At 35.4% G+C, this 72,089-nt stretch overlaps 3 protein-coding genes and 2 long non-coding RNA genes across 36 annotated transcripts; 2 read left to right on the top strand and 3 right to left on the bottom strand.

The window, feature by feature from the left end:
• Positions 1 to 9,029: 9,029 nt before the first annotated feature.
• Positions 9,030 to 19,331, bottom strand: LOC133863503 (uncharacterized). Of its 3 annotated transcripts, none has more exons than XM_062299464.1 (9): positions 19,079 to 19,330; positions 18,388 to 18,506; positions 15,851 to 16,022; positions 15,171 to 15,229; positions 12,270 to 13,097; positions 11,129 to 11,263; positions 10,043 to 10,333; positions 9,780 to 9,836; positions 9,030 to 9,386 (listed from the first exon to the last, which is right to left on the bottom strand). In XM_062299464.1, exons 3-9 carry the CDS (start codon positions 15,975 to 15,977, stop codon positions 9,234 to 9,236), a joined length of 1,650 nt encoding a protein of 549 aa, XP_062155448.1. In that variant the 5' UTR covers positions 15,978 to 16,022; positions 18,388 to 18,506; positions 19,079 to 19,330; the 3' UTR covers positions 9,030 to 9,233. The 3 variants fall into 3 exon arrangements, 2 of the variants coding, with proteins under 2 accessions (XP_062155448.1, XP_062155447.1); XM_062299463.1 differs by having other exon boundaries at positions 18,388 to 18,550; XR_009899399.1 differs by having other exon boundaries at positions 9,303 to 9,386; positions 9,975 to 10,333; positions 18,388 to 18,550; positions 19,079 to 19,331.
• A 16,822-nt stretch (positions 19,332 to 36,153) lies between these two features.
• Positions 36,154 to 40,131, top strand: LOC133862779 (uncharacterized). Its single transcript, XR_009899307.1, has 3 exons — positions 36,154 to 36,637; positions 38,413 to 38,484; positions 39,758 to 40,131. It is a non-coding gene; the product is annotated as an uncharacterized LOC133862779 (long non-coding RNA).
• A 2,234-nt stretch (positions 40,132 to 42,365) lies between these two features.
• Positions 42,366 to 52,231, bottom strand: LOC133862777 (small ribosomal subunit protein uS3z-like). 28 transcript variants are annotated; one of them, XR_009899290.1, is made up of 10 exons: positions 52,026 to 52,231; positions 51,756 to 51,903; positions 50,974 to 51,145; positions 48,669 to 48,723; positions 47,571 to 47,622; positions 46,483 to 46,537; positions 44,242 to 44,361; positions 43,122 to 43,176; positions 42,882 to 43,006; positions 42,366 to 42,759 (listed from the first exon to the last, which is right to left on the bottom strand). XR_009899290.1 is itself a non-coding variant. In XM_062298651.1 (6 exons), exons 1-5 carry the CDS (start codon positions 52,053 to 52,055, stop codon positions 45,428 to 45,430), a joined length of 309 nt encoding a protein of 102 aa, XP_062154635.1. In that variant the 5' UTR covers positions 52,056 to 52,231; the 3' UTR covers positions 43,159 to 43,176; positions 45,394 to 45,427. The 28 variants fall into 28 exon arrangements, 4 of the variants coding, with proteins under 4 accessions (XP_062154635.1, XP_062154636.1, XP_062154633.1 ...); XR_009899294.1 differs by lacking the exons at positions 47,571 to 47,622; positions 50,974 to 51,145 and adding an exon at positions 45,394 to 45,448; XR_009899293.1 differs by lacking the exons at positions 47,571 to 47,622; positions 50,974 to 51,145 and adding an exon at positions 45,329 to 45,448.
• A 2,786-nt stretch (positions 52,232 to 55,017) lies between these two features.
• Positions 55,018 to 57,231, bottom strand: LOC133864269 (uncharacterized). The gene is made up of 4 exons (XR_009899478.1): positions 56,687 to 57,231; positions 56,312 to 56,532; positions 56,073 to 56,153; positions 55,018 to 55,597 (listed from the first exon to the last, which is right to left on the bottom strand). It is a non-coding gene; the product is annotated as an uncharacterized LOC133864269 (long non-coding RNA).
• Positions 57,232 to 59,303: 2,072 nt separating this feature from the next.
• On the top strand, positions 59,304 to 63,542 carry LOC133864438 (uncharacterized). Of its 3 annotated transcripts, none has more exons than XM_062300772.1 (9): positions 59,304 to 59,505; positions 59,648 to 59,731; positions 59,820 to 59,878; positions 60,576 to 60,671; positions 60,766 to 60,843; positions 61,644 to 61,706; positions 61,802 to 61,975; positions 62,672 to 62,767; positions 63,279 to 63,542. In XM_062300772.1, the coding sequence occupies exons 1-9, from the start codon at positions 59,337 to 59,339 to the stop codon at positions 63,360 to 63,362; spliced, it is 903 nt and encodes a 300-aa protein (XP_062156756.1). In that variant the 5' UTR covers positions 59,304 to 59,336; the 3' UTR covers positions 63,363 to 63,542. The 3 variants fall into 3 exon arrangements, with proteins under 3 accessions (XP_062156756.1, XP_062156758.1, XP_062156759.1); XM_062300775.1 differs by having other exon boundaries at positions 59,455 to 59,505; positions 59,816 to 59,878; XM_062300774.1 differs by lacking the exon at positions 59,820 to 59,878 and having other exon boundaries at positions 60,619 to 60,671.
• The last annotated feature ends 8,547 nt before the right edge of the window (positions 63,543 to 72,089 follow it).

The raw sequence follows: 72,089 nt of genomic DNA on the forward strand, positions 1-72,089 counted from the left end.
AATTACATTAATATAATTACATTAGTATATTAAATTACATAATCAGACTATATATAGATAATAAATATACATTGGCACTACACATTGCATATAGTAAGTTGTGTTTTAATTTGATATCTTTGGACTTTGATTAATATTATATTTTTTAGGTTAAAAACAATATTATATTTGTAGTTTTAACTTTTTATAATAGAATATGATAATTTGGTTGCTTAAAAAAAATGGCAAAAAAAAAAAAAATGAAGAAGAAGCCTCCAGAATCCCAGATGGCCAAATCCGAATGCTAGTCTAAGTCTTTGCCCTTGTTAGCACTTTAACACCAACCATTGGTTCATATTAGAGGGGACACGTGTCATTCATGCAGGTTATAGAAACAAGAGACTTAATCACAGCCACACGATTTCGTTATTTACATCCTAATCGTCCATCCCTTATCAATTGCATTAAATACATCCAACTACCTCCACTCAACCACTCTCCCACTCACATTCCATCCAACGGCCTTCATTATATGATATCAAAATAATAATCTCATCCAACGGTCATAAACAAAGATACCAAAGTTGAGCCTAAAAAAAACCCTAAATGAAAAGAAGAGACTAGAAACCATAACTCAGAAGGAATTCGGACGGACTAGACGGGACTCTACCCAGTACCCACCTGGCCACCTACGACACCCATTCTCCCAATCTCCCAGACCCTTCGAGTGCCTTGATTTAGGTGTAGCCGTTTAAGGTTTCTTGCTTTTGGCGAAGCTTCCCGTGACAATGATGACGACATGGAGAGAAGCTTGAAAGGACAAAACATCAACGATTCGACTTCTGCAAGAGACAATGGAGGGGGAGCGGCCATTAAATGCTTTGTCTGCCCTTTCACCTAATGATTCGAGGGAGTAATTCCCATCCAACTATTGGATTATTTTGATCCAATGGTCGAAGGTTTCTCTTGTCACTGACTCACTCAATTATTAAGCTTTGCCTTTGCGTGATTGCCTGATGTGTTTACATTTTTTTAATATGATATTCATGCATCTGCTTCCCAACTAGATCCACAGAAGATTTTTCAATTTTCACTATTTATAGTTTTATACTCCAATATTGATGCTTATTGCTTAGAAAACATATAAATACTCAAGAGTATGGAGGGGCAAGGGGGCGTTTCATATGTTTGAATCAGTTTGATGTTTCAGTGTTTACCGTGTCTTACAAAATCTGCAACTTGGACTCTATATCAATGTGAAGCATGGATCTATGACCTTTTTTCAGATTCTTTTTTAAAGTGTTTATCTCACTTGAGTTTTAAAGTGTTTGTGGTTTTTAAAGATTGACTGAGGTTAAGTTGTGGCAACATATTAGGGCTAAGCATATTAGAATACTATACATTTTTGTGAAATTGTGCAATATTTACTTCTTTCTTTATGTTGTGCTATGATAAAACAATACAAAGAATGAGAGGTCGACATGGGGGAAAATTCCATAGAGAATTCAGTTTGTTGTATATGATAATGCGAGAATCGACAATTGATTATCTTCCTAATGCCCATGGGTGTGTTTAGAATTGAGGTTATTTCTGTTTGTATAGTAAGCATAGCATGTTAGTATATTACACTGCACTAGTAGAGATATATACCTACCTGTTTTGACACCTAAACAAGAGACAATTTTTTATTTGTTATTTAATGTTGGCCTAAGATAGCAAAATTATTACCTCTTTTGTTGGACATTGATTAGTATGTTCTTTTGTTTGCCTTTTATCATTGTTGAACATGTTTAATCTATCAGGTCATGGACATTGATTTGAGTGCATAATGCAATCAATTTTATTTATTTTTTAGTTGGAATCCATTACTCAATCCTTAACAAAAGAATTGGGGTTTTCAATACCATTATCACTTTATTCATTTTCCATTTCCCTTATATTTTGAATCTTGATTTTTGGAGTATATGCTAGCATATTACACTTTAGTTCTTGATGGGATTAAAATTGGAGTTTATGCTAGCTGTTGTTATAATATGGATGAGTATCTTGATGGGGTTAAAATTAGTATCTTTGGTTTTATTTGGATACAAGTTATACAACATTGTTATTTGGGCATTTCTGTTTCATATCTATCTTTCACATCTGAATTTTTTTCCGTCAAATTCAATGTGAAACCAACATCCTTATTTTGATTTTCAAACTGCAATCAATCTTTTAATCTCATGTAAGATGTGTGGGACTTTGATTTTTAGTTTCTTTCTATGTATTTGTTGAATAGATCTGAGTACTTAGAGTTATTTTTCTCAAGTACTTTTCCATAGCATTTTTTAGCATGGATGTCTTTCTTTTGTTAAAAATCGGAAACCTGATTTTCCACTATACATTGTTATGTTATTACTTATTTTGTAATTTTAATTATCAATGTTCTTGTGAGTAACTAACATTACACATATGGCATAATAGTTGCTTCAAATGGCTCAAGTATCTTCATTCAGCCAACATTCTATATCAGAACTTGATAGTCATTGCTATTTGCTACCTTATAAGGCATTTGCCTCATTAATTAGTGTAATTGTGTAACAGTTTTTATTTTAACTGTGTTTTCTGCCATGTTGTGTAAGATTAATATGCTAGTTTGTTTACTTATAACCCATTCTTTATTATTTTTAAAATTTAAGAATAAATATGGAAAAATTGACATGATATGTACAAATTTTGAATTTACATTTGTTTAAAATCTGCTATGTTAGAGTTTTTGTGTTAGATGGATGTAAGTATTTTGTTTTAGTTTTGATTTATGCCATGTTGTGTTAGTGTGTTTGTACCTAGTTTTGGGCATTTAGGTTTCATACCTATCTTTCACATCTTAATAGAATAATAGTTATAGAAGATACAAGTCAACCAATAGAAGTCGATCAATATGTGTGTGGGGATGATTCAATGATAAGTCCTTCACTAGAAGGTAAATCCCAAACTATGGGTCCTCTTACTGATGAAAATCCTAAGAATAATGCGTATAGAAAGAGAGAGAGACGAAAGACTTTGCCTGTTTGGAATGACTTTGTTATTGTAGAAGTTGATGGTGTCAAGAAATCGCAGTGTTAAGTGGTGCAAAAAGTTGTTTGCCATTTCCAACTCAAGTTCTACCTCTACACTTGGTAGGCATCTAGTTGCATGTCTTAAATATGTGGCTGCCAACAAGAAGCAAAAGTCCATTGCCCTTGATCCTGATGTGACATGAGATCTATCTATGTCAAATTATACTTTTAAGATTGAGAAATCCAGAGAACTTGCTGCTCACATAATTCTTTTCCATGATTATCCTTTTAATATAATGGAGCATGATATGTTTAACAAGTTCTGTAAGTCCTTAAATCCCCTTTGGAAGAAGGTTAGTCGTGCAACTATTAGGAAAGACTGCTTTATTACGTACAACGTTGAGAAGAAGAAGTTGAAAACATTGTTGGAGGGTGGACAAGGTCAATATCACCACGGATATGTGGACAAGTGCACAAAGAGTGTCATATATGGTGGTGACTTGCAACTTTGTGGACTCCGATTGGTTCCTTCAAAAAAGAGTGTTGAATTTTTGTAACGTACTGCCTCCACATAGCGGTGTTGTTATTGTTGATGCACTGCGAAAGTGTTTTGGTGATTGGGGCATTCAAGACAAGGTATTTACAATAACGGTTGATAATGCTAAAGCAAATGATATTGCCATCAGAATTCATAAAGATGATTTCAAGTTAAGGGAAGGCTTGCCTATTGGAGGTAGATTATTTCATGTACGATGTATGCTCATGTTACTAACTTGTTGGTGCAAGCAGAACTTGCTAAAATTAGAGACATAGTTGATTTAGTTAGAGAGGGTATCAAGCACATAGTGGCTTTTGAGGGTCGGTTGAGAAAATTTAGTGATATTACTAAAAGATTGCAACTCCCTAGCAAGAAATTGATTTTAGATGTCCCTACACGTTGGAATAACACTTACATGATGTTGGTGACAGCCGTACAATTCAAAGAAGTATTTCCTAGGTACCATCAAAGTGATCAAGCTTTTTAGTGATTAGTAAGTCCTGAAGAATAGGAGAAGGTTGAAAATGTGAACTAACTTTTGTCAATTTTCAATGAGGTGACCAACATAGTATCTGGCAATGAATACCCAACTTCAAAATTTGTTTCTACCTGAGATTTGGAGGATGAAGGAAATATTGTTGTTGAAGTGGAGGGATAATAATGACTACATCAGGGCAGTGGTGAGTAAAATGAGTAACAAGTTTGAGAAGTATTGGGGTAGTTGCAATTTATTGATGGCACTAGCAGCTGTAGTAGATTCGAGATACAAAATGAAGTTGATAAAATTTTGTTTCCCTCTAATTTACCCAGAGCCTGAAGCTTCTATAAACATTGATAATGTCATATCCGCTCTTCATGAGTTATATGAGGTATGTATAACGTCTCATAATTCACCTATTATGCAACTGCAACAAAGTGCTCAGGAAAATTCTCATTCTACAAGTGGTTCTACTAGAGTTGCTGCAGTCAAGAAATCGACTAGTCAATCAATATTTATGGAATACATAAGATCTAATGACATTGTGCGACCCACTAAAACAGATTTGGATGTATATCTTGAAGATGACGTTTACATATGTGAAAAGGATGTCAATGGAGAAGACATAGATGTTGAGTTTGAGGCTTTGGCATGGTGGAAATTTAATGCCTTGAAGTATCGTATCTTGTCTAAGATAGCGCTGAATATTTTAGCTGTTCCAATCACTATAGTATCATCAGAATCATCCTTCAGCACTGATGGTAGAGTCATTGATCCTCACCGAGCGAGATTATCCATCAAAACAGTAGAAATGTTCTTGTGTGGGAGTGATTGGGCCAGCGCATTACATGGACTTAGAAAAAACTCTGTAATAGATGAAGATAAAGCTGTAAGTGAGACTTTTATGCACATTTTTATAATGTGTTAATTATTTTTTTAAAGACACTATAGTAAGTTATTAACTTTTTTTCTGTTTGTTTTTGTAGAAAGCGATTGAAGTAGACTTACCTACGCCACCATGATTCAAGAAGTTCAATGTTGCAGGGACTATATATGTAATTTGAATTTGGTATTATATTTTGAACTGTTGTTTCATACTCCTATCTTAATTTTAGACTTTTTGTTGGAAAATCTATGTAGTTAAGTAATTAATACTTGAAGTTGAAGTGATCTACTTTGTTCCCTATTATCCTTTTCAAACAATTTATGTGTTATTTTATTTATAAACCTCTCTTGACATATTTTTCAAGGTTTTTGGAACTTTGAGTAAATAAATACAAGGGAGTAAAAGTATCTAACCTTTTTTTTTTTTTTTTTTTGAGTGTATGCAGGTCTTTCTCCTTTATTAAAGAAGTTTATATAGGGAAAATAATGACTACTTTTCAGGATTGATGTAATATCTCATTTCATATTTTACAAATATAACTCATTTTTTATACTTAGAAGAATATGCTATTGCATGGTAGAGTATTACATAAATGTTGACAAACTTAATATTTTTTCTCTACAAATGCTTTGGAATTATATTGGTGGTTGAGAATTACAAGTTCTATTGATGTAACATAAGTTCACATGCACTTCCCATTAATAGGTGGACTATTTGATGGGAAAGGAACACCTAGATTTTTGAGGTTATTCAGTTTGTAATGGACATAAAGCTTATGTTTTCTTGGATGCTTTTGACTGGATTATTGCTTTGGGACAATTCTTGTCTTTTTCCGTTTGCTAAATATTGATACTCTTGTGAAGCTGAGGTTTGGGAGGCTCTAGAATCACGTTGGCTCAAAATGGTTGTCAATTCTACATGCTAAATAAGTTTTAAGTGATGAAGCTCCCTTGACATGTTTCAAGGTTTTTGGAACTTTGAGTAAATAAATGCAAGGGAGTAAAAATATCTAACTAATTTTTTATTTTTTTTTTGAGTGTATGTAGGTCCTTCTCATTGAATAAGAAAGAACTTTGGTATGATATTCTTCAATAAGTATTGTCTTAACTTATAAATATATGTTGGATCCAGTGCAATTGTGTGGAAAAAATGTATTATAAAATTGCTGAAAGAACGAGGGATTAGATTTATTGTAGAAAGTTCTTTTTATAAGCATTTATTTTGGGGCAATAGTCTACATGGTGATTCTATCGAGTTGGGCATACTTAACAATCATGATGTTCATTTGGCATGTATCTTAGTCTCTTTACTGTTATTGGGGATCTAATCAGCCCTGTATCTTAGTCTCTTTATTATTATTGGGGTTCTTCTCCTTGAATAAGAAAGAACTTTGGTATGATATTCTCTATTAAGTATTGTCTTAACGTATAAAATATTTGTTGGATCCTTCTCCTTTTCTTCTTTTTTTTATTAAAGAAGTTTATCTAGGGAAAATAATGACTATTTTTCAATATTAATGTTTAATAATTTTGACATCCAGTATGTATTGGTATTACTGTTGGTTTTATGGTTGCATTCTCTCATCAATTTTTGATTACTTTAGATCCATTGTAATATCTCATTTCATATTTTACAAATATAGCTCATTTTTTATACTTAGAAGTATATGCTATTGCATGTACTCTACATAAATGTTGACAAACTCAATATTTTTTCTCTGCAAATGCTTTGGAATTATGTTGGTGGTTGAAAATTACGAGTTTCATTGATGTAACATAAGTTCACATGCACTTACCATTAATAGGTGGACTATTTGATGGGAAAGGAACACTCAGATTTTTGAGGTTGTTCAGTTTGTAATGGGCTTAAGCTTATGTTTTCTTGAATGCTTTTGATTGGATTTGGGACAATTCTTATCTTTTTCTATTTGCTAAATATTGGTGTTCTTGTGAAGCTGAGGTTTGGGAAGGCTCTAGAATTACGTTGGTTCAAAAGGTTTGTCAATTCTACATGCTAAATAAATCTTAAGTGATGAAGCTCTCTTGACATGTTTATCAAGGTTTTTGAAACTTTGAGTAAATAAATGCAAGGCAGTAAAAATATTTAACCATTTTTTTTAAGTGAATGCAGGGTGGCAAGTGGAAAGTGCAACCCTTTAGAGTTGATTTTTGTCATGTAATTGTTACTTGGTTTTGCATGAATTTTGTCCAGTAAAATTGTCAACATGTGGGAAATGCAATCCTTAAGAGTTGAGATTACATTGTTTTACGTTGTAATTTGTGTTATATTGACGTGTGCTGAAAATCATAAATATTTTTTATATTTTTATTCAATCATATTAACTTATAAAAATTAATTTTTATTCACAATATAGAAATATTAATGTAAAATAATATAAAAATCACCGGTGACGAGATTCTGTCATTGACCGGCAGGATTCCAGCCATTTTCACCTGATTCCGGCTACCGTTGCCGGATTTCGGGATAAAGGCCAGAATCCAGACAGTTTCATCGAAATCTGGGTTGGTCGGGTTCCAACGAAGGTGGCCGGAATCCGACACCGGCCAAATTCCGGTGGTGTTCGACTGCGTCATTTAAAAGAGGATCAAATGCGATTTTCATCTAGGGAAAATGATTTAGGCTTTTGCTCTGTTTGTTTCGACGTAAAATGGTTTCCGTCGTAAAATGGTTTCAAGGAAGTCATTTTTCTGGAAAATATTTTTCGCCGAAAGCATTTTTCGGTGTTTGGCACGTACATAAAATCACAAATATTTTCATTCAATCATATTAACCAATAAAAATTAATTTTTATTCAAAACATATAAATATTAATATAAAAATCATCGATGACGAGATTCGGTCACTGACCGACAAGATTCTGACTATTTTTATCTGATTCCGACTAATATAGCCAGAATTCGAGATAAAGGCCGGAATCCGGACAGTTTCGTCGGAATCTGGGATAGCCGAATTCCGACGAAAGTTGCCGGATCCAGCAGTTTCGCCGGAATCCGGCACAAACGGCCGGATCTAGCTAGAGAGGCCGGATCCCGGCAGGCTGGCCAAGGCTAATTATGACGCCTTGAAGTGTTTGGAGTTCGTTTTTGTTTTTTCCCAAATTTGGAGTGAATTCGGGTGGAAAAAGGGGATGAATTCCGATTGTATTTAACTCGAACAATGTAGCAAGTGAAATTTTTTGTTTAACTTGCGTCCAAACATGCCATAACATGTTTATTTTGCAAAAACGCCCACTTATTTTTCCAAGTGTGGAGCCTGACTTCGTATTGACAGCCACCTCTCTATTTTTAATTTATTATTATTATCGTTTAAAGTAATAAATTCACCTCTATTCCTACAAAAATAAACAATTTTTGCATTAAAAAAAAAAAAAAAAAAAAAAAGTTCTTTTGTTTTAATAATTTAAGTGTTCTAAAAAACTAAAACAAACATATCCGTATATTATTTACAAAACTCTTGCGATTTTTGCATATAAATATATGTTGTCATCACACAAATAGTAATTTTACTTAGCATCTTATATCAATGTAAACTTACATACAAATAATAATTTTTTTTTTTTTTTGGTAATATAACCTGAAGAATAACGTCCACAATTAATCAAGGGTATGATGAAATTGAAGGGCTTGCATATCACATGCATTGATTGTGGTATCGATTTCCCTTTAATGACACCTCTATTGGTGAATATACATAATTAAAAATAAGCCACCCAAAAAGTTTCATAATTTCAGTTGCACTCCCATCATAAACTACACTAAAAATAGTTTTAAGGACTTAATTGAAAAATCAACAACACCAAGACCAAATTGATAGCACTACCAAACTATTGGGGATCAAAAATGTATTCAACCAAAGATAATGATATATAGAACATTACTTCACTAATTCAAGCCAGAAGTAAAAATATAGACAATATTGCTCTCAGTACATCAGGAGGCATTTCAAACAACCGTACCTTTTATGAAAAATAGATATATTGAACGGTTTAGATCTACTAATGATTTGATCGTTATATGCAAAAAGAGGTGAAGCCCCATCAACCTTGATGCCCCCCACCCCGTGTTAATAGTCTCTCCCTCTTCTTTAAAATTGCTACATAAATCAACTAATCCACTTATTAAAAACGAAAATAACAATGTTCTCATATCTCTGTTAGTAAACTTCCTTGATGCCTAACCAACCATCCATACAAAGCATCATGAAAATAAGTATCAAAGGGAACCAATTCTAGAACGCATACAGATTAGAATCTTTATTTCTTTTTGGACAGCTAAAATGATATTATTTACAATGTTACAAGTACCCGGATCTTGTTTCATGCAAATTTCTACTACCCACAGCCGGTTGGCTTGAGCTAAGATTTGGAGGAACCTGTGCGTTCATCTCAGCAAGCTCTCTCACTCGTACCAAAATTGGCTCAGGGATGGGCATTGAAGTAGGCTTCCGCTATCATTGACCACAGAAACAAACTACATAAGCTATACTAGCCACAAGAAAACGAAAATAAAATTTTTAATGGTTCCATATACTGATTATTGAACTGCAATATCAAAATTTCCTTCAATAAAGTAATAATTCAAGGTCAGTAATTACAGTGCACAGGCTCAATGCTGAAGCAAATTCTATCGCATAGGTATAGTAACATATAATGATAGTGGAGCCGATTAAAATATTCAAAATAAAAAATAAAAGCACAAATTTGAAATAATTAAGAGAGAACATGGTGGTCGCATAACAACCACTTGTATAAATGTTGAGCAAAGAGTTCAAAAAAGCACCCACCCACCACCACAAACCACTTAAATGAAAGAAAGCAAGGGGAAAAAAATTAACTCATACCCCGTCATCTGAAGGTGTCTGTGCAAAGCTAGCTTTTAGCAGGTTCCTCCACTTGTCCTGCATGACAAAATCCGTTGTCAGCCTAAAAGTATTTGAGAAGGATATATCCCATAAAATTTGCCTCTCATATCAAAGTATCAATTTCAAATGAGTAAATGTTAATTGGGAAATACAAATTTAAATGAATATTTGTACCTTCAGATCAACGGATGTACGGTATGAATAGGATGCAAAGAAATACAAATTTAAATGAAAATTTGTACCTTCAGATCAACGGATGTACGGTATGAATACGATGCAAAAGCAAGTCGTTTGATCTCAGACCACCTCCCAGGTCCACACTTAGATACACCCTCAACCAATTTCATAACCTCAACAAGAGTCCAAGCTCGATGATGTTTCCTTCTCCTTCCACCTTTGGCTGTAGGAACAGTTACTACGTTATCATCTGAATTATCCCCAGACGAATCTGTCTGTCTCAGTCCCAAATTTTCCCCTCCTTCAGTTCTGCCCATCACTGAAGGCTGCCTATCTTTCTCTACTTCAGCCAAAAACTACATAGGGAAAAGAATGGACAACTAACAATGAAATCAAAGAGTAATTATGTTATAAAAACAAAATATAATACAGCACTTTCTTGTTCAATAGAAATGGAATACCAGGAGATCAGAGGGAAGTAATCTTTTTTTTTTTTTTTTTTGAAAGTAATCATCTTAACAGAATGCAAAACAACTTAAACGATATAATTATACCATCTCTTCCACCTGTCAAATCCTTCAACAAATACTAGATAGATTCCCCTCAATGCAGCTGATTGTTGAAGAAAGTTAAACATACCATATCAGCTGCTTTATCTGATCAACCATGGAGATTACTGCCATAACTACTGAAAATGTTTTAACTCTCCCAGAAACACCCGTCACGGAATAGGTCTGTAGCACCATCCAGAGTCAAAAAACGACCAGAATATGTATACTAATTTTTAGCCTCCACATGAGAGGCTCAAGACCATAGACTAGCTAGAATATTATCAAACCCCCAAAGAAAAGAAAATATTAGAGCCCTTAGACTTGCTTGAAGTTTAGGACTTTTAGCCCTTGACAAAAAGAAATACTAAGTTATAGAAATTATTTAGAGGATGGCAAGGGAAGGCAACTACAAAGGCAATAGAGTTACTGCTTAAATATTACATAACAGTGTTTTTGCCAGATAAAACTGCTAATAACTGCAATAAGAAATCAATACATGAGTTTCTTCCAGAAAGAAACACCCGCAAGTAAGAATTATCTACACAAATTGACAATAAAGATGAAATTATCATCATGTGATGTACTCAAATTTGGTCTTACCGGCTGCTGAATCTGTTCGGCAGAAGACCTCTTTTTCAAAACTTTGTCCCCAATATCATCATCTGTTAGAGAACTACGAGCAAGGGCCTTCTTTACCAATTTAGCTGCCATGTCCATGCCACTTGGATGGAATGTCTACCAATTGAAATTCTAGATCAGCTCTTCTGTAGTATAATAGTTTCAGTATCACAAAACAAAATCAAACTTAGACAACCATATTGGAGTAACCAGAATTGCATGCCATTAGTCTTCTATCCAACTTATTGCCAAACCAGTGTGTTATTTTAGTATCAGACTCTACATGTTTAAATATCCTAAGGCAAAAAACCAACTACAACTTCACTCTCATTTGTCTTCTTATGTTTATTTATTTTTCATCATAGGGCGTTCTCATGATCTACACCTTTGTAAAATTGCCATTTTTTGTTGGTTTGTGGTATCATCTGATCCCTACAAACCAAAAAAATGCCCCTAAGCAAGCATAACAACTTGCTTGTAGAATGTGCAATTACAAGTGCACATAGTGAAGCAAAGCCTGGCCGATTTGACAGCTAGCAGAAAGGAGGGCTATGAAAGGGCAGAACCTATAGATTTGAATTCGCAACTCAGTAGCGTACTGAACAAGCAAACAGTACTGGGTGCTCTCATGATCTATACCTTTGAAAAAAAATGCTATTTTTCTGTTGGTTTGTTGAATCATCTTATCCACTTTGCATTCAATGAATCATTAAAAAAAATGCTGAAATGCCAAACCACTCCCACAAAGCATAAGGACTTGCATGTGGAATGTGCAGTTACAAGCGCACATAGTGAAGCATAGCCTAGCTCATTTGACAGCTAGCATGAAGGAGGGCTGCGGAAGGACCATACTGTGTGGTATCATCTGATAAGTTTGAAGTCAATGAATCGTTTAAAGACGCTAAAATGCCAAACCACTCCCACAACCTATAAGGACTTGCCCGTAGAATGTGCAATTACAAGCACGCATATTGAAGGATAGCCTATCTAATTTGACAGCTAGCAGTAAGGAGCATTGTGGAAGGACTATACTATATGCTTAAGAAGCAAAAAGCCAATAGTCAAAAGTGCAGATAAACCAAGCCACAATTCATATTGTTCAGATATCTAAGGTGTCACATACCATAAGAGCCATGACATTTTTCCTTGGACGGCTTCTTCGGACCCGAGAAACAAACGGAACCTGAACACCAGATCCTCCAAGAGAGTCCAACCTGGTGACAACAGTTCTCCCATCTGAAAGCACATTTCTAACAGGCCTGAGACAAGATTTTGGAGACATCTGTCCAAGTCCAGCATTCTTAGGTGAACTCATCAACCTTGGGCTATAATCTCTGGATTCTACTTCGGATAGTTCTTCAATATATCGCCTGGTGGGCTTCCGAATTCTTTTGGCTCCTCTCTGTTCCGATGGAAGATGCTCACTTCCACTATCAAGTTCAATACTATGATTTCTCAATTTCTTGCCATAACCAATTTGATGATCTTCCACTTGGCTATCATGGCTAGCTGGTGAGTCTTTGCAGCTAACATCGGTTGCTATAACTGCTAGATCCTGGGTGACTGAACCATCCACATTCTGATTGCATTCTTCTTCAGCTTTCGTCACCAATTTGTTATCTTTAATTGTGAAGGTTGTGGTTGATACATCACAAGAATTGGTCAATCCCATGGCAATCCTTCTTTTAAGCCACAGCTTGTCTTTGACAGTAGTTTCTCGCCCAAATGTTGCCTTGAACACTTCATGGAGCTCTCTGATTGATAGTCTGTCCAAGCAAATTTCTCCCTCTAACTTGGAAAAATCAGGGTTTGAACTAGAACCAGTACAGAGAGCAGAAGCTGATGATCCACTTTCTGCCATTTTATCAGGAGGCTTGGAGCACTCCCCAGTGCTTCCAGATTGATTGATGTGGTTGTCATTCAAACTTGGGTCTGATAAAGGAAAGCTTTCCTGCAAGGAAATTTAAGGTTGAAGCTTCTCATCAATACCAAGCAATTTATCACGCTGATCAGAACATTGGCTGTCTAAACTGACAATTGTACAAGTAGAATACTGTTCAGGAGATCCTTAACAGAGATTTTCCTCACGTTTGACCTTTTGCAACATCTCCTCAGTGCATTACAAGAGAATTTAAAGGCCAACAAGGATCCAAGGCAATTAATTACCATATAACCCAAAATCAAATATCTATTTGCACATCTAGAAGCATATATATATATATGTGTGTGTGTGTGTGTGTGTACATATACCAGCACATGGGAAACCAAATAATCCGCTTGGAGTGATGAAATTAAAGTGTATAGTTAGCATGATCGCTATCTGTGCACAAGGGGAAGTGTATGTACGTACATATACTAGATCTGAGTCCCATGAATATGTTAAAAATAAAATAAAATCTGTCCGTGCAGTATTTAAATGTAATAAAGAAATATCCATAAGTCGAACATCCAAGTTGATCTTTGTGTTTTCATCTCATATCATTGCATGGAGTTACACTATGAAGTTAAATGTTGATCCAAATAAACAAAATAATGTTCATAAAACTGAAAGTACATGTACTATAATAACAAAGAGAGTTTTCCTTGCGCCTTCCTACATCAACTTATGGAACAGAACTTTGGTCCATGTCATGTTAGGCATGAACCATCACAACAAGAAGAATAAAGACCATGCAAGAGATTTACAACCCATGTGACAAGAATAAACATGAGCACTTTCTGACTGAAAAAAGGGCTCCATTATGTTGATTTTTGCCCTCAAAGGTACCACCATAGTTGGTGCCTTAAATGCAATAAAACACCTGCAAAGAGAATTCCTTGTCTAACAAGGCAAAATGCTCAAGCAAAGACGCCCTTGTAGCACAGCCTTCCATACATAGCTCAATTGTTGCATGAATGATCACTTGCTTTTCTATTTCTAGATAGGTGTTTTCCCTGTATACTTTCAGTATACTAAGGGGCGCCTTACGCCTTTTTCTATAAAATTGATCTCTTACCTATCAAAAAATGAATGATCAGTTGAAAAGGTTGACTAGAAACTCTTTTTATTCTTCTTTTTTTTTTTGATAAGTAGGTTGACTAGAAACTCATCTATCCAACATAACAGAACCCTTATCTAGGGGTGGGCAGAATGCACGACCACTGCCAAAACCGACTTGCGGCGACCGGTAGGCGGAATAAAACTATTGTTTTGATGTCGGTTCAGGAGGCAGTAGAGATTTTTTTTTAGACAGTTAACCAAACTGTTTTTTATTTTTATTTATTTGATTTATCATCTTTCAAACAACTGGTGATTGGAACTTGCCTTTACTTAACAGGCCCGGCTTTGTGTTTAAATCAAAATGACGTCGTTTCAGTTTTGAACCTTAGAATTGTTTAGCCCAAAAAACAACCCGTTTGGGCCCATTAAAAACAGTCTTAGCCCAATATAAAAAGCCCATACTTAACTGATTAACTGACCAACATGTAACCAACTTAACCGAAATAGTCGAAAATTGTACGGTCGCTTAATTAACCAACTGTAGCAGTTTGGTGGCCGAAAATGCCCCTACCATCACCGATTTAACCGATACCCAGCCCTATGGCCTTATCAACAATGTAATAATAGTAGGAAATCTAAAGTAAATACAAAATCTTGCAGCAACACAATCCATAAAATAAACTTACTCTAAAGAAAATGATAAATCTACAACAAATCTAGGTAAAAATGGTGCACCCCAGGTGGTCTCCATTAACTTATAAAGTAACTAAAAGGCGCAATAATTTTCGCTTAGATTAAATAATTTAATAAAGTTGCACATAAATCACCTCAACTAATGATTTTTAACCAATACTACAATATTAAAAATAAAAACCAAACAATAAAATGAGATATGATATTCTGTAGCAGCTTAATGCTGTTCAAAACAAGTGGTTATGGCAAGAGTCATACAAGTAATGATAGCTAATCAATAATCCATTCAATCGTGGAACAGGGCAGGAACCTACATCCCAACAAAGAAAAAAGTAAAAGGGAAACCAATACCTCAAGCTGTGCATTTACTTTACCAGCATCAGCTTCTGAGTCCTCGGACTTTAAAAAACCTGGCATATATTGCTCATTCAGATACGGAAACTCAAATGGAACAGAAACAGAAGATAAAAAAAACATGTGTCTGAATGACTTAGTGAACCAAGTTGCTGATAATGCACTGTTCCGGTACTGGACTTCCAAGTAAGTTGAAAAAGCCAGTCAACAGAGATTTCATCTATAAAACATCTAAAACCTCATATAATTCTTTGTTACATGTAGTAATTATAATTCTCCAATTTTTTTATAAAAATAAAAAACACAGAAACAAAAATAAAAATGAGGTGCAAAAAACTTGGCCCTTATAGCACAACCATGAGAGAATCCCTAACTCGAAGAGAGCTAAAGATTGGAATAAGGTTTCTCATTATCAGAAGGAATCAAAATATGGAACCCCCCCCCCCAAAAAAAAAATAATAATAATAATAATAATTAATTAAATCTCAAAATAAAAACCAAAAACTGCGCATGTTGGATCTAAATTGCACAGCCTCATCGTAAAGAAAAAGAATTCCTCACTCCAGCAGTATGCAAAGTACACATGATCTGTATCTATCTACTTATATCGTTGTTCAAAATGAACCATAATTATAAAACTAAAAGAGGAAGTAGTAGTAATTGTAACACAAGCAGACCTGAGCTTTCTAACTGATTCTTCCCAGAGGATGACCCTCCATTGCATATGTTCCTTACAGTCTGCCCACTGTCAGCAACCTCATGCATTTCACTCTTGTCATCTTCAAGAAAATCCTCAACCTCCATTACTTCATCATCTGTCGCGGGCACTAATCTCCCATCTCCTTCAACCTGGATATCAGATAAGATATCAGAGCATACTAAGATGGGAAGAAAGATGAAAGAAAATAAGAAATTAATATGAGCTACTAAACCTTTTTCCTTTTTTTAAAATTAGGTACTACCACAGCAAAATTGAAAGTTGGATGTCCTTTATTTTATTTCCCTCTCGTTTTATTTTTTTGATGAGTCATTTGTGATTTTAAAGTCATTAAAGTCTTTCCGTAATTTCTTCACCACTAATTGCAAAGATAAACAACAAAATTGTTCAACGCAATTCAAATACATTCGATTTAAGTAGAGGGAAACAAATAGGGGGCAAAGGAAAGAATGAGGAGGGCATAGATGTAGAACTAAATTTCTTTCAATTTGATTTGGCTTTCTGTAAAAGTAAGATGAGAAAGAAACAATCACAGGAAGAGATAAATAAGGCCCTCCCTCTCTCTCTCTCACACACACACACACACTACCTTTTCCTTTTGCGAAGAGAAAAGAGCTCAAAGGATGCACTTTCCACATGAGATCTAACTTGCATAAAAGTAAGGTGGGAGATGGGTCTAAGATCAAGTTTTAGCATGATTTATGGTGTGGGAACCAACCCGTAAAGGCTGTTTTTCCGGAGGTGTTTAGCATTGCTCGCTATAAGGCAGCTTCGGTGACAGAACATGTGCAGTTTATTAATGACACTCTTCAGAGGAATATTACTTTTACTAGACCAATTATTGATTGGAAGGTGGAGTTGTCTCTTCGTTCTTTAACCTTACGTACTCTCTCAGGTTGAGATGAGGTAGTAAGGATAAAATCGGTTGGACCCCTTCCAAAAGGCAGATGTTCGAGGTCAAATCTCTCTCCCAACCCCCCAACTTTTACTTGGAAGAGCAGTTGGAAAAAAAATAAGGCTACTTTGAGAGTGGCTTTTTTGTGTGCACGGCAGCATTAAGAAAGATTTTAACTTTGGACAACCTGAGAAGAGACATGGCAATGATGGATAGGTGTTGCATGTACAAAAAGTGTGAAAAGACCATAGATCATCTTCTTCTTCACTATGAAGTAGCTAGAGATTTGTGGGTTTTGATCTTCCGCCTTTTTGGTTTGGAGTGGATTATGCATCAAATGGTGCTAGAGTTGTTGGCTTGTTGGAGAGGTCAGTTGGGAAGCCGCCGCAGATTAGAAGCTTGGAGGATGGGTCCTTTGTGCTTAATGTATTGCATTTGAAAAGAGCGGAATGCTCAGAACTTCGAAGATTGTGAGAGAACAATGCTATAGTTAAAAGCTATTAAGTTCAAATCTCTTTATGTTTGGATGGAGGCTTACAACAGTTTTCGCTTTTCTAATTTTTCAGAAATTTTGTGTTCCTCTTCCTCTCCCTAATTGAGGGTCTCTCTTGTATAATCCGTGTGTACTTAAGTTGTTTCCCTTTGCGTTTTCTAATAAAATTGTTTTACTTATAACAAAAAAAAAAAAAAAAAAAAAAAAAAAAAAAAAAAACAAGAAAATGTTTCTACTCCTTAACCACAAACAGATAGTAAAGAGGAGGAAAAAATAAAAAATAAACCAGCATCCTTTGGTCCATTCCATTTCAGACAAAAACACATTGTGGCATGGCTAAACCCCTCTAAGAGAGATGGGGACCAGCGCCAGACTTTTTATGTTCTATGCTTGAATAAAGAAAATCCAATACATGTGATGGAGTCCAATTTTAGGTTACAAGCAGAAATACATATAAACTTTCACTTCCATGAAGCCCATTAGTAGCACAAAGCGAAAGCAATGGAGAACTGCACTCAGGAACAAAATGCATGTAACAATAGCATTCACAGAGCCCGTCTTTAGTTCTATCCTTATTGGGGTCCCTTGTGTAATGCCTAGCATAGTGTTCAAAATGATGTCCTGCTGGAGAGGCAGGTGAGGGACAGAAAATAAAAATAATCCACTAGCTTGAAAAGCAGCTCCACGGTCTTTGTTGTGATGCACAGAGCTGAATTATAGTGTGCTTGAGGGTGGTATATATTCTTCGGATTTAATTTATATTTCTTCTTTATACCAATAACATGAAAGACTACACTGCCAGCTGAAAAGCATAACAGTCTTTTCCCTAAAGAGCTGCTTCTAGTGCACTCAGCAGAATACCGCATAAAAACAAGCCTTTCATATTCAACAACATTTTTTTTATATAAAACAACAACAACAAAAAAGAGCGTTCATTTGTATTTACATCTCAAGCAACCCCAATTCAACATTTTTCATGCACAAGAGAAACCAGTTTTTTTCCTTTCAGTTTACATATAAATAAAAACAACATCAGCAACAAGATGATCACATACACACACACACATACATAACTACATACATTTAGTATGTGATAAAAAAAATATACCCGGACAAGCTTGTAGACAACCGGATCGGCAATCTGCTTTGGCGAAGACAGAGCAGAGCTACCTTTCTCAACCCCAGTTTCTTCAACCTTCCCTTCATCATTCCCCTCAACTCCAACCACTGTTTCCATGGAAAATCCACCACATGCAACTCAAATACACAAACTGAGCATAGACAAACACATGAACAAAAAATAAATAAATACATAATCCCAAGTGAACTCTGTTTTCTTTTCAAGCTAAGACTTTATCCACCATAGACAATTCAAACATACAAACAAGAGCATACATATTTATAAAAATAAAAAATAAAATAAAATACCGTGACACTACTAATTTCAATTGTTTACATTCAAACAAAAACATGTTTCTAGAAATAGAACAATTCTAGAAAGATAGACAAAGATTAAATTCCTTTTTTAACTGAAAAATTCGAAAAACTTATTTCCATTCAAACAAAAACATGTTTCTAGAAATAGTAACAATTATAGATACATAAGAGTAAATTTCCTTTTTAACTGACAAATTCCCTGAAATTAACAACTAAAACAAACCAAATTTGCTCCGGAAACTCCGAATTCCAATGCAATAGTACAAAAAAGCTAAAAATTACTCGAAAATGTTGCATTTCGAAGTTTAATTGAAAGGAAAATGAAAATAAACCAAGCGAAACTTAGCGGGTTTGGGGCTCACCATAGGACTGTGTGACCAAGTTGACTCAGCCCCTGCAACTGTAAACCACCTGGTCCACCTCTGAAACGGAGCGATTCCGACTGAGTCGAAAAAAGCGTCCGATACTGAGTTGAGAAAACAAGTAGTCGAAGAGAGAGAGAGAGAGAGAGAACTTCTTCTATACGAAAAGGAATTTTTAAAATAAATAATAAATGACCGGATTTTCCTTCTATTTTGAGAGAGAGAGAGAGAGTAGGGTAAAGAATGTGCGTCTTCTGGACTCGCTTTTCTAGTACGCTGTGTTTACTAGCATATAGTTCGGAATCCAAATGTTTTCTGAACTGAAATTGAGAGGTGGGTGTGGAGTCCGGGTGGTTTTTGTTTGGATTAGGATTTGGTTACTGTGGGTGAAGCCTTTTGGCACGCCGTACTAATTTTATCTTTAATAATTAATATAATATAAGATCGTTTTAAGTTTATCATATTTTCGTATTGAATAATGATTTTTGCAAATTTTATGTGCACAATCAAGACATATTAGGTGTGAAATTCATGCATATGGATCTCATATATTTTTTGCACAATCAAGACATATTAAGTAGACTGTTATACAATTGTCATACAATTTGATAATATGATAGTAAAAATCAGTAATAAATCATCACTTGTAATAAAAAAAAAATCAAAAATTAATTTTCACTGTCACATTATATTAATTATATAATAGTCGTCATAACAATATACTAACGTTACTTCAATAATATATGTACAATATATGTAACCTAGGTATTAATATTTTTTTTTCTTTGAGTTTTAGAGTGTTATGTTTTTTCTTTTTCTTTTCTTTTTACCCGTTATTGGGAAAGGGGTGGGAGCTTGTAACGAAATTGGGTGGAATAAGTTGTTCCTGCTATTGTTTGTGGCTCAAATTGGGAATAAACACTATGTTATAAGTATTTTTGTTAATGTATTTAAGTAAGTGTTTTGTACTTTAAAAAAAAAAAAAATGTCTTCAATGTAGTACACGTATTTTATTTGAAAAAATAATAATAATAATAATTGTTTGGCTGCCTTTAGCGGAGGAAATAAGTGGCTACAAGATAGGAAATAACTTCAAGGTGGCCGGACAACCACTCATGTCCTGGTAAGGGTAGGCACACGGCTTCCCCTCTGATCTAATTCGGGTGGCTACACGATTACTCTAATTTTTTTATTTTTTTTTTACAAAAAAAAAAAATGGTAAACAATAAGTTATCTCCTACCCCTACAATAGATAAGCATCTATTTGTCAATTATAAAAATTAAAAATTAAATAAATAAATAATTGTTTGAACCAGAAACAGTGATTAGAATTCTTAGTTATGCGTTATCCATTTTTTCGACTACAATTTTCTTGAATACGAGTTTGGGATTGTAATGTCATAAAATGGAAAGAAAAAATAAATAAATAATAATAATAATAATAATTATTAGGCTCTCAGGCAACCATCACTTCAATTGTGGCACTTTTCTAGATAGTGTCTAGTTGTTAGGTGCTAGACGGATATAGTAGCTTGGCCCCGAGTTGTTTATTAATGGGAGGAATCAAGTCGGCTAATGGCTTCTAATGAGGCACTGAAGGCTTGCAAATAAATCAAATGGGCACCAAATCTCACAAAAGGACAAGAAAGCCCCATATGGGGAGATTAATTAATGATAACTTATCTAGGTTCGGCACAGCCATCAAAATGACGGCTCTAACAATATAAATTTGTTTTTGCATGAAAATATCACTTTTGGTTCAACACGAAAAATAAACAGCAATGGTTTCCTATGCAACACAACATACATTAACAAGAGCTACAATGTTGACAAAGCTAGTGATCATTTATAAAAACATGTGAAATGAGGAAAGAAGGAAAGAGTTCTATTTATACCCTAGGTCGGTTCTATTTATACCCTAGGTCAGTCGCCTTTGTGCGCTGTGGCAGATAGAGAGAGAGAGAAGGGGGGGAGGGGAGAAAATGTGTTTTCTTGTAAAAAAGGCTTGAGGTTTAAGCTCTGAGAGAGAGAGAGAGAGAGAGAGAGAGAGAGAGAGAGAGAGAGAGAGAGAGAGAGAGAGAGAGAGAGAGAGAGAGAGAGAGAGAGAGAGAGAGAGAGAGAGAGAAAATGAGTTTTCTTGTAAAACAGGCTTGAGGTTTAAGTTTTAAGAGGTAAAACCGCTACCTTTTTTCTAGTTTTTTTTTAAAAAAAAGAAAAAGAAAAAGATGTGTATATAAGTTGCCTAAGGAGAAATAAGGCAAGTAACGCCGAGCAGAACTAGATTATTTTAACAGCATGTGATAGTAAGTATAATTAAACTAAAGATTGAAGCTAAAATGTAGTTCAGAAAGAGAGAAAATTAACAAATGGCCAGGAAAGAGAAAAAGCCTAGCCGCCCCAAACAAAACAGAGAATAACTTTGAGAATACTGGAATTCTTATCCAAATCGGAATGAATAACTAAGTCTATAAGTCGAGGCAAACCGACTTTGCCAAAACTTTGGCAAAATCTTGAAATAAAATCCTTACTAAAACGATAAAAGAAATATTTCTTAAAATGAAAAAAAAAAAAAAAAAAAAAAAAAAAAAAAAAAAACCCTTAAAATTGTGATTTGGAGGGGAACGCAATGGATTCTTGCCCAAAAACTGATGCTCACATAGCATAGTTAGGTGGCCATAACGTGTGCATTGAAAGAAAAAAATTGGATTAGGGTCTTATATGCAAATATAATACTTGTGGCTAAAGTTATGCTCGATTTACTACCCCATTATGTAATATTGCCCTAATTATGCTTGATTATGTTATTTTTGTCATTCTTACACTGATATTGTGTGAAGATATTCCAACGTAATTAATTCAGTATCTTACAACTCAGTGTCTACCAATTCTCCTACATCAATGAGATTAGTGGTCGTCCCTAACTCATATAGGATTACCAATTTCCTAATGATATGAGATGAGTAACCGTACCTAGCTCGTGAGGGTTGTCAAGCTCTCAATGAAATATGATATGAGATTAATGACCGTCCCTAACTTGTGTAGGGTTGTCAATTTCCCGATGATATGAGATGAATTATTGTCCCTAGTTCTTGAGGGTTATAAAGCTCTCAATAATATGAAATGTAGTATGGCCATTGCATCACCAGCATTGGTACCCCGTGGGCTAAGCAATAAGCCTCCAATAGTGACATATTGGCTTGGGCCATAAGCCTTCAATGGCATGGTTCAATAGAGGTGCAAACTCCTCAACAATAGCATTCGATTAGCAATTTGTATTATGCTCCATTTGTTTCGAGATAAAATGTTTTATGTTGGAAAATATTTTCAACGAAATCATTTTTCAGAAAAAATGACTTTCCTGATAATATTTTCGACAATTGGCTCATACAGAAAATGAGCGAAGATGAAAAATGGCTGGCGACTTCTAGCAATGGTCCAAATGTGGTCTGAAGGTTTGATAATAAGAAGTTAAAATTCGAAAAATTGTTTTCGAAATTTAAAAATGAAAACTATTTTCTAAAACTACACCAAACACCAAAAAATATGAAAAATATTTTACGTTGAAATAAACGAAGTCTTAATTCTGCATCGACAATATTTATTGCTGACAGTATGGTGGGGCCTTCTTTAAGAACGTTGAATTGCTTAACTAAGATCGCAACATCACTTGGTATTCAGGGGCTCACTTTTTGGCTCGTGTGGGTCTCACCCAAAAAAAGTAGCCCCCAACACATCAAACTGATGAGAATAACTTATTTAAGGATCTAGCACAAATTAGGTCTTTTGTGCCCTCTAATAGCATTAAGCCACATCATCTTGAAACAACAAAGCACTTCTAGACGAAAACACCCGATCACAGTATTCTCTTAAAAAACAAACCAAATATGAAACTCATGGATCAAAACAACATCTGAAAAATATTCTAAAAGAGAACATTGCTATTTGAGAAAATTGAAAAAGCAAAGAAAATTCAATTTATGAACACCAACGTAGGAAAAGTTTTTAACAAAAGAAAAAATAATCGATTTTTGCCACATTTGTTGACTCAAAATCTCATTTTGTCAAAATTTCTTTTTGTATCTTTCAATTTCTAGTCTTTCTCAATTACCAAAAAAAATCACAGAAAATTGAGCAGCAATGAAATTAAAAACAAAACCTATTTTGCGAAGGGGTGCTATTGATTTCACAAAGAGCTTTGGGCTTAAAAGGCTCAGAGAACCCCACTACTGCTCTAGTACTCACCGATCCGCACATGACGCAGTCGATGTACGGGAACCACCGGTTGGACCACACAACCAACTAAAATTTCTAGCTATTCATATATGTTTGAAAATGTTTCAGATGGTGTTGTTTTGATTCATGAATTTCATATCTGGTTTGTTTCTTAACAAAATACATGTGATAGAGGAGAGCAACTTCTGTGAGATCATGGCATAAAACAAGGCTTTTGTGCCCACCAATAAGAAGTTGACACATCAGCCCAATATAAGAAAATGAAATGTTACTGAAACATCAGATTATACCAAATGCATCACTCATTTGTCGACATTAACCTTCAAAAGAAACTCTCTCAGAAACTTTGAAGAAAAACCACCACCCAGCCCCAAATCTACACCGCTACCACTGTTGCCAGAATCTACCGCCACCGCCATTGCCCGAATCTATCGCCACTGCCCAGGCCGAACCACGCTGCCACCGCCCAACCTCAACGCTTGTGTGTTAGAAATACTATATATGCCCTTAATGGCACATCAATAAATATGACTTATTCCAATTGTATCTGATCATGGCCGAGAGATCATACAGATCGTGGGAATCATTTTATCTTGATAGTGTGCTGATTTTTCTCCTTGATGGGAGGAGAAAAATAACATCACTCTTCAATTTTTTGAATGAAGAGGTCCCTGATCTAGCCTATAAATACTTAATTTGTGTACTCCATCAGTACGACATTCAGTGAGTATAGATAAGAAGAACCTTTCCAAAAAAAATTTTGCAAAATCTTTTTTCGTACGTTTGAGCAAAGCATGGCTGGAGGTATTTATGATCAATCATTTTGCTGCTTACATTATTAAATTAGCATTCGATTTATAATATGCTATTATGTGGTATCAGAATCTGCCTATGCCAATTTGTTCAGCATTAATTGCATATTTTATTGTTCTGGTTCACTTTGTTTTGCTGCTTTGCATTTATGCCTAAAATGTTTGTATAAAGCTTGAAATCATATTTTGCACACTGTAAAACCTGTTTTGCTATGAAACCCATTTTACACTGCATAATGAATTTTTGGCACTGCATCATGAATCTCATCATTGTCGTGCCATAATCTGGAGATGATGAAGGATCCAATAGTAATTTAATCACTGCATAAAGAAGGATCCAAAATCATCTCTTGCAGTGATTTATGAAGCACCTCAAGCCCATTGTCGTGGAACTTCACCCACCGACCGATTGCTCTTTACTTCTAGTGTTGGTGAAAACAAATTGCATAAAGTTGAGCAGATTTTTTCCGCCGCATGCAGTAGGTGTTGGCATGTCATGGTCATCATCGTTCCGTGTAAGGAGGGGTTGTTTCCAACGGCCTCTCCCCGTCATTGGATCGGAACTAGCGGCCCTTGAGGGCTGCTTGGTTCTTGGGTAAACGGCAACCTCTTTGGGTCGCCGTTGCTGCAGAGCAGCGGGCATAAGGGGCGGCTGGCACAATAAGGAAGAAGAACAAGGGTAAACAACATAGAGCTAAAACTTTTTCCGGGTCAAAACTTATGTTTTCAGGTTAACGGGTTATGCTTCCGGTTAAGGTTTAAAAGCCATTAGCCCAATAGGTCATTAAGTGGGTTGATGGTGTGTTTGGGTTTGGAAAAGAATATTTATTTTTTTTGAATTTTTTCTAAAACCCGCCCACCTGCAAAAAAAACCCGAATTTTGACCCGAATTCTATTCCAATTCAAAGCTGATAATCTGATTAATGACTGGGACCCACGCGCAGGACAAGTTGTCTCAAAAAAACGCGTGGGTCCCACATTTAAATAATAAAATAATACAAATTTCAATCAACAAAAAAAAATTAAAATTTTTTTTTACAAAAAAAAAAACAATTGGTGGCTGCCGATTGGCAACCACCCCTTTGGGGTGGCCGCACGGCCTCCCCCGACCACTAAGGGGTGGCCGCGCACCACCCTCGGTCACCTTCCGGGGTGGCGCGCGGCCACCCCCAAAGGGGTGGCTGCCGGTTTCATCCATTTTTATTTATTTTTTAAAAAAAATTTAAATTTAATTTTTTTAAAAAAAAATTATTTATTTATTTTTTAATTAAACAACCAATATATAATAAATTATTATTTCACACAACTTTTCACAATACCAATCATTATACACAACTTTTTAAACTTCCAATCATTCTTTACTATTAAAAAATAATATTTTTCAATCTCAAAATTCAACACCCAAACACATTTTTTTACCTCGAAATTTGTAAATAGAATTAGAATTCAATTTTAATTCCAAAAATTCAATACCCAAACACACATCCATTCGGGTCACCCCCAATACCGAGGCCAAAGCTAGATTTAAGTGTGCTGATCCAGAAGCCCAACCTATTTCAGTAGCCCATCCAAATCAATAATAATAATAATAAAAAAAAAAAGGGTCATATACAATTAGAACTTTGGACCTTCAAGTCCTTAAAGTACATAGCTTAAAACCATTAAGCTATACTATATTTTATGCTCTCATATTAAAGCTTTATTCCTCTTATGATTTACATTGTTCAATATTAAAATTATTGTTTCTTTAATACATGAATTTAGGAATATATTTAAGTTCATTTATATTGTTTAAATATAAATTGTTTGATGCCTAAACCTAAGAATAATTAACAATACCATATATGTTGGTATATGATTACAGTACTATTTAAGAATACAATGTCTAAAAAATGTTCTGTCTAGGGAAGTTTTGGGATTTAAAAGTGTCATTGTGACCCCCCTCACTTGGGAACTCACATGGTTGTACCTTGAAAAATATTGTTTACCTCATTTTTATATTGGTTTGTTTTATTTCTGGGGCTATTTATGGGCATCTATACAGTTACTAGATGTTAATGAAGTTGTAATTATTATAATAATTTTGGGAGAGCCACATCATCCCAATTTTAAAATAATAATTACATCATGATTATACACATGAACTTTATAAAGAAAAATTAACATCAATGATATAATTAATTCATAAATTTATTTACTTATCCCCATAAGGAGGTTTTTATTTTTATGAATTAATTAGAATAAGATAGCAAATTTAGTATTAAAAGTAAAATTTATCTTAAGCCCACAGGTAGGAAGAATTTTATTTATTAATATTTAAATTTATTAATATTATTAATAAAGAGTAAATTTCATGCGTGATGTAACATTTGCCCACAGGTAGGTTGAAATTTACTATTAAATTAGCATTGTTTAATTTAAAATAAAGTTAATTTCATTGCATTAAATTTTTTTTCTTTGATTATTGCAGCTATTTCTATTGTTGTTATTGAAAGTATTGTTTCAATGCTAAATGGAAATAATTTCTCTAAATGGAAAGAAAATTTGTTTTTCTATTTGGAGTGCATGGAACTTGATTTGGCGCTCTAGTGGACGAACCACCCGCCCTCACGGGCATAAATAAGCCACAAGAGATTGCAAAGCATGAGCGGTGGGAGCAATCTAATCGCTTAAGCATCATGTTTATGAAATCTCACGACATAAAGGGCATTAGGGGTTCTACCCCAGAATGCCATAAGGCAAAAGAGCTCATCCAGGCCATTGAGGAACAATTTGTTAGTTCCGATAAGGCATTGGCAAGCACCCTGATAAAGAAACTTTCAAGCAAAACCTTCAACAATTCCAGAAGTGTGCAAGAGCACATTATGGAAATGAGGAACATGCCTGCTCAATTGAAGTCCTTAGAGGGTAATATATTTGAGTCATTTGTGGTTCATTTCACCTTGAACTCCCTCATATCTGAATACACTCCTTTTAAGATATCCTACAACACACATACGGATAAATGATCAGTAAATGAAGTTCTGATCATGTGTGTTCAAGAGAAGGAGAGGTTAAAACATAAGAAACCACAAAGTGTTCACCTTATGACTATTCATGATAAGGGAAAGACCAAGAGATGCAAAAGTGCCCCACACTTCAAGAAAGAAAACAATTTGTCAATCAAGAAATATAACAATAAGGATACTTGTTTCTTTTGTAAGAAAATGGACATATGAAGAAGGATTGCTAAAAGTATCAAAGATGGCTTGAAAAGAAAGGTAATATCATATCTACAGTATGTTATGAATCTTTTTTTTCTTTTTTTCTTTTTTGAGGCTCCTTGTAATACATGGTGGATTGATTCTGGTTTTACAATCCATATTGTTAATACAATACAGAGTTTTCTCAACACAAGGAAACCAGCAAGCAATGACCAACGGGTCTACTCAGGCAATAAATTGATTTCTCATGTGGAGGCAATTGAGACTTTTAGATTAATTTTAAAAAATGGATATGTTTTGGACTTGGATAACGTATTTTTCAATCCATGCTTTTCTAGAAACTTGATTTCAATTGCTAAATTAGATATTATTGGTTTTGGTTTTTTATTCATAAAATCTACATTTAGTATTTATAAAGGAGGAAATTTTATTAGTGGTGGAATCAAAATTGATGGTTTATTTAGAATTGATCTAAATCCCAACTTTGAAAACAACAATCTATCATCGCATACTAATGTTGGCACAAAGAAGAGCCTTTTGAATGAGAACTCCGCTTTGTTATGGCACAGGAGATTGTTACATATCTCCATAGAGAGAATCAAAATATTAGTAAATGATGAAGTCTTAAAAACTCTTGACTTTACTGATTTTGGTACTTGTGTGGATTGCATAAAGGGAAAGCAAACAAACAAGACCATTAAAGGTGTCAAACGGAGTTCTTAGATTCTTGAAATCATACATATAGATATATGTGGACTTTCCCTACTCTCTGCCTGAATGGTCAAAGATATTTTATATCTTTTATTGATGACCATACAAGCTATATGTATCTCTATTTTCTAAATGATAAGGCTGAAATATTAAATGCTTTCAAGACCTATAAGGTAGAAGTAGAGAATCAGAAGGAAAAAGAAAAATCAAGATCGTAATATTGATAAAGGCAGAGAGTGCTATGGAAAGTACACAGAAAATGGACAAATGATAGGTCCATTTGCGAAATTTCTTGAAGAAGAAGACATTGTTGCTCAATACACAATGCCTGGCACATCACAACAAAATGGTGTAGCAAAAAGAAGAAATCGCACACTTATGAACATGGTAAGGAGCATGCTTAGTAATTCTTAGCTACCTTTATTTCTATGGAGTGAAGCTTTAAAAACTATTGTGTATGTATTAAACCGGCTCCCATCCAAGGCTATTCCTAAGATACCTTTTGAATTATGGAATAGATGAAAACCAAATTTAAATAACTTACACATATGGGGTTGTCCTGTTGAAGTGAGGATTTATAATCCAAATATAAAGAAGTTAGACCCAAGGACAACCAGCGATCATTTCATTGGCTATGCAGTCAACTCCAAAGGATTTAGGTTTTATTGTCCTTATCATAATACTAGAATTGTTGAGTTTATAAATGCCAAATTTTTAAAGGATTCTGAACAAAGTGGGAGTGCTTATCCTCAAATGATTGAATTAGAGGAAGCGCAAGCATTGACTGACGCTCCTTTATCTAAAGAATGTTTGATTATACTCAAGAAAATCCAAACTAATTACCTTGAACCACAATCAATTTTAGAACAGTCAACTCATGAGGAACAAGTTCAGAATGAACCTACTCAACCTCCTCCATATGCGGAGGAAGTAGGATTAAGAAGATCCTCTAGGATAATTAGACCAGCAATTCCTAGTGATTATATTGTATACCTCCAAGAGTCCGATTTTGACGTTTTGCCTAAGAATGATCCAAATTCATTTTCACAAGCCATGAGTGGAGAACACTCCACATTATGGTTAAATGCCATGAAGGAATAAATAGAATCCATGGCTAAAAATCAAGTCTGGGATCTCGTTAACTTACCAAAGGGAGCTGTAGCCGTAGGCTACAAATGAGTTTAAAAAACCAAGAAGGATGCTTTCGGTAATGTTGAATGAAATAAAGCTAGACTTGTGGCCAAGGGTTTCACACAAAAAAAAGGCATTGGTTATCATGAAACCTTACCTCCAGTATCAAAGAATGATTCATTTAGGATAATCATGGCATTAATAGCTCAGTTTAATCTAGAGTTACATCAAATGGATATGAAAACAGCCTTTCTGAATGGTAATCTTGAAGAAGATGTTTATATGAAACAACATAAAGGTTTTGATGATAACACTCATAAAGCTTGCAAACTAAATAAATCTATTTATGAGCTAAAACAAGCCTCTCGTCAATGGTATATCAAATTTCACAAAGTTATTACCTCATATGGTTTTATTAAGAACTTTGTTGATCAATGTATATACCTTAAGGTTAGTGTGAGTGAAGTCATTTTTATAGTCCTATATGTAGATGATATTTTGCTTGCAAGTAATGATTTAGGTTTGCTACATGAAACCAAACAGTTTCTCTCTCAAAATTTTGAAATGAAGAATTTGGATGAAGCCTCTTATGTCATTGGCATAGAGATTTACAAAGATAGAAAACAAAGAATATTAAAACTGTCTCAAAATGCCTACATTGAAAAAGTTTTAGAGAGATTCAGACTGAAGAACTGTTCGGTTTCTATAGAACCTATCATTAAAGGAGACAAATTTAGTAATGATCAAAGTCCCCAAAATGCATTGGAACAAGAGCAGATGAAGAACATTTCATATGCATCTACAGTTGACAGCCTATTGTAAGGCTGACAAAATGAGTTTGTGGGTCAACCCGTTTAAGGTAAACCCAAACACGACCCGTTTATGTTAACGGGTCGGAGCCCCATTCACGACATGACACGGTAATTTTCACGGGTCACCTGACACGACCCGTGAATCCCGTTTAGCATAATGAGTCGTATCGGGTCGAAACGACTTGACCCGTTTAGATTAAAAGTGATTTTTTTTTGTCGGTTTTTTTGGTTTTTTTTTTTTTTTTTTGTGTTTAAATAAAATAATAATAGTTTTAGCAATTCATCTCTAGAAATCAAACTCCTAGTAGGCTAGCACCAAATCACTTAATATGCTTAATTGTCTAATCAAATAACAAAAAAAAAAAAAACTACATCATCATTACAAATTTATAAATACAAATTGGGTTTCCATTTTTGCCCCATATTGTCCACTCTTGAATGACCCACAAATATGCTCATTTTCCAGATGAACTTGGAATGTTATAGGAATTGATACTATTCAATGTCAAAACATCCCCTTCTTCGTTATCCACCATTAAAGTTTATTCTATATCAAAAGATAAAAGAAATTAATGTCATTAAAGTAAGATAAAAAAAAAAAAAAAGTAAATGAAAAAATTAAATATGCAAATAACTAATATTACATTGCTCTCCATATAACTAATCTCTAATGCAAACCAATGCATCAACAATATCAGGCTTGAGTGAACTCCTATACTGATCAATCACCTATCCACCAATACTAAAAGTGGATTCTGAAGCAATAGTAGAAATAGAAATACTCAAAATATCACGAGCCATGACAGCTACTTCAGGATAGCCAAATTCATTTCCTTTCCAAAATGAAAGGATGTCAAATGTCGTACTCTTATCCAAATACTTGGATTTATCTAAATGAAGTTCTAATTGAGTCTTTTGTGCATCAGCATCGACTCCATTAAATGGTAGAAAATCCTACATGAAAAGAAATAATATAAACATAAAATTAATAAGTGGTTATGAGTATATATACTAAGTTACTAACAAGTTAAGAAACTTATGATATTATTCACCTTTTTCCCAATCTGAGTCTTCTTGGGGCTGAACAACTGTGGAGCTTGAAGTCGTAGGAGCACTATACTCCATAAAAAGTTTGGTTAACATTTTCGTCATATTCTTATACTCTTGAGATTCAGCTCCATAAATCTTCATATTGTAGTACTTTACAAGGCGCAGCTTGTAACGAGGATCTAAGACAACTACAATGGCCGACACTAAACTGAATTCTAACCAATATTTCTCAAATTTAGAGATCATTTGACTTGCCATTAATCTCCTATACCCATCTTCGCTCACAAGTTCTTGCTTCAAGTTCAGATAAATCAATGCAATTACGGAAAATTATAAATTGGCTGTGGGATATTTGGTACTAGAAAAATCACATGTAGCATGATAAAAGCAATCCAAGAAACTATTGATATCATTCACCTTTTCTCACTAAAGTGCATTAGGACAAAACGTATAGTTTTAATCAGTCATCTCCAAATAAGCAAAAGCACGCCTATAATGAATTGCACTCTCAAGCATAAGATATGTCAAATTCCATCTAGTTGGCACATCTTGTCTTAACCCCTTGTTACTGTCCAATGACATTTGACTGACAGCTTGAAGAAAACTTTGTTTTCTCATTTGTGATCCTCTAAAATACTTAACACTATCTCGAATCTTTTAGATAGCATTAATGATCTCTTTCAATCCATCTTGCACTATCAAATTAAGAATATGGGTACAACAACGCATATAAAACAACTCACCTTCACAAGAAAGAGCTTTCTTCACGTTTGATTTTGATTTGAGATTCACAACACAAATTATTCTCAGAAGCAAGTTATAGAGGAAACATTTTTATCAATCTCCCACTCTTCTAGCAAACTATATATTTTTTCAGCCAAAGATGCACTATTATGTGGTGGGGGCATGAATGAAAAGCTTAACACATTTTTAGATAATATCTAATTTTTGTCAATAAAATGTGCAGTAAGGCAAATATACGCATCAGTTGTCAAAGAAGTCCAGAAATCAGATGTCAAACTAATCATCCCAGGACAAACATTTAACAAAGACTTAACCTTTTGTTTCTCCAACATATGCATCTTAATCAAATCAGCCTTAGCAGTATTTCTACTAATTAATGGTACATCACTACGCAAGTATCTATGCATTTCTCTTACACTATCATATTCAACATATGAAAAAGGTAAGTCATGCTTAATAATCGTACCAACCAACAATTCTCTATATTTTTTAGGACAAAATTTTGAGGCACTTACTGACAGAGTTCCTTGATCTCTAGATAGAAGTATTTGCTGAATATCATGATCATTTTTCCCCCACAAACCTTTATATGCTTCTGTAGATTTCCAGTTCCATGTGAACTGTTAGCTATATATTTATGATCACAAAACTTGCATTTTGCCCATATCTTTGTGTCATTTGGATATGTAGAAGGAAGTTCATCAAAATGGGTCCAAACTGTTGAGGTCTTCCTGACACCTTCTGGACCTTTTTTTTCGTCATCGAATTCGTATGAATAGAAGAATCTCCCATTGTATTTATTTCAACCATATCGTCATCGAATACAACCAAATCTTCGTTAATCACTTACACACATAATCGTTAGTAAGTTAGAATTTCTGCACCTAATTTCTTATACTTAAATCTGAACATAATTTCTTCTAATCCTACAAAAGAAATTCTGCACTCTCAAAGAATGAAGAAGTATAGTACATAATTAGTTGATGACTCCAACATATAATAAGAACAAGAAACCGATATAGGCAGAAGATACGACATAATGAATTCACTCATTGTTTCATATTTGAAAACACAAATATACATAGACTAAGAAATTAGCAGAAAACAAGGGGCTGAGACTTGCCGGAATACCAAAAGTCAGCAAAATCTTTTTTCTTTTTTTTTTTCAAATCTTAACTCATGAATCCATGATTAGCCGATTAGGTTTGGTACTAAAGTTATAAACAAATAAACAAAGATTAATATATTAGATTTGGAAGGTTATAAACAATTTTTTCAAAGATTAACAAATAAACAAAGATTAACATACCGGTACCGGATGTGACATTGGTGGAAGAGAGAGAGAGAAAGTGACAAAGCGACGTTGGCGGCGCAGCAGAGAGAGGGAGAGAGCGGCTGCGAGCGGAGAACAGAGAGAGAGAGCGTCGAGCAGGAGAGAGTGGAAAAATGAAAATCAATGGAGGAAGAAGAAGAGGCTGATTAGTTGAAGACTGAGTGAAGAGTGAAGGGCGTCGCTGAAGAGTGAAGCCTGAAGGGAAAAAAAGAAGTTAGGTTTTTGTTTTTTTTTTTTTTGGTTTTCTCTTCTGCGTGCATGACTCCTTTAGTTTTTTTTTTTTTTTTTTTTTTTTTGGTTTTTTCTTCTATCCAATCCTACGGTCCTACCTAATCCCATTTCCTTTATAAAAATAAAAAATAAAAAACATAACTGTGTCTGGCGGGTCACCCACGAGTGACCCGTGACACGACCGCCAGATCGAAATAAACGAGTCATAAACAGGTCGACCCGTTTATGACCCAAACCCGCTAATTTCATATTGTGTTCGTGTCGAAATTGCCTGTCCTAGCCTATTATATGCATAGGTCTGCACTAGACCTGACATTGTAATGGCAATTGGAATGCTGGGTCGATATCAAAGCAACCCAAGATTGGAACATTGGAAAGCTGCAAAGAAAGTCATGCGGTATTTGCAAGGAACTAAGGACTACAGTTTGACATTCAGACACATTGACCATTTGGAGATGGTTGGATATTCAAATTCAGATTTTATTGGATGTGTAGATAGTAGGAAATCTACTTTAGGGTATATGTTCTTTTCTAAGAATAATAAAAGTGGAAGCAAAAGTAAGCATATCGACATCAAGTATCTTCGTGCGAGAGAGAACATCAAAAGGAATGAAGTGATCATTAAGTATATTAGTACTGAATTGATGATTGCAGATCCTATGACTAAAGGCTTATCGGTAAAACTGTTTAAAAGTCATGTAGAGCATATGGGGCTCATTAATTCATTTTGTATCTAGTTCTTTCTAATTAGTTTATAGACATCAAGTTATTGTTAATAAAGTTTTGTGCACATTTGTTACCTTATCCATATGGATGAAATTAAAGTTGGACCTGAATAACTTATGGGAAGCTTATTCATAAAGTTTGATTACCCATATAGTACCCATTTAGAGATTATGATATATGTAATACATGGAAAGGACGGCTTATTATATATAGTTTTACTGCTAAGATTTATATGTAGTATTCCTTGTGTGAGTGGGAGGATTCCCACTACAAAAAAAAAAAAAAAAAAAAAAAAAAAAAAAAAAGAAGGGAAATTCTGGACAGTTTTAAACCGTCCAGAAATGCAGAAAAAACGCTAGGAAAATAAAGTCGCGAAATGAATTTCTGAATAGTTTGGGCAAAACTATTTGGATTTCTAGATGGTTTGGGACCAAACTGTCCAGATTTTGTAATTTTTTTTTGTCCTGTCTGGATTTATTTATTTATTTTTAAATATATATATATATATATATATATATATATATATATATATATATATATATATATATATATATATATATATATATATATATATATATATATATATATATATATATATATATATATTAATTACAAATGATATTATTTTCATTATATTAATTTTTGTCAACGACGGAGAAGACGGTCGGCCAAATCTAGCCGAAAAAATGCCGCCGGGTCGATCGACGACGAAGAAGATAGCCAAATCTTGCCGGAAACACCCAAATCAACACCCAGATCAACACTCAAATCAAATCCAGCCACTCAAATCCAATCAAAACCTGAGACAAAGTTCACGCGGAAGAAGCCCCACAGGTTCATGCGGAACCGATCATTGGCAAGTTGGGGCCCCCTGGCTCCGATAGTTTCCGGGGCCGTTAAGGAGAAGGACTAGGTCTGACCGGGGTCGATCTTTCCGGTGGGGATGAACATGAAACCGACTTAGCAGCTGGAGTAGAGGAGCTGGAGGGTGTTGTCGTAGTGGGAGAAGACCGATGAAGAAGAAGCCTTTCCCACGTCGACTTCCTCTGGGCAGTATGCGTTTGATTGGGAATCAGATTGACTCAATTCAAGGGCTGGAGGGTTAGGGTTTTGTGTTTGTTTGTTTACAATGCACTGAATATTGGGGGTGTGATTTTGGCTGGGAAATTTTTTGGCTTTCAAAAGAAATGGATGGATGTGATTTTAGTTAGGAAAAAAATTGGATGGATATGGTGAAATCTAGGGACATTACGCGGATTGATGACATGGCGTGAGAAAAAAATAATTCCAAACGATTTCTTTTACTGAAACTTTATAGACGGTTTGGTAAAAACCGTCCATAAAATTTTCTGGGAATAACATTTATAGACGGTTTTGAAAAAAAAAACCGTCTATAAATTTACAAATAGTTTATAAAAACCGTCTGGAAATTTACTCTGGAATTTTATGGACGGTTTAATCAAACCGTCCATAATAAATTTTTTACAGACGGTTTCGAAAAAACTATCTGTAAATTTTGTTTTCTAGATGGTTTCTAAAACCATCTAGAAAAAAACCGTCCATAAATGCATTTTTTTTTTGTAGTGTCCATAAATGATTGGAATAAATTAAGTAATGGTCATATTGTAAAACTAAACATAATAAGGAATTATGTGTCATAAAGGCCAAGTGGAAGAATGTTAGAAATACCATATATGCCCCTAATGGCACATCAGTAAATATAACTTATTCCAACTGTATCTGAACATGGGAGATCATGTGAATTATTTATCCTAATAGTGTACTGATTTTTTTCCTTGATAAAAGGAGAAAAATTGTAAAGACCAAAAAAAAAATAATAAGGTATTTAGCATTTAATGATTTATATTTTTAAATAAGATGAGATTAATAATTAGGTTTTAAGTGATAATATTTGTGTTATCTAAAATAAAATGAGTTTAGGATAAAATAATAAAATAAGATAGGGTAATAGTGCAATTTAGAAATGATAGGGGCTAGTATTAAATAAGACCAAAGTTTGGCCTTATCCATAGCCACGTGTGTGGCTATGGATTAATGGGGAGATATTTCTCCCCTCAATCATGCATCAGCACCCGCCCCCCCTCTTCCTATTTTCTTTTCTCTTCTATTCTTCTTCTCCCTTTCTTCTTACTTCTTCATTTCTTCTTCATTCTTCTGCCGAGCGACCCACAGAGACGGCAATAGAGAGAGTGAGAGAAATCGAGTGAGAGAGAGATGCGAGAGAGAGAGAGAGAGAGATAAGGGATTGAGAGGGAGACCCGTGAGATTTCCGTGGAAACCCGTCGAACCCGCCAGACCCGGGAGTGAAACCCGTGACCCGTGTGTGCAACCCGACGAATTCGGGAGAACCCGTGTGACCCGATCCTTCGGTGGTGAAGTCCGGCGCGATTTACGGCGGCTCCAGTGGATTTCCGGCGAAGACCCGTAACCCAGAACCCCTTAGACCTGTGACCCATGACCCGCTGAACCGTGTGGAAGACCCGGTCCTCCAGGAGCGATTTTCCGGCGGTCCAATAGCGATTTCCGGTGGATTTTCTAGGAAAATCCTCTAGGTAATTTCTTGTTAATTCCTAGTTGCTAATTTTGTAGATTAATTGTTGATTGTTGAAATTAGGGTTTCATGATTTTATTTGGGGTTTCTCTACTGTTTGGCCGGTTGATTATGATTATTGTTGCAACATGTGGGTTCGAATTTATGGTATGGGTTTTCATAGAATTGATTTGGGTTATCTTTGGAGTTTGATTTATAGGTTGAAATCTAGGGTTCATGTGGGGGTATTAGCCGAATTGGAGATGGATTTTGGGTCTTTGGTATTTGATTTATTTCCTTTGTTTTGGAAATTGAATGGCATAATATATGTACGTGATTCTTAATGATTTTGATGGAACCCGTAGGGTGTAGAGGCTCGAAAGTGTCCTATTTTGGGGGTTTATTTGAGTTGGTTTGTGATTTTGGTTATAGATGGCTATGATTATATGATATTTGTGTTGGATTAGTGATTTGAATCTTATAAGGTTTTGTTGATCTCCTTGTTGTGATTGTGTGGAGTTTTGGTTGGTTCTCTTGGGGTCTTTGACTTCCGATTGTTTAATTGAGTGTTTTGATTATGTCTTGAGGCTTTTATTTAGTAAGAAGTTAGATTTGAACTTATAATGGATTGGTTGTGAGGACTTTACCTTAACTTGGGAATGTGGTTGTTGGAGGATATAGATTGCTAGTTATTTGATAAATTGTAGATGGTGGTGGTGTGATGGATAATTTGATGATGTCAATGGTTTATGTTTACTTGTTAGAGATTGAGTTTAATGTTGGATTGGAGTGATTGGTGTTTTGGGTTGATTTGGCAACTCTTAATTCCAATGAGTTTGATGTGAAGGTGGTTGTGATTTTTAAGAATAGATTGTTGATGGTTGATTGAAGAAGAATTCGAAGTGGAATTGAGGTAGTGTTGTATTAGAGGACCAAAAGGTTGGAGTTGTTTTAATAATTAAGGCTCCTTTTTGCTAGGAGACTTTATGTGGATGAAGGTTTTAGTGTGGGTTGATCCTTTGACATGGTTGTGGCTATTGGAAATTGTTTGTGAACAAGTGAATGTTAAGAATGGTAATCTTAAATAGGAAATAAATATAGGGGTAATACAATGAATAAGCATCAAGATTGGGCACAAGGTATAATATTGCAATACGAGTTGATAGTTTAGTTTGATTAAATCATTATGGTTACATAGTCTAGAGGATGCCTACATTTAGTTAAAAGGACAAAGTAGTAAATATAATAGTAATTGTATTTAATGGTTAAAGAAATGGAATAAATTACAAACCTAGAGCCTAAGAACAATACTTGGCTTTAGTTAATAAATATACTACCATATGTAATTGTAATCTAATCTAATGAGAATTACTAAATTAATATGATAATAAGGCAACTAAGTACCTAATCCACATACCCATGTATACTAAGTATTTTAGAGTATCATTGGTTAGGTTTAAGTGTTGTATGTGTACATGTATATATGTATATGTACATATGCATATATATGAGTCCAAAATATATTGCTAACTTGGTAAATAAAACAAGCGGCCATAAAAAGGGTTATGAATAATAATGTTAAACAACAAAGATAAATGCACTAGTAAAAATAGTAAATGCATTGTGTAGTAATAAACAAGATAAGATGTGGATCTATAATCAATGATTGACCTAATAATAGTTTAAGGTACCTAGCTAGCTTCATAAGCGAGTGACGTGACACGTGAGCAAGCGGGTAGTTTCTGTGTCATAGAGTTTAGGTTCAATAGCATAGTCTAATGCTATCAATGTTTGCAGGATCGTGTTATAATTGGAGACTTCAATGGGTTCTCCAATGTAGAGTTCGAGTTGGAGTCCAATGCAGCCGAGGTGGGTATTCCACTCACTGAGAAAATATATATTTTTATATGTATTGGATTGATCAAAATATATATATTGTTTATGAAACTGAACCAACCATATGATGAAATGTATATGCTTTGAGATGACTTGATTAGTTTCGATCATGTTTAAACTATATCAATGATGTTTAAGAAATAGTGCAAGAGTGAAAAGTATTGACTAGATTTAAAGTGTTGAGTTCTGCGGTTGAGATTTAAATTATGCAAATTGTTTGAGAACATGTCATGTTGAAACTGCGCAGATTTGATAAAGAAACTAAGTTTTGAATGATTTCAAAGTGTTGGATTAAATGCTGGATTTGTTTAGTTTTGAGAGGACGTGATTTAACAACTGCATGATTTTAGCGTGACACAGTAGGAAATATATACTGGTCAAGCACGGAACATTGAGCATGTAGTATAGAGCATACATATCAGAGTAACAGTATCAGCAGAGTAACAGTATCAGCACATTGAGGCAGTATCAGCAACACATTGAGGCATGCATAGCATATATAGCATTGTTTTGTGAGAGATTTTTTATGTTATGAGTAGTTTTACTAGACGTATTGGTATGCATAAGAGTCTTCATGAAAAAGATCTTATGTATATTTCTATCGGATAGTCATGTGTTAATATCATACATTGAACTTGAAAGTACATGGATACATGACTACCCAGGTGCGAGTAATGGCATGTCTATGAGTAAGAAGGTTGACTGTTCTTGTTCTTCAGGAAAGACGTGATAGCATGATTGAGTTTAACTCTAGTGCTCTCATGATCTACTGACGTCAAGGCATGAAGCTGGAATACGATTAGAGATGGTGTTGCGAGTGTTTTGTTGAAGGATGTTATCCTAGTACGGAAAAGTAAGATGCCATGTTCTTTGCTTAAGACCTATGTGTATACGTGATATCTGTGATGGAGTGATCGTCTGCACATATGTCCAAGCGACCAGTGAAAAGTATTATTATAGAGGGGTCTATATGTAGAAACTTCCAAGGAGGGATGTCTGGAACTTCTACATATGTTCACAGCTATATAGTATGTTTTAAATATTTTCTAAATAGTCGGTGTTTGCTGCATTAGCTGTTGGTAAATTGTGGCTAATATAGTGCTCGCACGACTAAAAATAAATAAGGGTTGGTTCTTTGTGAAAACTCAGTTAGTCTTATACCACTGAGGTCTTAGTATGAGGTATACTAAGGCGGTGAACTCATTATTTCACCTATGCGGATGTGGATACCACCACAACCGTGTAGATGATGTTTCTTTGGCTGCAGGTACTTCGGTATGGTCGATGGGTCTGTAGCAGTGTGCTTGGGATATTATGACTGAAGCTCGCCGCGACAGTTGTAATTGTCGGACCACAGGTTGTCCACTATTTTATAGGTTTGGTATGGCTTGTGACGTTTGTGTCACTTATTCTTTGTTAAGCCATTATTGTTATAGTGTTAATAAGACTCAAACAGATAGATGTTAAATGGCTCTTTGTTGTAATTAACTTGTGATAGATGTATAAGTTGTAATTTCCGCTATTCAGATTTATGTTTTCCGCTGCATAGATAGATGTATGTTATACTCTGATTATCAGGTACATGTTATGGGGCATGTGCCATATGTTGGCTGAGCGACACGTAGTCGTGCCACTGCGATGACTCGTTTTACGTTTTGTATATATATATATAAAAGGGTCGTCACAAAAATCAATCATCACTCTTTAATTTTTTGAATGAAGGGATTTCTGATATAGCTTATAAATACTCAACACGTGTACTCCGTCAATACGACATTCAGTAGGCATAGATTAGAAGAACCTCTCCAAAATTCTTTTTGCATAATCTTTCTTCATACGTTTGAGCAAAACATGGTTGGAAGTATTTACGATCAATCATTCCGCTATTAAATTAGCATTTGATTTATAATATGCTAACATTGTGATCTCTCTCTCTGTTTCGGTCTTGGAGATGTATTTTTCTCATCCTCTTCAATTTTTGTCGAGCTATAGCTATGCGTAACACTAGAAAATCATGCTGACAAACAGGCAGTCGGCTGCTTAGATAAAAGGAAAGGAAGATGCGATACATTGATGAGCTTGAAAGGAAAGTGCATATATTGCAAACATAAGCAACTTTCCTTGTTGCTCAACTGACCATCTTGTAGGTAAATTGCATCAGTTCCCTGTAAATCAGTAGATGATGATCTTGGCGTCCATGTAGTCAGCCCCAGAGGCTCCTGCCACTTTGAATTTACCCCCAACATTTTTCGGACTACTCAATTCTACTGCCGTTTCGGTGGCCACACACAATCCATTGGTTCGATATTTACGTCTACGAAAGGGACCATCATTATTGTAGCATATGTAGGATATTGTTGAGTGGCGGGATCTTGTCTACATCTCAAGAGCATTCTTAGTAGTCTTATTAAATTTTAGTAGTCAAAATAGTTAAAAATCACTTTTTCTTATTTTAACTATCAACTTTTTTAAAACACCTTAAGTAGTATCATCATTTTAGCTATCCATTGTCATTATTCCATTTAAATAATATTTTTCAAAGGGGAGGTTGTGTGTAATGTAAGAGATAAATAAAATAAAATAAAAAGAAAAAATTTAATTAATTTTTTACTGTTTTGATGAGTAAATAGTGGTGAGTACTATTATTCACCAAATTGGTGAGACTACAGGGAACTCATTTTAGACTCTTTCAACAAATTAGCTTACCAAAATAGTCAAAAAGCTATTTTGATGAGTTCACTAAAAATGCTCTAATGCTAGTTCAGCGTTGGCCAACCTTTGCTATCACTGGAATGCGAAAAACAAATTTCCTAAAATATTATAGTTCTCGACGATACATCAATCTAAAAATCTCTAAGGCTCAGACCACTCACAATTACATGTTCTTTTCTTTTCCTGCAAGAGGTTCGGCCTGGGTTTGCGCGGTCCAGTTTGGGAGGTGGTGGTAGAGTCCGGCAACAGTGGTGGTGGTGCAAATTTGGGGCTGGGCAGTGGCTTTTTCTTCAAAATTTCCCACACAGAGAGAGAGAGAGAGAGAGAGAGAGAGAGAGAGAGTTTCTTTTGAAGGTTAGTGTCTACAAATGAGTAATGCATTTGGTATGATCCCATGTTTCAGCAACATTTCATTTTCTTATATTGGGCTGATGGGGCACAAAAGCCCTATTTTATGTCATGACCTCATAGAATTATTCTCGTTATAGTGTTTTCGTCTAGAATTTCATGATGATGTGGCTTAATGCTATTGGAGGGCACAAAAAACCTAGTTTGTGCCACATCTTTATATAAGTTATTCTCTAAATTGATCTAATAGTGAATGCCAATTCTGTCCCTCGGTATCAATGTCTCATGTAGGTGGTACCGGCCCTTCATATTGGCACCTTTGTCCTGCACCCAAAACACGTGACACAACAAATGCCTAAGTGATGACCAACATGACATAGGTCCTACGTGCCATTGGGTAGACCCTCGTCTTTTCCTTTCCTATTACTTCTTGTCCCCCAAATGCTTGGTCAGATTCTTCTGGCCAGTGAATATTCCTTCTAATGTTTCATTTTTGAATAACTTTGTTTTTTTGGTAAATTCAATTTGAAATGATAAAAACAGAGAACGCAATCACCTCATAGCCCAAAAAGACCGAAGTCCACACTTGTGCCAATGGCTTTGCTTCGGCTTACACATCCTTGAACCTCGACCAAGTGGCTCGAATCAAAGGCCTTTTCTTCTTCCCACTTCTTTCATGACAATGAAATGCACTCGGGATCGGGCTTTACAGCTACCCCTTCTCTCCATCACGGGACACGAGAGAGAGACATTTCAAGGATAAGGAGCTCCATCCATGCTAGGACTCAGGCATGCACCGCCAAACAAACAGCAATTAAGATACCAACCGCTAAAAACAAAGGCAAAACAGATCCCTTCACCAGTCAACAACTCAACATAAAAGAACAAAAATGGAACCATAACTTAAAAAGCCCCATCTTTAAAAGAATTGAGCAGAAGGCCTCTCAAAACGCCTCTTCTCTAGTCCTGGACACTACAAAGTCAAAGCTACGGAAGAGGGAGGGGGGAGAGACTAGTTTAATATACTGCAACCTGTATATTAGCTGTTGCCAGTGCGGGCCTAACGTTGTAGTCCTCTTCCTCCATGGGTGAGTGGATGGTAACTATATCAGGCAAGGGTGTTTTGGGGCCTACCTTGCCCTTGGGATCCCAATCAAGCATTATCTTCACCTTGATGCCAAGAACACCCTGCAAACAAATCGACACAAAAACATCAACTAAAAGACAACTTAAATATCTCAGCAGGTTGTTCGCATGCAAATTGTATTTATTGAATTTTGAATCCAGTGCCAAAGATTGAATAAGCCAACCTGTCTATGAAGCACATGCCTCACAGCAGAATCAATATATTCATTGACAGGCAGACCAGCGGATATCATGTATCAATCCTTGAACTTCATAGATTTGGCGCGCTGAGCCCTGAGCTTACCACTAACTATAACCAGAATGTGGGGACAAAATAGAACTCTTATTATAAAGAAAACAGACTAAACATGTTGATTTATCAGGGAATTGCAAGACAAGAGCCAAAAATGACTTTCTTCACATACCTCACATCCTTTTGGTCCATTCTCCATGACAAATCTAAGAACACAATAGCAAGCCCTAAAAAAGAAAAGGTGAAAGGTGATTCAGTACACAATAAAAACCACGAGTAAAAGGAAAAAATTATAGCATAAATATACAAGAACACATTATTCAAAAAGTCAACATGGATATGGTCCTAACTCCTAAGGAATCTTTTAAGAATTATCACTGTAGGACGTGGATAAAAAGAAAGCGCAAATAACAAACTTGCAGGGAATAAAAAGTAAACATAAATATGTTTTTAAATATGTTGGTAGCTCAATAATGTGTATATGCATATTTTTCCAAGCAGTACATGTATACCAAGTACAGAAACAGTCGTAACAAAATCATTTTTTCACCAATCCCATTTGTTCTGGTGTCAGACATAAAGAAGACTTCCCAGCTGGTTCTCTCACAACAAGTTCATGGTGTAAATACTTCTGACCCATTTTGACCTTTTTCAAAACTTCATTTCCCACATTACATACCCATAATATGTCAGGGAACTGTATGTCTGCATATGCCTAAGGGAGAGGGAGATATAGAGAGAGAAAACAATCTTGCTGATTCATGAGGCAATAGATACCCGGAATTTTGGACACACTGACATGGATACTATGAAATTTTGGAGTTACCGAACTCCAAAAACTAAATAACAGTTCGAAGAGACTAACAAACTCCAAATATTTAATGTAAGCATTATTGAGATCCTCTTAATCCATTATTTTTGGGAAAAGGGAGTATGTCAATGCTAACAACAAGAGATGTCATAAACTTCAATTTCTTTAATCAAATATCATTCTTAAAAAAATAAAACTTATCAAAAAAAACAACAAGAGATGCATTAAATGAAGAATTGTTCGGCGAATCTGATTCTTCATTACAAAGATTCTACAAAATAGCCAAAGGAGAAGCAATATGGAAACTTGATGAACATGCTAAATCGCGAATTGTTTAAAGGCTTAAATATTTCTGAACAGTTTCAACCTTCTACTTGGTTCACAAGTTTTACACCTAAACCATAAGAGCATGCATGCGCACATGCTTCAGAGAGCAAGAGAGAGAGAGAGAGAGAGAGAGAGAGAGAGAGAGAGAACAAACTTGCTGATTCATGAGGCAATAGATACCCTCATTATTACTCCATTCTCCATTCTTTCTTTACATACCTCACATCCTTTTGCTCCATTCTCCACAACAAATCTAAGAACACCATAGCAAGCCCTAAAAACAAAAAGGTGAAAGGTGATTCAGTACACAATAAAAACCACGAGTAAAAGGAAAAAATTATAGCATAAATATACAAGAACACATATTATTCAAAAAGTCAACACGGATATGGTCCTAGGACATCTTTTAAGAATTATCACTGTAGGACCTGGATAAAAAGAAAGCACAAATAAGAAACTTGTAGGGAATAACAAGTAAACATAAATATGTTTTTAAATATGTTGGTAGCTCAATAATGTGTATATGCATATTTTCCCAAGCAATTCATGTATACCAATTGCAGAAACCGTCGTAACAAAATCATTTTTCCACAAATCCCATTTGTTCTGGTGTCAGACATAAAGAAGACTTCCCAGCTCGTTCTCTCACAACAAGTTCATGGTGTAAATACTTCTGACCCATTTTGACCTTTTTCAAAACTTCATTTCCCACATTACATACCCATAATATGTCAGGGAACATGTATGTCTGCATATGCCTAAGGGAGAGGGAGATATAGAGAGAGAAAACAATCTTGCTGATTCATGAGGCAATAGATACCCGGAATTTTGGACACACTGACATGGATACTATGAAATTTTGGAGTTACCGAACTCCAAGAACTAAATAACAGTTCGAAGAGACTAACAAACTCCAAATATTTAATGTAAGCATTATTGAGATCCTCTTAATCCATTATTTTTGGGAAAAGGGAGTATGTCAATGCTAACAACAAGAGATGCATTAAATGAAGAATTGTTCGCGAATCTGATTCTTCATAACAAAGATTCTACAAAATAGCCAAAGGAGAAGCAATATGGAAACTTGATGAACATGCTAAATCGCGAATTGTTTAAAGGCTTGAATATTTCTGAGCAGTTTCAACCTTCTACTTGGTTCACAAGTTTTACACCTAAACCATAAGAGCATGCATGCGCACATGCTTCAGAGAGCAAGAGAGAGAGAGAGAGAGAGAACAAACTTGCTGATTCATGAGTCAATAGATACCCTCATTATTACTCCATTCTCCATTCTTTCTTTACATACCTCACATCCTTTTGCTCCATTCTCCACAACAAATCTAAGAACACCATAGCAAGCCCTAAAAACAAAAAGGTGAAAGGTGATTCAGTACACAATAAAAACCACGAGTAAAAGGAAAAAATTATAGCATAAATATACAAGAACGCATATTATTCAAAAAGTCAACACGGATATGGTCCTAGGACATCTTTTAAGAATTATCACTGTAGGACCTGGATAAAAAGAAAGCACAAATAAGAAACTTGTAGGGAATAACAAGTAAACATAAATATGTTTTTAAATATGTTGGTAGCTCAATAATGTGTATATGCATATTTTCCCAAGCAATTCATGTGTACCAATTGCAGAAACCGTCGTAACAAAATCATTTTTCCACAAATCCCATTTGTTCTGGTGTCAGACATAAAGAAGACTTCCCAGCTGGTTCTCTCACAATAAGTTCATGGTGTAAATACTTCTGAGCCATTTTGACCTTTTTCAAAACTTCATTTCCCACATTCATACCCATAATATGTCAGGGAACACGTATGTCTGCATATGCCTACGGGAGAGGGAGATATATAGAGAGAAAACAATCTTGCTGATTCAAGAGGCAATAGATACCCTGAATTTTGGACACACTGACATGGATACTATGAAATTTAGGAGTTACCGAACTCCAAGAACTATATAACAGTTCAAAGAGACTAACAAACTCCAACTATTTAATGTAAGCATTATTGAGATCCTCTTAATCCATTATTTTTGGGAAAAGGGAGTATGTCAATGCTAACAACAAGAGATGCATTAAATGAAGAATTGTTCGGCGAATCTGATTCTGCTTTACAAAGATTCTACAAAATAGCCAAAGGAGAAGCAATATGGAAACTTGATGAACATGCGAAATCGCGAATTGTCTAAAGGCTTAAATATTTCTGAGCAGTTTCAACCTTCTACTTGGTTCAAAAGTTTTACACCTAAGCCATGTGAGCATGCATGCGCACATGCTTTAGAGAGCAATAGAGAGAGAGAGAGGGAGAGAACAATCTTCCTGATTCATGAGGCAATAGATACCCTCCCTATTACTCTATTCTCCATTCATTCTTTACATACCTCACATCCTTTTGCTCCATCCTCCATGACAAATCTAAGAACACCATAGCAAGCCCTAAAAACAAAAAGGTGAAAGGTGATTCAGTACACAATAAAAACCACAAGTAAAAGGAAAAAAATTATAGCATAAATATACAAGAACACATATTATTCAAAAAGTCAATATGGATATGGTCCTAAGACATCTTTTAAGAATTATCACCGTAGGACGTGGATAAAAAGAAAGCACAAATAAGAAACTTGTAGGGAATAAGAAATAAATATTAATAAGTTTTTAAAAATGTTGGTAGCTCAATAATGTGTATATGCATATTTTCCTAAGCAGTTCATGTATACCAAGTGCAGAAACCATCATAACAAAATCATTTTCTCACCAATCCCATTTGTTCTGGTTCAAACATAAAGAAGACTTCCCAGCTGGTTCTCTCACAATAAGTTCATGGTGTAAATACTTCTGACCCATTTTGACCTTTTTCAAAACTTCATTTCCCACATTACATACCCATAATATGTCAGGGAACATGTATGTCTGCATATGCCCATGGGAGAGGGAGATATATAGAGAGAAAACAATCTTGCTGTTTCAAGAGGCAATAGATACCCTGAATTTTGGACACACTGACATGGATACTATGAAATTTAGGAGTTACCGAACTCCAAGAACTATATAACAGTTCAAAGAGACTAACAAACTCCAAATATTTAATGTAAGCATTATTGAGATCCTCTTAATCCATTATTTTTGGGAAAAGGGAATATGTCAATGCTAACAACAAGAGATGCATTAAATGAAGAATTGTTTGGCGAATCTGATTCTGCTTTACAAAGATTCTACAAAATAGCCAAAGGAGAAGCAATATGGGAACTTGATGAACATGCTAAATCGCGAATTGTTTAAAGGCTTAAATATTTCTGAGCAGTTTCAACCTTCTACTTGGTTCAAAAGTTTTACACCTAAACCATGTGAGCATGCATGCGCACATGCTATAGAGAGCAATAGAGAGAGAGAGGGAGAGAACAATCTTCCTGATTCATGAGGCAATAGATACCCTCCCTATTACTCTATTCTCCATTCATTCTTTACATACCTCACATCCTTTTGCTCCATCCTCCATGATAAATCTAACACCATAGCAAGCCCTAAAAACAAAAAGGTGAAAGGCGATTCAGTACACAATAAAAACCACAAGTAAAAGGAAAAAATTATAGCATAAATATACAAGAACACATTATTCAAAAAGTCAACACGGATATGGTCCTAAGACATCTTTTAAGAATTATCACCGTAGGACGTGGATAAAAAGAAAGCACAAATAAGAAACTTGTAGGGAATAAGAAATAAATATTAATATGTTTTTAAAAATGTTGGTAGCTCAATAATGTGTATATGCATATTTTCCCAAGCAGTTCATGGATACCAAGTGCAGAAACCGTCTTAACAAAATCATTTTCTCACCAATCCCATTTGTTCTGGTTCAAACATAAAGAAGACTTCCCAGATGGTTCTCTCACAATAAGTTCATGGTGTAAATACTTCTGAGCCATTTTGACGTTTTTCAAAACTTAATTTCCCACATTACATACCCATAATATGTCAGGGAACATGTATGTCTGCATATGCCCACGGGAGAGGGAGATATATAGAGAGAAAACAATCTTGCTGATTCATGAGGCAATAGATACCCTGAATTTTGGACACACTGACATGGATACTATGAAATTTAGGAGTTACCGAACTCCAAGAACTAAATAACAGTTCAAAGAGACTAACAAACTCCAAATATTTAATGTAAGCATTATTGAGATCCTCTTAATCCATTATTTTTGTGGAAAGGGAGTATGTCAATGCTAACAACAAGAGATGCATTAAATGAAGAATTGTTCGGCGAATCTGATTCTTCTTTACAAAGATTCTACAAAATAGCCAAAGGAGAAGCAATATGGAAACTTGATGAACATGCTAAATCGCGAATTGTTTAAAGGCTTAAACATTTCTGAGCAGTTTCAACCTTCTACTTGGTTCACAAGTTTTATACCTAAACCATGTGAGCATGCATGCGCACATGCTTCAGAGAGCAATAGAGAGAGAGAGAGAGAGAGAGAGAGAGAGAGAGAACAATCTTGCTGATTCATGAGGCAATAGATACCCTCCCTATTACTCCATTCCCCATTCTTTCTTTACATACCTCACATCCTTTTGCTCCATTCTCCATGACAAATCTAAGAACCCCATAGCAAGCCCTAAAAACAAAAAGGTGAACGGTGATTCAGTACACAATAAAAACCACGAGTAAAAGAAAAAAAAATTATAGCATAAATATACAAGAACACATATTATTCAAAAAGTCAACACGGATATGGTCCTAAGACATCTTTTAAGAATTATCACTGTAGGACGTTGATAAAAAGAAAGCACAAATAAGAAACTTGTAGGGAATAACAAGTAAACATAAATATGTTGGTAGCTCAATAATGTGTATATGCATATTTTCCCGAGCAGTTCATGTATACCAAGTGCAGAAACCATCGTAACAAAATCATTTTTTCACCGATCCCATTTGTTCTGGTGTCAGACATAAAGAAGACTTCCCAGCTGGTTCTCTCACAATAAGTTCATGGTGTAAATACTTATGAGCCATTTTGACCTTTTTCAAAACTTCATTTCCCGCATTACATACCCATAATATGTCAGGGAACATGTATGTCTGCATATGCCTACGGGAGAGGGAGATATATAGAGAGAAAACAATCTTGCTGATTCATGAGGCAATAGATACCCTGAATTTTGGACACACTGACATGGATACTATGAAATTTAGGAGTTACCGAACTCCAAGAACTAAATAACAGTTCAAAGAGACTAACAAACTCCAAATATTTAATGTAAGCACTATTGAGATCCTCTTAATCCATTATTTTTGTGGAAAGGGAGTATGTCAATGCTAACAACAAGAGATGCATTAAATGAAGAACTGTTCGGTGAATCTGATTCTTCTTTACAACAATTCTACAAAATTGCCAAAGGAGAAACAATATGGAAACTTGATGAACATGCTAAATCGCGAATTGTTTAAAGGCTTAAATATTTCTGAGCAGTTTCAACCTTCTACTTGGTTCACAAGTTTTACACCTAAACCATGTGAGCATGCATGTGCACATGCTTCACACACACACACACACACACAGAGCAATCTTGCTGATTCATGAGGCAATGGATATCCTGAATTTTGGACACAGTGACATGGATATACCGAACTCCAAGAACTAAATAACAGTTCAAAGAGACTAACAAGCTCAAAATATTTAATTTAAGCATTATTGAGATCCTGTTAACCCATTATTTTGGGGAAAGGGAGTATATCAATGCTAACAACAAGAGATGCATTAAATGAAGAATTTTTCGGCAAATCTGATTCTTGTTTACAAAGATTCCACAAATCCCAGAGCCAAAGGAGAAACCATATGGAAATTTAATGAATATGCCAAATCTCTAATTGTTTACAGGCTTAAATACTTCTGAGCAGTTTCAACCTTTTACTTGGTTCACAAGTTTTACACCTAAACCATGTGAGCATGCATGTGCACATAGGCATGTGATTGAGAGAGAGAGAGAGAGAGAGAGATAATCATATTGATTCAGAAGCAATTGGTGCATGAGGTTCCACAGATGATGCCTGGAATATGATGAAATGTTGGAGCTCGCGAACTCCAAGGACTAACTAACAGTTCAAGGATCTTACAAACTCCATATATTCACTGTAAGCATTGTTGATGATCTGCGACCAATAACTATTGGAAAAGGGAGAAGTAAAATCAATGCTAACTACATGAGATAATTGAGGAGATGTTTGACAAATAATGGTTTTCTCTCATAAAGGTTCTAAGCGATCCAGTTCAATCTCAATAAAGTCCCTCACAATGAAAGGAGAAGTCATGCAGCAAATTTATAAAGACCCTAGTAGGTCAAAATAGTTATTAAAGTGGAGTAACTGGTCTTAAGCAATTGGTTCAAGGTCTGTGGACCAGTTCAGCATTGCTAAGGCATGCTGGTATGTCAGTTAGCAAAGCTTACTTTTTAAGTTTTTAAAGATTGTCTGCCACAAAAATGACATCTGTAGGCTTTAAGGGAATAACATGAAAATTTATGTTGAAAGGCATGAAATAGATATAAACTGAAATAGTTTGTTAAGAGAGAGATTATTCACTAATCTGACTTGAAAAGATGATAAAATTTCAACTTTGTGATCAACAGATTAACAACCCGAGCACATTTCATTAACTACAAAAAGAAAATAACATTCCCCAGGTCCCAGCAATACACAAGCTGGGACCAATAACAGGCTAGAAAAACGGAAGTCTATCATGCAATTCAAATTTTAAACCAATATAAACACAAAATCTATCTGTACAACTTATGACTTGAAATTTATCCATGTTCTAGAGCCAGCAGTACAAAAAATGAAGGCACAATTTTTTAAGTTTGAGACATACCTCCGGACAACAAGCCCTTCAAGAAGCTTGTAATGCAGAGACTCTGCCTGAGCAATGGCACAGAGCCCTCTGTTGTTCACTTTCTCAGCATAAAGCTCAACAGTGTTCTCAGGAAACTTGAAACGCTTCTGAACACTAGATGTAAGTTCCCTAATTCTTTGTCCCTTCTCACCTAAACCCATCAATCAGAAGCATAATCAGAGAACTTAACCTCTAAACTCCAACAGAAACTAACCCCATGTAACAAGCTAAACCAAGTACAACATTTTTCTTGAATTTTCTTTGGCAACCAAATGCAGCTTATGGGCACACGGAAATTATGTTCTTGGAAACATAGAACACAACATGTGCCAAAAATTTGTAGTCCACTGAATTGAGTAAAACACGTTAGTTCCATCAGCCAAATAACAATCATTGGTTTATCACATAAAATGTTGATTACTTTGCTTTCTGCACATAATCTCATCAACCAAACAGCAGGATATGGATCGGCTGCTTCGATTACTCTTTCATTGCTTATACTTGTCCCAATGAATCCCAACAGAGTCCAGTGTTAAGAAATAATACCCTAATCGAAATAATCGTGGGAAAAAAATTTAGCTAGGAAAAACTGCATTAAGCTCATTGAATCACACTTTTCTACAAATTTCAGAGTCCTCAATAGTTACAAATTAAAATTGCGGCAAAATTCAAAATTCAAAAAAAAAAAAAGAAGCCCCGTGTATTTTCCCACACTTTCTCGGGAATCAAACAAGAAACAGAGTAAGGAAAAAATGTTTTACCCAGAATGTTCTGAGTCCGAGTGGCCCTGATGGTAATCTCGGTCCGCATTGGCCTAACCCTAACTTCAACGCCTGAGTAGCCGTCCTCCGCGAGCTCTCTCGTCAACACCTCATTCAGCTCCGCATAGAACACTCCGTCAGCCACAAACTACAGAAACACAAACAAACATAAAAACAAAAATTCAGCACCGAGAAACTGTAAAAAATAAAATAAAATAATATTCTGTTTGGATGCTGAGAAAGCGCAGGAAAGGAAAAGAAAGGAGAGACCTTTCGCTTTTTGCTCATTTGAGTCGCCATATTGTTGTGAAGCGAATTGGATCCAAGAAAATTCTCAACTGCTGCTTCTCTTTTTTCTTACTTTGTGTATTTTTTTTATATATTTTTTTGGTCTGGGAAACCCTAGAAAGAAAGTGAGAGAGGAGGTGGTGATGCGAGACTGAGGAGTAATGATAGGCAGGGGCCATCTTACCGGCCCCTGCCCGGCCCTTTCCTACGTGGAAAGGGCCATGCCAGTTTTATATATTTTTTTTTTATTTTTTACTAAAAAAAAAAAAAAAAAAAAAACTGGAAATTAAAAATTTTCAAAATTTGAAAACAAAACCTGCAGCAACACCTCGTCTTTCTCATTTTCGCACTTTTCTTCCCCGAGCTTCCCCCCAAATTTTCCCTCCCTCTCTCCATCTACCCAAAATCTTCCCACCGTCGACCACCGTTCGGAGCCCAGCACCGTCTTTCTGCCCGCCACCGTTCCGAGCTCGGTCGTTCTTTCGCACGAGCCACCGTCAATCTTCCGGTTCCGACGAGGTCCCCCACCGTCATTCTTCCGGTTCCGACGAGGTCCCCCACCGTCGACTTCCATCTCCATCTCTATCTCCGGCCACTAGGTACTGCCAGGCCATCACCGTCGTTCTCCATCTTCGGCCAAAGCCCACCCACCGGCCGTCTTCCAGTGGCGGCCCTCTTCCATCTCCGGCCGTATTCCAGTTCCGGCTTCCCCCCAAATTTGGGAACTGCTGGTCCCGCCATATCCGGTGGTTGATTCTCTACAGTTGAATATTCTTCAGAATTCACTAGTTGCATTTTCCTTTGTGAAATCTGAAGACAGGATCTTTACTTGTGTATCTTTTAGAAAGGTCAAAAAGAGCAGGTTCGCCCATTTTCTTTTAGGTTAATCTGCTCTCCTTTCTGTTGTTCCATTTTTTGTTCATGTGAATTGCTCGTGTGTGAAATCTTATAGGAGATTTGTGTGTTGATTGCTCCATCTTCTATTCCATCTTTTTTTGATTTTTGATTTATGGAAAGGTTGTGTTATAGTGCTTGTAGATTTAGCTTCTCACTAGACCACACTGCAACAATAATGAATTGACTTCATTATTTAAAATGAATCATGTAATATCAAAGTGATTCTGAAATTGGGATTTTAGTTTCTGACTGCTTGCGCTAATTTGTATTAAAGTTTGGCTGATGTAAACTGCTGAAATCAATTTTTTTTTTTTTTATTACAAAATGGACTTATGCTACTTGACATGTGCGTCGTCCCATATATTAAGAAAGGGGTGGAAGAACCTTATTTTGTTCCAAGTATTTTGTTTTGTTGTTTGGACAAGAAAAATTGATCAGTTTGACTAATCATTATGTAAGAATGATGTGGAAGCTATATATAGAATAAAGGCCTATTTCAATAAGCAAATGCATGCTTATCAATGGTGTAGTAATGTTTAAGCAGCATTTCCCCTATAGAATTCATAGAAGTTCATATTTGACTAATTAGAGTTTTTGATTTCAAAGATCTGTTGTAATTGATTATAATTTCCTGCGATCAGATTTGATGGTATGATTTGAGTGTAATCAGATTTGATTAATTACCATATATACTCATCTACCCCAATATTCTTATAAATAAGAGTCTCATATATGGTAGTGCACTAGTACGTAGTACTAAACTACTCCGCCGGAGAGGTCAGGACTCAGGACCACCCTCTCAAAATTCGGTTCATATATAGCTAGCTCATGCTTTTCAGAAGTATATTTCAATTTGAGAGTTTTGAGATATGTTAATTGCAAGAAGAAAAAAATAAAAATCAAGTTACGGTCTTGGGGCTGTTGTTTATCATCTTTGGCTTCATCGGAATAATTTGATCCATGGTAACATGTTGTGTTCGAAGGACTCCCTCATTGCCAAGATTAAATAGGATATCAGGTCGAGGCTTATGGGGAAGGGGAAGTATCGGAGGACTACTGCTACTATTTGGCTTATGCAGATTTGGAATCTGCAGAATTTATCATGAAGTTGCTAGTGTTTTGTCGTTTTCTTTTGTTGCAGATCGAGTTACTGCTGTGTTCTGTTATAGGGGCTTAATGTGTAAGGGCTTTCGTTTCTTGTTTTCTTATTTGTTGTTGTAATCCCTTTTGGGTGGATATTGTAGCTTACTATGTAATTCATTTTAGTTAGCAATCTATGTTTTGGTTTTTGTTTGCAGAGAGATGGTTTTTGTTTACAAACTCTCCTATTACAGGTCTGATTTTGCTTTCAAGGCTTGTGGAGAGGAACTTCTTGTGGTGGGCGGGCAACGAGGTCCACAAGGCGAATGCATTGTGCTTAACTCTTGGTCCCCTGAGTTCGGGATCAAGGATGGAACCTTGGATTGGAAGGTTTTTGGTGTGAAGGAGCATGTTGGTGTGAAGGGTGCTTCTGTGTGCATTTATCTTATTGACTAGAGATAGCTTTTGTCTAGCTGGAAAACCTGCTTGAATTTGAATGCATTACTTTCATGTTTCTGCATTTTATTTGCTTTTGAGGAACTAAGTAGAGTCACATTGGTAGCTTTGTTGTCTGTCTTAAACTAATATGTTGAGATCATGATGAGATGACACTAGTATGATTCAGAATTTGTATTTGGTTAGATTACTTCAGAAGTGTAGAGTAGGGAACTGTAATTTTTATCTTCAAGATTTTCTTGGCTAGCAAAATGATTATTAGATCTTTTTATGTTGCTGTATCTTGATGTTCAGTGCTACATGGTATCTCTCACATGATGTTCATTTGCGACACAGAGAGGGGCAAATGGGCGCTAATACTTGTGCTGCTCGGTTTAGATAGGCTCTGCACCCTGCATGCACAATTTGGGCGGCTAATTGCATGGAATCTTGGACCCGTGTTAACATATGATATCTACACGATGTTCATTTTAATGGAAAGTGAGCGTGCCAAACAGAAAAAAGTTTAACATACATTTAGGAAATCTATTCACATTTGAACTCAAACAAGCTAGATCCGTAGTTATTATTGCAGATAAAACAAGTTAGGACATTTATTTACAAGAACATTTACTAATTCTCATCAATCTGAATTAAACAACATCAGTCATCATCAATTCTCTGTAATCTGACCACAATCTTCAATAACAACCGGTTCCTTAGTAGTCCCGCTGTTGGATCCCACCTTCTCCATCTCCTTCACAACAGTGTAGCCTTCCACAACATTTATAATATATGAAACACGAAAGAAGCACAGAAGAGTTGAAGCAGAGTGTGGTCATCTGACCCTTATGCTATCACATTAAGTTTGAGACAATTTCTAGTTTGGTAATTTCAACCTGTTGTGCCTATTTCTTCCCAGTAGGATCCAAATTCATCTCCTGAAGGTTCAGCAACAAATCACTTGAATTCAGGAAAACTTTGTTGGATGCTGCATCGAGAGGGTATGCGCAATTTCTCTTGAAGCTTCAATTTTTCTGAGAGTGATAAATGCCGGATTGTTGGCAATAGCTTAACCAATAAGCTGTGCACTCTTGGCCTCACCCCATAACCGGTGGGAAACAAAATTAAATAAGATAGACCTTCAAATGGGATGAAAATCTGCTTAAGTTCAAAAAATTACAAGGAGCAGAGAAAACCCAGATCCATATATGTAATTACCACTTAAGTTTAAACAAAATTAAGGTTATTTTAGCAAGGATTCTCCATGGGGGGTTTTAAGAACTTCCTACCAACTTCTGGCTACCAAGCACCTATTAGAATAACGATTGAATCCCTCTGAAAATAAAAAGAACAAAGCTTTCCAGATGTTCTTAAGCAAAATGATATCACCAATATCTAACCACTAAATCCACAGGAGCCAATAAACATTAAGTGGGACTAGCATTTGATCAAGAATCCATTTTTCTCCAAAATTTAATGCAGCTGAATTTCTAAATCAGTTCTCACTAGCATGACATAAGGAGGCAAGAGATCAATCTAGTAGATTACCGACTGAAATTCTCCCTATAACAGATGATTAAGAGTTATAAACCTGAGGAATCTCTTCCACCTCACCTGTGCTCTGATAATAGCACTTTTCTTGTCTTGCTCAGCTTTTTCCACAATAAATTTAGTTAAATGGGAGATTATGAAAATCTGCAAAGTAGAAAATCCCGACAAACAGTTCTCATAACCCAATGAGCTTAACTATAAAAGAAGGATGTGAAACCAAAAGCTAAATTGTGCACCCTAACCCAAATCATTAGATCAATTTGTGATTAGAACTGTCAAGAAGAATAAGCCTTGTTGTTTACCTCTCTCTGAGTGATAAGCTGGCTGGCGTTATACTGAGCAACAACAGCTTTCAAAATAATTCTCGCCAAGGGTTCGATAAATTGTTGGTAACTGGTCTGGCACAAAACTGGCACAGGTCTTTCAGCATTTGCATCACCGTTCTTTGGTCGACAAATTACTTATTCTGCATTGCTTTATATTATGACAAATAATGTAATTTGTCGATACAGGAACCCCTAACCTATAAAAAAAAAACCCAATAACAGACTTCAACCACATAAGGCTATAGCGAAAGAGAGAAACCCCAAAGAATTACAACCCACGTGAAACGGATTCAACCACTACTATCTACAATTAACCAACGAGAAACCTTGAAAATTCCAGAATTAACCTACCCCTAATTTGGTGATGATGATGCTGTTTAATGGAAGCCCAATTGTGGTCTCGGCAGCACCCATGAATCACCGGATATGGCGGGACCAGCAGTTCCCAGATTTGGGGGGAAGCCGAAACTGGAATACGGCCGGAGATGGAAGAGGGCCGCCACTGGAAGACGGCCGATGGGTGGGCTTTGGCCGAAGATGGAGAACGACGGTGATGGCGCCTGACAGTACCTAGTGGCCGGAGATAGAGATGGAGATGGAAGTAGACGGTGGGGGACCTCGTCGGAACCGGAAGAATGACGGAGCTCGGAGCGGTGGCGGGCTCGTGCGAAACTGGTTGCCGGATCCGGAAGAACGACGGAGCTCGGAACGGTGGCGGGCTCGTGCGAAACACCTCGTCGGAACCGGAAGAATGACGGAGCTCGAAACGGTGGCTGGCTCGTGCGAAAATGGTTGCCGGAACCGGAAGAACGACACTGGTTTTGGGGGTAGATGGAGAGAGGGAGGGAGGGAAAATTTGGGGGGAAGACAAAAATAAGAAAAATGGGGCACCCGAACTGGTTTCGCTGTTTTTGAAATTTGAAATTTATTTTTTTTTTATTATTATTTTTTTTTTAATTTCAAAAAAAAAAAGTGTAAAACTAAAATGGCCCTTTCCACGTAGGAAAGGGCCGGGCAAGGGCCGGCAGGATGGCCCCTGCCTATCACTACTCGAGACTGAGTAGTTTAAACTACAGCACACATGCTGTAAAAAAAAGTGAACGGCTCAGATTTAACTAAATAATTGAACGGTTCAGGTCTCTTCCAAAAATTTTGTCCACGTCTCTTCCCTCGATCACTATCACTGCTTCTCCTTCATTTTCTCGCCAGTAAAACCTCTCTTTCTTCCGTCCATCATTTTCCTCACCAGCAAAGCCCAAAGAAAATGAAGCAAAAAAAGATTAGATTTTGCAAAGAACCACCATATGGGTATGGATTTTGTTAAAAAAAGTTTGAAATTTTGTGACCCTAACGGCCTTGGACCATGTTCTTGCCTTCATCAACCAATCTTTATGCCTTCATCAACTCTAACAATCACAAAATTTCGGGTTAAGACTGAAAACTGCAGAGAGGAAGTGAAATAACAGAGGATTAGGCTGTTTTAAGGAGTTAAAAGAATTGTCTATGAGAGAGAGACTCTTCAAGCGAAGAAGTCTTGGACTGAGGCCCAGACTATTGAATAAGTTTTTTTTTTAAGACTTCACTTTTACTATTGGTTTGTCACGCCATTTTTCAACATTCTCCAAATTTAAAACTTTTCAATTTATGCTCCGTATATTTCGACGTAAAAAAGATTTCGCCGTAAAATATTTTCGACGAAATCATTTTCAAAAAATATAATTTTCTCGAAAATATTTTTTGATGTTTGATTCGCACGAACAAATTACGAAATGTGAAAATGCAACTGTCGTCGGAATCCGACAACGTCCAGTCGCCGTTACTGAATTCCGGCGAGCACATTTGGCCGGATTCGGCCAAAATTGTCGGACTCCTCCGGTTCCCGTCAGATCCAACCGGATTCCGGCCATTTTGGCCAAATCCAGCCGGCTTCTGACCATGGCTGAATTCCAACCAGTTTCGGCCGGAATCTGGTCCGCTCGCATCCGGCGACAGTAGCCGAATGTCACCGAATTCCAGCGTCGGCAGTATTCCGATGGCCGAATTTCGGTGCCACCTGGATTCTGACTACCAATAATTGCCGGGTTCCAACAATCGGATATCAAACGTGCGTGCAAGAACGAAGAGTTTAATTTCGAAAAACGATTTACAGTTTTTAAAATCGTAAATCGTTTTTCAAAAATTAAATAAGGTTTTACGGTCAAACCAAAAATGATTTTCGTTTACCATTATTTTCGTCCCTACCAAACACCGTAAAATGTCAAAATTATTTTACACCAAAACAAACGAAGCATTAGTATATCAAACTTTTAATTTTTTACGATCTCCCTTTATTAAGATTTTAGCTTATAGCACGTGGATATGATGGGTCACAAGTGACCAATAGTGTAACTAGCTGTTGGGTCACCTTTGACACATTGTGGGTCACCTTGTGACCTACCGTTAGTTCACCTGTGAACCATTTATCGTGGTTCACCAGACCCACGATGGTCATCCTGTGATCACAATTCACAAGTGACCAAACGATTTGACTTGCCATTGAGTCACTTGTAACCCACTGTGGGTCACCAAACCCCACGGCTGAGACTAATTTTTTCTTTGTTTTGTTCTTTAATATTTTATTTGTAAGTAAGGGTAAATTTAAGATTTTATAAAATTATCAAAGGTATAAAGGTTATTTTATTCTTTTTACCGTCTGATTTAATTTCAAATCTTAACAGATGAAGGACATTACAAAAACTTAAAAGTATAATACATTAAATTGAGAGATTTTAAACTTTACGAAAAAAACATTACAAAAGGGGCGACAATTCATGGTAAGTGAAGTTTCTTTTCTTTTTTTTGTTTTATAATTTATTATTTTTTCCTGAATGGCATTGTACGTAAAAATGTTATTGTTTAGTGGTGTAAAAGGAATTGAGCTAAAAAGAGTAGTGTATCTCATGGTTATCCTATTTTTAGCGGGAACGAAACGGTTGGATGAGAGAAACAGAAGGGTCTATCAATGGCGGGTATTCCTTCTACTCTCTTTCTTAACACTAGCTCTCTTTTTTGTCACTCTCAAAGGTCATGCAGAGCAGTGAATTCTTGTTTCGTCGAAAAGCGTGCTCTCGTTCGTTGCTCGGCCAAGAAGAAACTCGGTTTTATGGATCAAATTCTTGATTATATCGAAGGTACGGTTTATATGGTCATAGTTGTTCCGAAATTGTGAATTATCAAAGAAAAAAGTAAATGTAATCATTTAATTAATATTATAATTAGGACATTAAGTTTTGTTACACTTTGTCTTGAGATCTGCCTGCTTGTTTTTTATAGGGGGTCCCAAGTTGAGGAAATGGTATGGGGCACCAGATATCCCCGCTAAAGATGGATCCGATGTTGAAGATGATGATCAATCAGGTAGTCCATGAACGGTAGTTCGGGGATGTTTATCTCTAAATTCCTTTTAAGATTTGAAAGAATTCTGAATTATTCATTGAAAAGACAGAAGTAGAAGAAGTCAGGGACGCAGTTTTGGTAACTGACGGAGACAGTGAGATAGGCCAGGTGTGCGTTGCTTTTGAACCCAATTGCTTGTTAACATATGAGTAGCATATTGAATCTTAATTTTTTTGGCATTGACAACCGAGTCAATTGTTAAGGTCCTAAGCATTGATCCAAAAGTCCTAATATTGTTGGATATTGATTTGATTAAACTTTTAACCCTTAGGGATCGTAACATTTCACTACGCTTTCGAATCTGACATCTACAGCGACCCACTCTATTAGTACTGACCCAATGGTAACCCTTTTTTCTTTTGGCGGCTCCATTCACCCATTAATAATCAATGACTTAACATTATGCCCATATATAATACTAAGCCATTAATTCAGTTTATAGCCCTCCTTTTCCGTGACTCAAATCCCTGATATAGTGCCTACTCTCATACCAATTGTTAAGAGCCTAATCCTTGACAACGTCCTAGGACTGATGGATACTGATTTGATTAAACTCTTAACCTCGAGGATTGTAACATCAACTTGCAAAAATATTATTTGGATAACTTTATGAGGATCAAAATGCCAATTGAAAACTTTAATCTTTTCGTCTGTATATGATGTACAATTTTTGAATTTGTATCTTTGCACCCATATATGGGCAACTGTGTGGTATGATTGGAGTAGTTTCTTGCTGTTTAGCGTAGAACTCTTAAATGGCTTACAGTATGTGAATTCTGAGCCTCGGATTATCTAGCTTATGTAGATGGTAATATTGTCTTTGATTGTCAAAAAAACTCGGGTTAAAGCACTGGTGAAGGATAAGCGGGCTGCACTTGAAGCCTTCGGAACTTATGTTGAGGTGGGTGGATTTCTGAGTTTCAGTAAAATTACTCATAGGTGGTCCTAGTATCTTGGCAGTAGCTTTTCCTAATATTTCTTGGTTACGTATGCAGTCAATGGCTGGAGATGCAAGTGACAAACCATTTCTAAGGAGAGCTCTAAGAGGAGTTCGCACAATAATATGCCCAAATGTATGCATATCTGAATCTAGCTTATTGATTTATACATTCCATCTTTACTAAAACCATACTCAATAGCAAAACGTCTAGACAGACTATAACTATCACACAAAGTGGTAGTACTTCTGATTTTCTGAGGTTCTGTGGCTTGCCAAATGTACACTCTTATTGACCCTTCTACTGATTTGATTTGAATTTGCCATCCTTATTATCCGTGTGTTTCCCATTATGACTGTTGTTCCTGTTGTGCTGGTGAGCATGATCTTGTCATTGTAATTGCTTAAGTAAGCGTTCTTATTGGAAAAGTAAAAGCCAGGTTATGGGGGGAAAAAACCGTTAGGTAAAATCTGCCAAAACCAAATATGTAAGGAGGTTGGCAGCTGGCATGTACACGCAAAAAAATGATATTGAGTGTCAATGTTTGCAAATATGAGATGTCCGATGCAATGGCCAGAAAGAACATCACGTGTGCCACAGGCATTGATGTCTAAAGCATGTACTATTACCTGGCATTTAGATATAGGCGTTTCCACCACAACCAAAATCAGTCTCCTTGTCGCATGGTTGTAACTTATTCTCTTCATCGATTTGATGTAATTGGTTTGATGCCTTCTTTGAAACTCGAACTATGCAAGCAATAGCTGTACATGCAAAGTCAAAGAAATTCTCATCTTGATTATATTTTCTACAGTTTAATTATGCATAGCTATTTATTTTTAGATTAATCATCTTTCTCTGTTACTTCAGGGCATTCCTGTTAGTTAAGGTCATCTTGCCTTTCTACTTAAGAAGAATTTCCAATGTTTTGTCAGGAAGGTTTCTTATCTAATGTTGGGGCCTTGAATGGGGTGCAACATCTAATTCTCTTGTCTCAGGTATCTCTCTTCCTCTCATTTGTGATTCTGTAAACATGAAACATCACCAATTTAAGTAAATGCTTGTTTGTTATTGTGGTTTGATAAGGTTGCAGTTGTCTGCTTATAAAGGTGCTGGTGGCATTCAAGGTCTCATGAAAAGCAATGCAAGAAAATTGGCTGAGCAAGATGAATTGATGCTGATAGCCTCAGGAATCCCTTACACCATCATCAGGGCTGGGTTGTTAGAAAGCACTCCAGGTGGAAGACAAGGTTTTAGCTTTGAAGAGGTGTTGCTCTTCTTCTGTTACAACGGACAGGATCAAACTTCAATTTTAATTTCTAGTTTTTGGACTGCGTTACATTTACTTCCTTTTTCTTTCTACTGATGATTGTTCAGAAGAATAAGAGTGACTGCTAGTTTCTATGTGAAACAAACTTAAGCCTGTTTGTTCGTAACTCAATAAATGATGGCAATCAATTTTGTACCGACTTTTAAAAGAGATCCCGACCTGAAATTCACTTATGAGACAGCTATATGTGTTGGTCATTGCAATGTGTTTTAGCTGTTATACAATTCCTGTCAACTGGGAACCCTATTTTCGTGGGTCATCAGGAAATTGCAGGATAGTAAATTATCCCATATCATTCTCTGTAGTGTTAAGATGCGCAGACTTACTGTTTCCAAGATCTTTCTAGAGCAAATATAGTCATAACTAAAACTGATTGTAGAGATTGAAATAGATTCAATATCCAAAAGTAATGTAGTTATTGTAGAATAAGCAATCAGCCAAACCATTCTTATGTTGGATGCAAAGGTACTACATTTTCTTCTTTCCCTGGTCGGAATATATAACTGAAAAAATTTAGGGGATTGACAAGCATATGGAGGATATGAACAAAATTACCTTACAAGATAAAAACAATGAGGTCTTTTTGATTTCTATAGCTGAGTATCAAACTTCATTTAATGTTCTTCATGACAGGGTATTGCTGAAAGGGGAAATCTTAGTAAGGAGGATGCTGCCTTTATTTGTGTGGAAGCTGTTGATGCAGTCCCACAAAGAGGATTCATATTTGAGGTTGGTAAACAAATATACATCCAAATTCATTGACAGAAACTGATTTGATTGGCCATTTCTTAAAAAATTTGACAGATGAAACTCCTCTAATGTATCAACTGTCGGCCAGACAGCCAAATATGCAATTTCTTAATGATCACTTTTATTATCTTGTTGAAGTAGTTGAAATAATCCTGCCTAGCATGTTGCGTGAAGTGGACCAACAGTCTAATCCTTGGTTCCTGTCTAACATATACACTTATTTGAAGGTACACCAAAACAACAAATAAAAATGGAGTCATTGCTATGAAAAGCAGTCATCACCAAGTTGGTGCGCTAAAACAAGTTGTAAACTATAGAATAGTTTGAGGATACGAAGTCAATCCATTTCATTGGCATACTAGAGACATTAGGATATTTTCTTGTCCATTACAAAACAACCACCTTATTCATTTATTTCAACCATGTTATTTTCTTCTTCATTTTCTTGGTAACTGGGTTATCCATTGTTCTCTGCTTTCTGTGGCAATAGGTGGCCAATGGAGACGAGAAGGTTTCAGATTGGCAAGAGTGTTTGGCTAGATTGATGGAGAAAGCAGAGCAGCAGCTTCAATAATCACACACATAGACGTGCCACCTGTTTATTTTGAATTGAAATGATTTGAATTAGAAGAAAGGGCTTAGAAGTGAGTTTGTTTTGCACATGAACTGCATAAACAGTAATGATGGGAAGACTGATGATCCAGAGAAGAACGTAAGAATTAATGATTTAATGCTAAATTTCTGATTTCAAGTAGTTGTCACTTGTCAAAGCCCGACAATATAACAGGCTACATCCATTTTTTTCCCTTTTGTTTTGATAAATCATGCATCATCTTGTCTTTGAATGTCTATCACCATCATAAAACGATATTACAAGATGGTTTTTTTTTTTTTTTTTTTTTTTTTTGTGGGTGTGTGTGTAACTAAGTCGTACGAAGTGTGGAGAGTTCACAGAAGCTGCATTTTATTACAGGCTACACAAGGTTTTTTTTTTTAGAATTTTTAGAATTTTTTTGTTTTTGGAAAAATTATCAAATTAGTCATTGGGGTTAGACTTGTATCAAATTTATTCTTGGGGTATAAAATTATGTTAAAGATCCTTGTGATAAGATCTTGTATTTTTTATTTAAAAAAAAAAAGAAAAAAAAGTGGTTCGGAGTGGCCAATCACCCCCAAAAGCCGGCTTTGAGGGTATTTAAACCACCTTCAAAGGTTATATGGGTGGTTTAGTTACTCCCATAAAAGACCTTTGGTAGTGGTTGAACTATACCATAGGCCTTTGAGGGTGGTTGGCTGCCCCAAGGGTTATAGAGATGGTTTCTCCATCCCTAGAACTAGTTTTTAAGAGTAATTAAACCACCCCAAAATGTTTTTGAAGGTTATCGGCCTGCTCACAAAATCAGTTTTTGGGACTAACCAAACCACCCTAAAGGATCTATAGTGTAATGCCCCTACCGAATAAAGGCGATAATGATTGTGATTATCCATGTAGCGCTACAACAATCCCTTGATTTACACAACAGCGGAAACATGCTATAAATTTAACATATTGCATGTGAAACCACAAACTTACCCATATTATATCTATACCAGAGCGCTAGAAAATATAAATGCATCAACTTATCTTAAGTACAATACTGACACTGTTCATATCCACAGTTTATTCAAAGATTGTACAACATCGAAAGGGCACGCAAGCCCACACAACCTACTTCACAAAAGCCAAGTCCCAACAACGTGGAACTTCAAAAGCTCATTCTACGTTCCTACATGTCATTTCGTAAAAGAATGATACACTTACATTTCTTACATATTTTTTTTATACATTTACATTCAATTAAATTTTAAATTCACTATTAAATTTGTAGGGCTTAACGTGGATTCTATAAATCTGAAGGTAGATTGAAAAATGAGATTTAAAAATATCATTTTTTCCTCCTATATATACCCATTCAACTTTCTGACCTCCCAATCAACCATGGTTGTAAAATAAACATTTTACAAGTAAAATTATGAGTCCACGACTCTGCAAGTGGAAAAATACAATCAACCGTGTATGACGTGAGCCTTTATCTTTTGAAAGTTTCCTCTCTTATTTTTAGTGAAACCTTGAACATCAAAGCTATTTTCTAAAGATTAGTTAAAAATAGTTTTCTTTAAACAAATTTTGTGACTTTCATAAATATGAAAAAAAATGCGTTAAAATTTCTTAGAGGTAAATTCCAATACTATCATTTTCTTTATAACTAGAGAGCGTCTTTGATGTAACATTAAATATTTGAAATTGTGCATATAACTACCATTTCAAATATCAACTATAAGGCATAATATCATAGGCTAAGAGCTGTGACATATTCATAAGCAGTAATGAATAGCATGCTTAAATCAAAACATAATCATCATATATAGCTTAATATAAAATGCATAACTCATTACCTTCACTGTAACTATTTCGATAACCATTTTGTTATCATTCCTTTCACTTCCTTTAGCTTTTCTAACGTCATAAAAGGTCTATCACGTGATTGTCATGAACGGTTTATCTCATGCTCGCACCGACTGTCTTATCCCGCGCGTGATTGACACGACCATTTATCAATTGTTGTTTAATTCTCTTGTTTAATGTTCCCATCATCTCATACTCAGGCATTTAATTTCCTTTGACCATTTGACCATTTGACCCGTCATCACACGTTATCCATTATCCTGATGCCCATGAAAACATTTCATTTACTTTAAATTATTTTCTTCAAAACCTTTTTTATCAATCCATTAATTGGACACGTGTATTAAATATGCGTGTCCAATTTGACACGTGTATTAAATACACGTGTCAAATTGTTATTTTTTATCAAATATATATTAAAAAAAAATTATTGTGTTGTGTTAATTTTTTTTTCAAAAAAAAAAAAAAAAAACTCCTTCTCTTATTAATCATACAAATCTTTGAAAATACGGTGTACATAACTTATACACATAAAATTAGGTTTGAAAGCTATATGCTATATGTAAATTCTATGGTTGGAATTTATACTTTTTAGGTTCCTTATTTATATATATATAGTATACTAATAAGTACGTAAACCCTAACCTAATTTACATATTGTACTATATGTATAATTAAACAAATTTGGTGCTATATATCTAATTAAACCAAATAGTTCAAATTAGGGTTTAGTTTTGTACACCATCTACGTTTAGAAACAAAAAAAAAAAAAAAAAATTAAACATAACAAAGTTAAAAAACCTATAATTAATACTATATATATAGATATGCATGCATGTAAACGGTTTAGAAACTATATACAGTAACCTTGCTATTTATGGCTATATATAGTAAATGCAATTATTTTAAGAGTTCTGCGCTACATAATGAATTAAATACTTATAATTTAGTCCCTTATATAGTACATACATTTAGGGTTTATGGCTATATATAGTACATACACTTAGGGTTAGGGTTTATAGCTATATATAGTATATATAATATATACACTTAAGGTTAGGGTTTATACCTATATATAGTATATATACTTAGGATTATGGTTTATCGATATATATAATATATACACTTAGGGTTTGGGTTTTAGGGTTTATAGGTATATATAATATATACACTTAGGGCTATGGGTTACAATTTAATTGATTTTACATTTAATGAATAATAATGTCAATATATTTTTCACGTGTCATTATTGTACACTTTTAAATATATATATATTAAATCATGAGCAGTTCAAAATTATATTGTTCCGATATATATAGTACATATACTTAGGATTATGATTTATAGCTATGTATACAGTACATGTATTTAGGATTAGGGTTTATCGCTATATATAGTATATACACTTAGGGTTAGGGTTTTAAGGTTTATAGTTATATATAATATATACACGCAAAGCTATGGGTTATAATTTAATTGATTTTACATTTTATGAATAATAATGTCAATATATTTTTCATGTGTTATTATTGTACACTTTTAAATATATATATTAAATCATGAGCAGTTCAAAATTAGATTGTTCCGATATATATAGTACATATACTTAGGATTATGATTTATAGCTATATATATATAGTACATGTACTTAGGGTTATGGTTTATAACTATATATATATATATATATATATATATATATATAGTATATACTTTTGGACAGAGGATTAGGGTTAGGGTTTGGGTTTATGACTATATACAGTACGTACCCTTAGGATTATAGTTTATAGCTATATATAGTCTATGCACTTAGGGTTAGAGTTTAATTTTATGGTTAGGTTTTAGTTTTTATTTTTTTATTTAGGGTTTAATATAGTATATATACTTAGTGTTAGAGTTTAATTTTAGGGTTAGGGTTTAGTTTTAAATTATAGTTTACGGTTTAGTTTTAGCGCGTAAGGTTTAGCTATATGTACGGTACATACATTTAGGGCTGCATGGGTTTGTATTTTTTTTTTATGTGGTTAAATTATATAAATACATATATATAATTTTTTTTTTTAAATAAATACAATTGGGGACGTGTATTTAAATACACGTCCTGGATTGGACACGTGTACTTAGTACACGTGCCTAATCCTTTGGCCAAGACAGCTGCGCGGGAGTTCTCCCGCGCGCCACCTGGCCAAACGCCGGCTTCTGTATATATATATATATATATATATATATATATATATATATATATATATATATATATATATATATATATATATATAAATTTTAAAATTCAAATAATATATTCATATAATAATATATTATATATATATATCGGAAATGGGTAGCTTCCAGAGGAAGCTACCCATTTCTAATCAGTACTACTATTCTCTCTCCCTCTCTCTCTCTCCCCCTCTCCGTCGACACAGCCGCACCGGACAGCTACCGGCCACCGCGCATCCGCCCTTCCCGCCGGTGAGACGCCCTCTCTCCACCTCTCCTCTGCTCGGTTCTCGGTCTCTCTCTCTCTAATATCTCGCTCCATCTCTCCCTCTCTCTCTACCTTTCTCTCTCTTCCTCTCTATCTCTTTCTCTCTCTGTCTACCTCTCTCTCTCTATCTCTCTCTTCCTCTCTATCTCTTTCTCTCTCTCTCTACCTCTCTCTCTCTCTCTTTCTCTCTCTGTGTATCTCTCCCTATCTCTCTCTGCCTCTCTCTCAGTATACTCTCTCTCTCCCTCTCTCGCTCTCTCCCTATCTCTCTCTTCTCTCTCTCTGTATCTCTATGTCTCTCTCTCTCTCTCTCTCTCTCTCTCCCTATCTCTCTCTGCCTCTCTCTCTCTCTGTATCTCTACGTCTCTGTCTCTCTCTCTCTGTGTAATAATGTTAAGTTTGTTTTTTGTAATTTTGTGTTTTTTATTTTTGCTGATAGTATTAATTTGTTCCTCCCAAAAAATGTAGGTACAAAAAATACAACAATCAGTAGTATATTACATCACAGAGTACAGGATTGTGAGTAATTTTCAAAATTTGTTTCCTACATTTTTTGGCTATAATAAATTTCATATATTTCACTGTATTTATTTATATATTTTTCTTAATTGTTTATCATTGCAGTATTACTATATATTGTTGTATCATTTTTTTGATTTTTCAGTGGTTGGTTATTATGCATGGAAAATATGCATACGTACAGTTGTATTTTTTTGGTGATATATTTTACCATTTACAAATTTGTGTTGTTATTATCATTTTCAGCAATTATCATATTTTGGTTTTTGGGAATTCTATAAAACCGAAATCTGGCAAAATGACTCAACAAAATGATCCTCATATAGAAAATCACTTTTTAAAAATAAAATTATGGAATTGTTTAAACTAAAATTGAAACAAGTATATCGTACTATTCCTTTTTGGTATTTTCTTAAAAAAACAATTTGAGAAACATAAAATGACCCAAAATATTTAATTTATGACCAAAAACTCTTAAAAAAACCAAAAAACCAAGCTCCTTAACCCTAAACCACTAAAAAAAAACAAATACCCTAACCATAAACCTTAAATCCTAAACCTTTTACAAAAAGCAAAACCCTAACCCTAAAGCCCAAATCCTATAACAAAACAAAAACTCTAACCCTAACCCTAAACCATTTTTTTAAAAAAAAATACCCTAACACCCTAACCCTAAACACAAAATTCATAACCGTAAACCCTAAGCTCTAACCCTAAACACAGAACAATAAACCCTTTTTTTTAAAAAAAGAAACACCCTAAACCCATATTTGTTTTTGTTTTTTTAAAAAAGAACCTTCAACTCTTAAAACAAAACAAAAACCCTAACCCAAAAAAAAAACTAAAACCCTCTAAACCCTTAAGAAAAAACTAAAACCCTAACCCTAAACCCTAAACCCTTAAAAAAACAAAAAATTCCTATACTTCCAAAAAAAAAACTAAAACCCTAAACCCTAATCCTAAACCCTTTTTCCAAAAAAAAAAATCCTACACTTTCCAAAAAAAAAACCCTAACCCTAAACCCTAAACCCTTAAAAAAAAATATCCTACACTTTCTAAAAAAAATACCCTAACCCTAAACCCTAAAAAAAATATCCTACACTTTCTAAAAAAATACCCAAACCCTAAACCCTAAAAAAAAAAATCCTACACTTTCTAAAAGAAAAACCCTAACCCTAAACCTTAAACCCTAAATCCTAAACCCTAAACCGTAAAAAAAAAATTCCTACACTTTCTAACAAAAAAAACCCGAACCCTAAACCTTAAACCCTAAACCCTAAACCCTAAAAAAAAAATCCTACACTTTCTAAAAAAAATACCCTAACCCTAAACCTTAAACCCTAAATCCTAAACCCTAAACCCTAAAAAAAAAATTCCTACACTTTCTAAAAAAAAAACCCTAACCCTAAACCTTAAACCCTAAACCCTAAACCCTAAAAAAAATATCCTACACTTTCTAAAAAAAATACCCTAACCCTAAACCCTAAAAAAAAAATCCTACACTTTCTAAAAAAAAACCCTAACCCTAAACCTTAAACCCTAAATCCTAAACCCTAAACCCTAAAAAAAAAAATTCCTACACTTTCTAAAAAAAAAATCCTAACCCTAAACCTTAAACCCTAAACCCTAAACCCTAAAAAAAAAAAATCCTACACTTTCTAAAAAAAATACCCTAACCCTAAACCCAAAAAAAAAAAATCTTACACTTTCTAAAAAAAAATACCCTAACCCTAAACCTTAAACCCTAAATCCTACACTTTCTAAAAAAAAAACCCTAACCCTAAACCCTAAACCCTAAAAAAAAAATATCCTACACTTTCTAAAAAAAATACCCTAACCCTAAACCCTAAAAAAAAAAAATCCTACACTTTCTAAAAAAAAATACCCTAACCCTAAACCTTAAACCCTAAACCCTAAACCCTAAAAAAAAAATCCTACACTTTCTAAAAAAAATACCCTAACCCTAAACCCTAAAAAAAAAAAATCCTACACTTTCTAAAAAAAAATACCCTAACCCTAAACCTTAAACTCAATGATTGATGTATTTGTTGTGAGTATAATTAGCTTGAACTCAATACACTTGACTGATATATATATTGTTTGTACAATTCGCTTGAACTCAATACAAATTTTTATTATTTGCATAAATTTCGTTGTATAATTTGCATATTCATTAAAAATATATTAAAAAAACATATTCTAATTAATTTGTCTACATTTGTTCGTAGGTATTGATGGACCAGAGACCCCCTCCTTATGCATATCGGGCACCTCGCCCACCCGTGCCCCCCATGACCACGCCCACTGATTCGACGGCATTATATACTGCAGCGTGGCCACACCACCCAGACGGGGATTATAGACCATTGTTGCCGGGTAGGGTAGCCGTGCCCACGTCAGATCACGGGCAGACCAGCACAGCTGGACCTTGCAGCTCTCCATTGTCGGAGCTGCCGACATTATCTCAGATAGGGTTCACCCAACCGGGTAACGCCTATCAATGGTGGGTGCGAGAGGGGATGGGGCCACAGGGTTATGCACCGTACTTTCCGTATACGTATAGTGGACCTATGACGTGTAACCTTGATAGTGAGACGCAGGATGGTAGATTTTCACTGTCACAGACCGGGGAGATGCAGATGCAGGCTGTGGGGTTAGGATAGATACCGGCACAGGCGGCGATGCAGGGCCAGATTTTAGGGACGAGACAGATGCCAACATCGGGGGCGAGTCAGGGCCCGGGGCATGTAGAGAGCCAGATGCCTTTATCTGGTGAGAGCCAAGTGCCACTTTCCGGTGAGAGTCAGATGCTAGATGTGGGGGGGAGCCAGAGTACCCATGAGGAGGACATTGCGATGTTGGGTACCGATCAGTTGGCCCCCGGTAGCCCCCAAGATATGGATTCAGATGATGATCAGCAGCCTCCATCAGCCGGAGGGGTTGGTGAGGAGGTTGCGGGCGACCCAACGACCCAGCACATAGGGATTGAGCAGATTCGGTTGATGGGTAAGTACATATTTAGACATCCTTAAAACTCATATTATGTTACCAAAATATATATTTTTTTGTTTGGAAAAAAATAACTATTTGATTACAATTTGTTTATATATATATATATATATATATGTTCTTTAGTGTTAACCAATTAAATGTTGAATATTTTTTTCATTAGGGTACAACCCAGACGGGACCATTTATTATGAGGTGATTGAGGACCCAGCCAGAAACTGGGTGCTCCCGAGGGGGAAGAAGGTTGTATTGCAGTACAATGCTGCTATACAACCTGTAGGACGAGCCTGCAATTGTTTTCGGCGGGCTGAGGGCAAGCTGATCAGGAGTGGGTCTTACATACACATGCGGGACGAATGGGCGAGGGTAAATAAGCAGATTAAGCAGGCAATGTGGGACGCGCTGATGGTATGTTTATGAATATAATTTAATTATTTATTTGAATTAAACTTGAGATTAATGTTTTTCTTGAAGTTTTTAAACCTATAATGCTTTAATTGAATGTGCAGGAGGAGTTCTATCTACCTGTATCAGTAGACGCGCGTAGGGCACAACAGGAGGCGTGGAATGATATTGGCCGTAAGCACCGCTCGTGGAAGTCGAGGTTCAAAACCAAACTATGTATTGGAGACGGTGACACGCCCGAGAGTATCCGTGCGAGAATGCCGGACAATTTTTTTGAGGAGTATGACGCAGCAGATGTAAAGTTCCTGCTGAGAAATTGGTGCTCTGAGCATAAAATCGTATGTAGGCCAAAAAAATGTTGTGGTTTTTTAATAACAGTTCATGTAATTTTAGTTTTAATTTAAGTGTGTCAATGCTTACATTTTTATTTTCATGTTCAA

The sequence above is a fragment of the Alnus glutinosa genome, chromosome 3 (assembly GCF_958979055.1).
Source record: "Alnus glutinosa chromosome 3, dhAlnGlut1.1, whole genome shotgun sequence".
Classification (NCBI taxonomy): Eukaryota; Viridiplantae; Streptophyta; class Magnoliopsida; order Fagales; family Betulaceae; genus Alnus; species Alnus glutinosa.

Excerpts from the sequence above, each read along its gene's own strand:
- LOC133862777 (XM_062298649.1), bottom strand. The coding sequence starts at position 52,055 with ATGGCGACTCAAATGAGCAAAAAGCGAAAG. Across the intron at positions 51,904-52,025 it reads AAATGAGCAAAAAGCGAAAG|TTTGTGGCTGACGGAGTGTT; the intron begins GTCTCTCCTTTC and ends GTGTTTCTGTAG. Across the intron at positions 51,146-51,755 it reads TCGGACTCAGAACATTCTGG|GTGAGAAGGGACAAAGAATT; the intron begins GTAAAACATTTT and ends TGATGGGTTTAG.
- LOC133864438 (XM_062300772.1), top strand. The coding sequence starts at position 59,337 with ATGGCGGGTATTCCTTCTACTCTCTTTCTTAACACTAGCTCTCTTTTT. Across the intron at positions 60,672-60,765 it reads CCTTCGGAACTTATGTTGAG|TCAATGGCTGGAGATGCAAG; the intron begins GTGGGTGGATTT and ends TTACGTATGCAG. Across the intron at positions 61,976-62,671 it reads AAGGTTTTAGCTTTGAAGAG|GGTATTGCTGAAAGGGGAAA; the intron begins GTGTTGCTCTTC and ends TCTTCATGACAG.
- LOC133863503 (XM_062299463.1), bottom strand. The coding sequence starts at position 18,516 with ATGGAAACAGTGGTTGGAGTTGAGGGGAATGATGAAGGGAAGGTTGAA. Across the intron at positions 13,098-15,170 it reads AAGTAAATGCACAGCTTGAG|GAAAGCTTTCCTTTATCAGA; the intron begins GTATTGGTTTCC and ends ATTTCCTTGCAG. Across the intron at positions 9,837-10,042 it reads GTACATCCGTTGATCTGAAG|GACAAGTGGAGGAACCTGCT; the intron begins GTACAAATTTTC and ends TTTGTCATGCAG.